Genomic DNA, 54,288 nt, shown 5'->3' on the forward strand with positions numbered 1-54,288 from the left:
TAACGGCTCTGGTAATTCTATCTATGGCGCGCCGGCTCGTTTTCTTTCGCAACGAAATAATACCTAGATTTCGTAATAGATGTCTGACTCGGAAGCTGGCCCCGGTATGTTTGGACTTTGCGGCCATGGTTGCTGCTTTGCTTAGTTTGCTGCGGCCTAGTATAGCCGCTACTGATGAGGGGGAGGACCCTAGTTGTAGCAAACGGCTCAAGTTAGACGAGGAGGAACCCGACCCTCAAGAGCCAGAGGAAACCCCGCCTGCTCTCGTCGAAGAGATAGCTATCGCGCATGTCGCAATCGAGTTCCGAGAAGAGCTTGGAACCGTCGAAACTGTACTCGAGGATTTAAACCGTCCCGAGGGGCCCCGACCTGAAGCCCTACAAGGTTTGAATTTAAACCTTGGCCACTTGGAAGAAGTGACGCTTCGCCGCGTGGAGTATTTGGCGGCCACGTCAGGAGAGGAAGGGAGGGAACAAGTGGTGGCCGATTCGATTTCGGTCCGGAATCGCTTGAGAGAGTTCATTGAGGGACCTTTACCCCCTAGCCCGGTAGAAATGCGCCAAACCTTGGACCCGCTTGTCCACACTCTCCGTCAAGTCCGGGACTCATATGAGGAACTCATGGGGATAGAGTATTCTGACTCGGAAACGGAGGGCCCTTCGGGAGGCGGGGAGGATCCCGGATCGGGTCCGACGGAAGCAGGGGGCCCTTCCTCTGAAGCTAGCCCGCAGCCTAAGGAAGCGGGCCGGGCTGCTGGCCCCTCTTCTTCCTTTGGAGAAGCGGGACCTTTTCCTGAGGAATCCCTGTCGCCTTCTGCTTTCGGGGACGACGAGGCCTGGCGGGGGATGATCGAGCTCATCGCTGTAGAATTGATCAAATGTTTGGGATGAAGCGTTTCGTATCTAAAACAATTATGGAAGAACCGAGAATTTGCGTTTTTCGGATATTGATTCGCTTCTTCTTAACACGGTTCACGTCCCACCTGTTCTCGGAAGAGCCCATTCCTTCATTAGCTAAACTTCTTACTTTTCCGCCTCATTCAGACTTGTTTTCCATTCGTACATGATTGACGGAGGCCCTGAGCACATATGTTACTACGTTTCCAACATTATGTCCTCATTTCGTTCTCTCCTTTATTACTTATCAAATTTGGCGCTATTTGATCCTTAGTTGCTATGAAAGATGAAGAAAAGAATATGAGAAATTGTTTTACTCAAGTGGTTTCTGCTTTCTTTTGTTCCTCTTCGTCACCTTTGGTTGGGTAGTCTTCAATGTTCGGCACTTTCGTTACTGTCCGAGTATCACATCCACTAATTCGCTCATAATTAAGCCACAACCTAAGGTTCCTGACTACATAATGTTAACCGTTCGTATTTTGCTTATTTCGTTGATATGTTTTTAGGTCTCAGTAATGGTTATCTGTTTGCTGGAATCAAAAGCTATTTATTTGAAAACCCGTTTTAACAATCGTCGTATTTCGAGGGTTCATTCGCTTCTCACAGCAGCTCTGTTCACCCCCCCAGATATCTGGTTTTAAGTCGTTACCCGTTCACCTTTTCATTTTCTAATAGAGTTGGCCATCTCCGTAGCCTCGATTATACCAGTTCATGAGAAGGCGGCCCCCCCCGGGCCGCCCCCCTCCCATTGAGAAATAATAGGTTTGGAAAGGACTCAATGTGAACATTTAAGCTTGAGAAATGAGGAATTTCACCAAATCCCGGGCTGGGTGATAGAGGTTCAATGCTTCAACACCCCGAGAAGCATGCTTGGTTTAAAACCAAGCTTTATAGCTTTTTTTCCAGTGCGGTGGGTACCGGCGCATCCCTCAGAATTTGTATATAGCTGTTATATACCTCATCGGGGGGAACGCAAGGATAGCTTGCGGATGGCCAATATTGCTTTTTGGAGCTGGTTCCTATCTCGCTAGCGGGGAGTGGCGCATCCCTCATCAGGAGCTATAATTGGTATATGGCTTTTATATACCTCGATATGCTTCACGTCGCCGGTTTCGTCAACAAGCTGGCGACACAGACTCAGAGGCCGCCGGGCCCTCCGCTCCAGAAGCGGACGCACTCGCTGATGAGTGAAAGAAAAGCCCGCACGCAGTCCGCTAGGCCCTCAACCGCGTGGATATGGGTAGCCAAATGCTATGCTTGTGATACAGAGCTCAACACAGCACTCACCCCTTGACATAACCAAACGACTACTACATAGTCAAATCGGTTTCCATCGGACCCGGAACGGGGGGGAGTAGGGCATACGAAGACGAGACGAGCCTAGCCATCTGTACAAAAAGATCTCAGGATACGAAGTGTGGATCTCATATTCCGAATTCAAAAAGGGACTCATTTCAAGTGCTATATCCAAAACGTACGAAATTTCGGAAATATGGGGAAGGTGAGTGGAAAGGTCGCAAAAAAGGGTTGAGTTATATGTCAAGGTTTAGTCATATGTCATTGAAGGAAGTTATATGGGTGTCTAATAAGAATATATGAGATCAGAACCTATGAAAGCTTGCGGCTAAATATGAATTAAAACGAATGCTCCATAAAGCCATTTGTTAAGATATAATTCCTTCTGGTCGGGTGCGAAACAAAACTCTAAACAAGTCGTCTAAGTTGCCAAGAAATAGTTCATTTACATGAGTAAGAAACTGACGTATTTCCACCGGTCGCTTTCGTTTCGTATATTAGTTATCTTGTATGTCTCGTATAGTTTCCCGCGAATTAGCATCAAAAGGTTCTTCGATAGGCATAAACAAGTCGTGTTGGTAGCTGGTCAGCTTTGCAAGTCCCGAGAGGTCTTCCTCAATCATGTTTTACTATTTTGCTCTTTATACTGCGGGGGTTGGTTCACACTTTATAGCATCGCAGAAGAGGCTTTAGATCCTTTCGGGTGGCCCTTGCGGGTCACCCCCCCTTCTTGGTTGGCTGGTTCCGGCTCTTCCCTTACCTAACAGAAATGTTCAATATTACTCGAAAACAAATAGGCTAGACTGGAGTAGGTTTTTGCCTCGGGGGAGGGGCTTAATGAACCCCCCCCCGATTCTCCTCCAAGAATCAGATTCCTGAAATGAATCACTTTCATTCAGCCGGGATCGGAATCTCTCAGCCTAGCCGAGATCAGCCAGGCTGCCTATCTATGCGGTGACGAACCAGTCACCGATACAATGCGAGACCCAATCTTACGGCTAAGATACTTGTTAGAGAGGCACTAATAAGGGCCAGAATCATCTGCCCACCCGGGATTGATGGAAGGGAGAATGGTTTTCTGGCCGGTGAAAGGCTTTACGCTTCCTCCGCCAGGTTCCCGGGGTCCGAAGGACCACTCGACCGAAGCATGAGGGCCAACAATGATGGTCTCTTTGTGGCCCGGGAACCATAAACCGCATCTCATCCTTTCACACATGCATGCCAGCGGCGCATATTCACTGCATTTATTTTCTATTTATCAGTGCATCTTTCTCTCTCGAGGCATACATATAGATAGGTATTCAATGCCTGGCATTTTCAACCGCTAAAAGCCACAAGTCGAGGCACTTCTCTATAGTTCTCTCTTCCTCGAGTAATAAGCCACGGCCCAAAAGGCACAGCCGAAGGGTACAGACCCGTAGCCTACCTCTACCAAGGTGGGGCCCAGACCCACCAACACGAAAGGTAATTTCACAGCGATTTGTGCCTATGCCAGACAATAAATTCAACAAGTGAACGAGTGCCGATAGCTGAAGATGCAGCTTTCTCTATAGAACCAGCCCAAGCCACACTTATAAGAGGTTATGCCAGGCACTGCTAGCCAACCATCATTCACGAAGTGAACCTGTGCTGCTAGCTTTGAATGGCCGCCTTACCTGCCCAAGCTACACTTGTAGAGGGTTATGCCTGGGAAGGGAATGCTAGCACACCAAGTTGATTCGATCCAGGAGTTCACCGAACCGAGTTAACTACATTAGGAGTTCACGATGTGAACCGCAGCTATGAACGAAGTTCACCAGGAACCAGAGGAGTGAACACCTTTAGCCCAAAGGAGGCAATCCCACTATGACAGGAAACAAAACGGGAACTTTTGCACCTATGACAGTCACAGCAGGGGTGGTGGAAGACCGACGGAATCCGAGGCCGGCCGGGGATACCCATTCGCTGCTCTTGACCTTCAGCCCCGAGGAACTTCATCGGGCTCGGACAGCCAGCTGGCCCCCGTTCGCAGTGGCCGGGGCTTCCCGATGGAGTGGATTGGAGTGCGGGCAGAGTGGTGGGCCGTTTTTGGCAAAACAAAGAATTCTCAAACTTGGTCAAAAGAGCCTTCCCACTCCCCGAATCCGGATTCCATCCGGAATACATCCGAAATAAGCAAAAGCCTTTGCCGGGAATAAATCCGGATAAGCCTCCCCACTCCCTTTTCCCCCTTTGCCGGGCCAGGGAATCACGAAAAGCCTTCCCACTCTCTTTTCCTCCTTTGCCGGGCCAGGGAATGAATCAGGAATAACGAAAAGCCGGAATGGAAAAACAATCTTCCACCGAAATATGTTATGCTAGAAAAATGCGACACGGAACCACACCACTCGTGATGGAAGACATGCCGAGGAAAGCGGACGAGTGGGAGCCGACTTCATGATTCGAGGCAAACCCGATTGGAGGTTTGATTGCGTATGCCGGCTGATTGAACAACTGGGGTTCTCAGCTGGGAGCAAAAGCCCGGCGAGTGGCTTCAGTCATTCGACCTCCCCTTGCTCCCTACGTGGAGGTCCCTCCACTAGGCGACCGGGTACAGGACCAAGTGCTCTGGCCTTGTCGTGGCGGTTCCTGCTTTTCAGGGGAGGGCTTGTGTCCCCTCCTCCAACTAACAGAGCACAAAAACTGAACTTAAGCTTCGGATTCCCGGGAACCCCCAAAAACTCGATCTTTCTGCGATGTTCCCCGCGGAAACCCAATTGATGGTTGAAATCCCGTCCCTAGCAAGGGGAAGAAATGATACTTTATTTCATGAGAAGCAACTATCTCTTCCGTGCGAGTATCCCTTTTCCATTAGCAAGGGCATAGGGAGGGGGGGGTTCATTAAGCCCCCACCTCGAAGTGCTGCAGGCGTGCGGCTAGCATTATTGGTGATTGCATCATTGCTCATTGACCAGATATCCATTCCAGATAATCATCCTTGGAAACAGCTTCCACGGCAATAGGCGTAAACGCATAATTAGTTCCACGGATCTCACTGCGCTAACCGTAGTAAACTCCCTCTCGTTATATAAAAATGGAAATCTAATTTGAACAACCAGGTACAGCATCACGTTTAACACCTGGGGAAGGTACAGCCCGACTGTAAGGTACATCAGCCAGAGTTATAATCGTACATGAATGAGTCTTAGCTGGTACAACCACTCAATTGTCCACTTCTAATAAACATAATTAACCCAATTCCGAATCATCCTCTGGAATCGTATAACTGTCAGAAGTTAATGACTATTCATCGGAACTGTTATAGTCTGAATACTCATAAGGTTGGGTCGACGGCCAGCCCCTTTCTAGGTCCATTCGCCTCCCTCCGAACTGTACTTGCAAGTTTCCCCGCAAACAGCTCTCCGCGCCTATTAACACTTGAGGAGTATACTACTATTTCGTTAGGTCTTTCTCAAGTCTTTCAAGGATAGACCGTCACACTCCGGTGGATCGAACGGTGACATTCCCGGCAAGCTAGGAATCTGTTTCCCGTTCAATTAAGCCGACCGACCGACAAGGTAACCCCCCAAACGAAAAGGCTGATATGTCTTACCTGGAATAATACAACCATTTCCACTTATGGTCAATTCTCTGTGACCCCTGAGTTTCCACCGGAATTTCGCAACGTTCCTTACTGCGAGCAGTTGAGACCCTGGTGGAATATAAGCGCTGGTCCCCTTCGGTAAAGTGCTCGTGCTTGCTGTTACCTACCGTAGGACCTCCGTCCCCGGGGAAGGCAGAGCAGGAACAGTCAACCTTCGGCATCGTTCTTCCTCCGGTAGTTTCGTAACTACTGTGGTTGTTGCCAACGTGTCGGGGATCCCCCATTCCAGAGATGACGGGGTCAGGCCTGTTGGGTCCGAAGTTGTATGCCACTAGCTGTGGTGTCGATGGATTCACTACTTCAGCGCTGTCATTGGACATCGCAAGCTGAGCATCCATTTCCTGCGTATTGCCTATACTGGAAGCAGGGATGTATACCTCCAACGACTTCGGGAATGGAACCATAGGCTTCTCATTAGCTGGGGGAGCCTTTTCAATGCATGGGTAACACCTCAACCTCCCGTTTCTGGCATGCTCTAGTCCCTTGAGTCTCTCGACGTCAGACGAGAATTTCCCTTGATTCTCGTCTCTCATCCGGTAAGCCAGATGCTTTGTGGACTGTAGAAGCAGTCCGGTGCATTTCGTTGCACTTCCATCACCTTCGTCAAGGGGCGCACTCCGATACCGTTGATGTCCAATAGCTTTGATAGTAATGGCTGGATCTACTGCCCCGTCCATTGAATGTGATGAAGCAAAAAGTGGTATAGCAATAAACATCGGAATGAGACTAGGAAAAATGGTCCGAATAATCTCTATAGTAGTTCCATGAACCACTCTTTCAGGAATGGGATTTCTTCAGTAATGGAAATGCCATGAGGTGCGAACCAACATCCGTGGTACAAAGATCAGAATAATGATTAAGAAGACCGGAATGTCATGATGTGAGTCAATTATTCCTTGCATCATAGGTATGGCTGCGTCCTAAGATCCTAATTACCGAGGTTCCGCAGCATCACGAGGAGCAATTGGAACAAATAGCTACCAAAAAAGGGTTCTCGAAAGAAAGAAATTAGCACTTGAAGGTGAAATGGGTTCCTTTATAATTAATTTCAAACCATCCGCTAAAGGTTGTAACAACCCAAATAATCCCACTACATTAGGACCCCTCCGACGTTGCATGGAAGCCATGACTTTACGTTCGGCTAACACTAGAAAGGCTACTCCTAGTAGAAGTGGTGCGATGATTGCCAAGATTTGAGCTCCAAGATTCCATACATAAGAAAGATTACATACATAAAAAAGAAACACATTTGGCTCGAAATAATCCCATATTCGCACGTCCAACCCCAGGTTTACCTTTTCGGTGATCTCGGTTACGGTGAGTTCCCACTTGATCCCAACTCGTGTCAATAGGGGCAGGATAGGCTGAAGGCCTCGGCGTGAATTTGGAAGCGGGGTTTGCCACAGGGGGGCGAGAGCCCAGTCTATAGCTTCCATCAACTCATCGAACGGCGGTCCGAATTGCACCAAAGGCCTCGCTACCGATTGCATATCCGGCAGGGTGGCGTCACGGATAACAAAAAGGGTTTCCGAGAGCTCACTGAGATCGCCTGGCCCCGGGCGGCCGGGGAAGTTTCTTAGCGTGCCCATGTGTTCGGCGAAGTCGTCCTGTAGAATCCTCAATTTTCCCTTGATACTCGTCGCCATTTGCTCTGTAATCATTCTTCCGTTTCCAGGCATGTCTTGTGGTGTTGGTTATTAAAGCTGGGGATATTCATGGCAGTTTAAGGCTATCCCGGAATCGAACCCGTGGAATGGTGCCGAGGGAAAGTCGATGGTGTGCCAACATGATTCAACCGTTCAACTTGCCGGGGAGTGCGAGCCAACGCTCCCCCAACAGATACGATAGTGCGAGCCCAACTTCTTGGTGGGTGCGGCGAGCCTTTGCCGCATCCACTAGAATACGCAATTCCGAAATTCCTTCCCGGAATCGATGCCTTTCCGCGGTGGGTACGCCAAAGAAAGCAAGATTGAATTTCCATTCCTTGGACAATTCTCAGTGGATTTGCACTCCATGGTCCAATTGCGGATTCTATATACGAAATTTCCATTCTCAGTGGATTTGCACGTGGCTCCCTAAAGGAAAGTGCCCACTTCTGCCCGGCCAAAGTAATCTGCCGTCCTTCCTTCCCTCCCTTCCGAATTGGCTAATATCCTGTAGGGTAGCAGACATTAGGTGAGGTGTAGCGCCGGTTCGCTCTCCCTAACGGGATAAGATCATGCGATTCGGAAGACTTCACATGCCCTTGGAGACCTTCACATGCCTAGCCCCAGCCCGAACTTGCCCTGACCTGTATGCCGGAAACCCCTAGGCTCTACTACCAATGCGGTTCCCATGTAGCAGGTGTTGGATACATAGGGGTACTGGATATCTTGGTGGGCTGCCGGAAATCGATCTGTGCGACGGAACGCACGTCGTTCTGGAAGTGGAATGGCTTAGTCCTCTAGCTAATCACGATCACGACGTGCCTGAATATCCTTCTCTGCTTTTGCCAGTAAGAATTTCTCATACCAGCCGACTTCAAGGACCGGCCCTGTGCCACCAGGCTTGCCTAACGAAAGAGGGCTAGCGTAGCTCCGGATTCCCAGTTCCCACTTGCCTGCTTGCGGGAAAGTGCCGGTCATCCATCTACAAAATTTCGTATTATTAAACAACTCGGATCAATCCTTGCTGAACTGCCTTCACCGCCCTTGCCTTAGGGCCCGGGATCCCATTAGCGCGCTTGCACGCTCGCTTCGCTCGCTAACTAATTGATCACCAACCGGAACCGAAAATGCGAAATTTTACGAATACTTACTATAGGCCGAGCAACAACAATGCATTATGGTGCTCCTCTTTCGCCACCCTAGCCGGGTTAGTGGTGGTTCCTTCAGGTGATGAGCCTCTTCACTTCAGTGGCCTTGGCTCGGCAAAGCTCAGTTGCGTGGGAGAGGAGTGATAGGAGGAAGTGAGACCTTTGCTTGGGCCTGAGAAGGCTGGGCTGGGGTAGAATAAAGCTCCCTCTGAAGGTACATCCCTGGCTCGGGTAATCCGTTCCGCAAGGGAAGATACCTCTCCTTCCGTTGGTAAGGATTTCTCAGGCCAGGGAGCCTTGGTTTGGGCTTTCCCGTCCCGTCCCTACCAGAACTAGGGCTTTCTCTACCGCTTTCCCCTACCAATATCAATATTTTTCCCTAGGGCCCGGCGTCGAGAAGTGGCCCCCCTGACGGGATAGATTGATTGGGAAATCGATCGGCTGAAAGCCTAACGTTCGCGGTTCGAATCCGCATCTCGTCCTATTGGGCCGCCCTGGCTGGTATTTCCACCCTGCCAAAGTTAGTTTTGCCTTTCCTGCTGCAAGAAGCATTCCATTCCCAATAGATTTTGATATTGGTTGGCCCCGCCTGGCCATAACATTTCTTCGTGAAATCCCGGGGAGCAGGGCGGAGCCGGCCACCAAGAAGCTTGGGTAAGCGAGTTCCCGCGAAAACGCTAGCCAGAGAAGAAGGGAATGGCAGCCACGTGTTAGGGAGGGGAATGGATGCGGCTTGCCATTTTCCCAATTTCCCTGTAAGCCAATAACGCCTCCTTCGCAATTTTCCTTCGTTAGAGCGATTTTCCTTGTTGCAATTTGGCTTCGAGCTTTTTAAAGGGAGTGGGGGATTTATGTTGCCCCCATCTCAAGGTTTCAGTTTCGCCTATTTGTTTGTTCCTCGCTTGCTCTCGCTCTCTTCCATCTCTGTCCTCTCTCATCTGGGCTTCCCGGGGGAACACACGCGGAGGTGCCCTAGCGCTTTGGCTCCCCCAACGCCCTATTGAACTTGTTGCCTCTAGCTTTCCTGCCTCGTTTCATCCGTTACCCCTTGCTTTGGATGGTGGTTGTGGCTTCCCTAAGAACCATCTCTGCCCTGTGGCCATTTCGCGCCTTCCCGGGTCGAATCCTTGCACCTCCCATCTGTGCTAGGGGTGCTCCCTTCTCATCCTCTGAACTTTTCAAGGGCTTTCTCCCCGGAAAATTGGGTTTAGGGCTAGCAGTTCCGCGTGGCTGGTTTTTTGCTGTTTCTACAAGAACCGGGAGCTCATTTCCTAGGAACTGTGTTTCCGTCGGAGAAAGCGTTTCCTGAATGGGCGTTTGCGGAACCCCCTTGGGGGCGGGGTCCCCGCCCCAACCCCCCAAGTCCCTCCTTCGGAACTGGGGGGCCCCCTAGGCCATTCTATGAACCATGAGCCACTGAGATCACAACCGGCGAGCATTGCATTAATGATTACAATTCAATCTATCCCCTATTTCTTATTGGATTTGTCCGCCTCAACAGAAATCGCGTCTGCATCGTTCGGAGAGAATTATATAATAGGAGGCCCGAATTGATGAAGAAAAATTCGATGAACCCGCCCATCTTTCGTTCCGCTTCCCTGGCAACATGTTTTTTCGAGGGTCCAATAAAGAAAACAACAGGATTTGCAAAACCTTTCGCATTGGAAATTTCGTATAAAGAAAACAAACCCATGCGAAATGACAACAACAAAGGTTGGTGCCGTACTTGGTGCGTGTGGACTGCTTCCCTTGGTGTTGACAGCTCAGGCTCGAGGGAGTAAGTAATGTTGTTCCTGCTTGGCTCAAGGTACGCCTAAGTGCTTGTGCTTGGTACGAAGTCTCTTCGAGAATCCAGTCTTTCTTTTTACCGGAACCAGTATCTCTACCCGCGGAAAGAGAAGGAAGCGGAAGGGAAAGGTCGAGTGCCAGAAATTCAACGTGAAAGAGTTTCGTATATAGATGCTTCAGTTCCACGGAGTCATCCAAATAGTCCCTTTCGTCTAGAGGTTAGGACATCGTCTTTTCATGTCGAAGACACGGGTTCGATTCCCGTAGGGGATAACTGAAATGGAGAGGGAAGGGCAGCGGGCAAAAGCGAAGGAGCCTGCATCCTTGAGCCCCAGCCAAAGAGCTTTATCCCCTTAGGGGAGGTTCGGTGAGGCTGAAGCTAACACGAACCGATTAAAAAGAAACTTGAGAGTGCTTCTGTGGAAGAATAATAATAATAATAATTCAAGTTCGCGCTTTCCGCTTCGATCCTAACGAATTCAATCGATTCGGAAATTCGAGATCAATCGCGCGGGATAGAGTAATCGGCTAACTCGTTAGGCTCATGACCTAAACATGCAGGTTCGAACCCTGCTCCCGCACCCCCTGGTATCGTGGCCCTGATTCAAAATCCAAACATTCCCATCATGTATTGTTTTGGAAAACTACGAGGAGCGGCTCCCATGGCCTTAGCGGGAGCCGCAGTTGGTATTGGAAACGCATCTAGTCCTCCGACAACGAAACGCTTTGAAATGAAATCTTCTGTTAATAATTGTGACGGGAAACGCATTTATGATAAGCTTAAAGTCAACGGGCCCTTCCTACATTCCCAAGAGTATAAATGCCGTCATAACGGCGTGTATATCTTATGGCCCGCCACGTGTAAAAAGTCTAGTCGCACCAACCTGAACCCCCAGAGCCCCCACAATCTTTCCCCCCTTAGCGGCGTAACGCATCTAGCAATGCTCAAGCATAGAGAGCTAACCGGCCAAAAGCCTAGCTTTCCTTTATTAGGGAAATGGTGAACGAGCAGGCCCCTGTGATTGAACGGTTTGGAAATGTCCCGGACGCTCGTTACATTCTGCGTAATGATTGGAATAACTTTAATGAAGTGGCTGTACGGGGGGTGCCCTTAGGAGGGAGAGGCGTTCTCCCAGGCGGTAACCGCCCTGAAAGTGGGAGAAGATTGGGCAGATCTCCTACTCAACGCAGTAGTTCGGTCTTCTCAGTCTTCGACGGACAGGCCCGAAATAATTAGTTGGGCGAAGCAAATATTCAGGCAAAGAATTGCCTTTAAAGCCCAAGTGCTGTGTCCCGCGCTCGCGGATCTGATTGCAGTCGGATGCCTGGGCGAAGCCCTCAACAATACGCCACCGCGGGGGGGACACCCTGCCAGCGTTCGCGCAAAACGTAATTGCGGAAACAAAAGGCATAACCCCCTCCTTCATTACTTCTTACCACTCAGGGCAGATAGCCGAGTATGTGAGCCGGCTGGCATACTCCCACGGAAGATTACTTTCGTTGCTTGGCACAGACGCGGGGGTACTATACTCAATCCGTCCCGCAACGGCAGATGCCGTTGCCGCGACTTTCGCGATGCTCACCCAAGATGAGGCTCAAGAGAGGGCGGATCTCGAGGGGCTGAGGGCTTTTGCAGCTAGGCGTAGGAGCGCCATGCAGCCGGCCGATTCGGGCACAGGGGGGGAGGGTGCTTCTTCGGTTAGCGAACAGCCCTACGCGGTTTTACGTCTTCTCCTCGGAGTTGCCGCAGCTGTTCTCCGGCACCATGACTCCCTTCTTCCTATTGGGATTGCCCTGGGAATTATCTTTATTTTACTTAGACTGTGGCGGCGCGTTGGGGCCTTCCCAAGGCTCAAGAATGTTTGTTTCCATCTGAAAAATGCATTGAGAAATAATAGGTTCGGAAAGGACTCAATGTGATCATTTAAGCTTGAGAAATGAGGAATTTCACCAAATCCCGGGCCGGGTGATAGAGGTTCAATGCTTCAACACCCCGAGAAGCATGCTTGGTTTAAAACCAAGCGCCCCACCCCTTGAAAAATCTTGATTTTGAGAAGGCAACGTATTAGCATTCGGAGTACTATCCTGCGGCATATCATCATCTTCCAAGTATTCACTCCCCTCAGTGCCCACAATGTATTGAATCAGCCCAGGATTTTCAGGAAACTCTATCTCGTCTGGGGGAATATCTGGGCTATTCGTTGGGCTCCTAAACATCCATCTCATGCTTATTAGGTAAGCTATATGGCTTAACAAAACATTAAACCTCATATCAATCCCATCAATCCTCTCATGAATATGCGAAAGGTCCTGTGCTATACCTCTAACTCCTGCTAAAGCATTTCTAGTCATCTCACCAACAATCGCAACATCGGAGAGAATCTCCGCATTAGTTAAATTTCTTTCGAGTGATCTTTGAACGTATATACGAACTGTCATAACTACTCAATCACGTGTTTCAGGTTTGGGTATAGCAGGACTTGAACCTGCATCACGACAAGCCTGTCGAGTTACCACCCTTGCTCGATCCTGCATTTGAAGCTATTACATATATATATTCTATAAACCTTCAAGAAAATCTTTTCATATGTCTACTTCTCCGTAGTAGTACTAATAAACGTCGATCAAGGGGTTGCGGGAAGGGAAGAAAGCTTGTCAGATTCGGCCGGTTAGATGCCACGAATAACTGGATCGCGAATAACGGAATAACTGGATTAACCACTAACACACGGCAAGCAAGATTCAAGGGCCAAGGAACCACGCCTCTACGACCCGCTTCCACGAGATTATTTCTCTCCCTCCACCCGCATAAACTGATCCAACTAAACGTTTAGGATCTCCAACGGATGAGTAAAGGATGGCTGACTGAGGGATGACGGCTGGAGCCAAGAGGAAGGGCATTTCATTTGCTGCTGCTGGAAGGTGTTGGGCGGGCACCTACGCGATTGCAACCCAATATCTCCGCAAATGAGCCCACGTATCACACCTTCATAAAATTAGAAGGTCGAGACGGGATTGTGAGAGAGAAGTTCATCGCACGGGACGATGGTTTCTACAAATACCAGACGGAAACCAGTCCATTAGCCAGAACCTTCGAGGTTGGGGATAAAGAAACCTGCACGCAGGCAGGATTTTGGACGAGAGAATCCACCCGGCGCTAGGGCGAATCTCAACCGCCGGAGGAATAAGAGATGTAATTAATTACATATGGATAAATACCAGTGAGTGAGTGGGGAAGATGTAATTGCGTATATGAATACTGAAGCAGCTTTTCAGGGTTTTGGAAAGGCCGAACTCAGGAAGGAGACGCTTCGCCTTCAACAAATCTATTGGCTCTATTACTTGAAAGAGCTGGCAGTGGGCTTATAGTTTAATTGGTTGAAACGTACCGCTCATAACGGTAATATTGTAGGTTCGAGCCCTACTAAGCCTATTTACTTGCTATATCCAACCCGCCAGTCCTTCGCTTCGCTGCGCTCAGCAAAGGTTTAACCTTTGAGCTCGTTCTTCGAGCCTTGCTTTTTTTCCCCGGTTACCGCCGCATGGAGTATAGCCAAGTGGTAAGGCATCGGTTTTTGATACCGACATGCAAAGGTTCGAATCCTTTTACTCCAGGATTCCAAAGCAATCAAAGCCGATCTCAGCACAGCAGGTAAAAGCCAATCCATAGAGCTAATCGAGGGAGATGCATTTCATTACTTTTCCAAGACCTTCAAACAAAGGTGACAGCTTATCCGAGACTTGGTGACACGATTCAATATTTAGTATAAGACTCGGTGACAGCTACCTGAGGCTTGGTGACAGTTTATCCAAATCTTGGTGACAGTTCGGAGGAAACTTGGTGACACTGTTACGAAGGTTAGTGAGTCAGTAATTCACCATCGTTTATGACTTGGCTGGCCGGAGTGAACTAAAGGCCGCCGAAAGCCTCGTGGCTTTGCTTTGCCGCCTTCCCTGAAGTCTGAAGTACTCTGCCCCAACCAACCCATCCTTTTTGTTTGGAAAATCCGTAAGTCGAACTAAGTCAATTTGCGGGTCATGAAATGACCCATTCCAAGGGTTCTTGGGAAGCTGCTTTCGATAAGCCAACCCGGATGAAATTGACCCGAAGGAAGACCTTTTACCATCCTATTTCTAGAAGACCGATCTCTATTTCTCAATCATTTCCTCTTTATAAAGCGTTTTCTAACAAAGTTCCGAGCTTCGTTCCTATGATTGCTAATTGGCCTGGGAAGTTTCTTCCATTGGCTCACAGGTTTACTCTCGCTTCACTGCCTGCTACTGGCTGGACTGCAACGTTTATCGCTACAGCTCGCCACAGGCTAAGGATGGAGGCAAAGCCCACTAACGAATCCTTGATCGCTGTAGCTGCTTGACAAAGACACGAATTTCAAGAAACGGAGGCTCCCGCTGAACAACGGCCAGGCTCCAGCCCGAGGCGGCTATCGCTGCATGACGGAACAGGCTCCCGCCCCGAGGCTCTCGCTTAGGCACACTCGCCTTTTCTTTGGCTTGCCGAACTCTCGCCCTGATGATCGCTCGGCGTCCTCGCTTGCCGATCGCTCGGCGTCCTCGCTTGCCTTTTACACCATTTCCCACATCGCCAGGGATCGCTCGCAAAGCTCGCTTGCTAAGGGTGATTGTCCCTAGAGACTGGCTATTCATTGGACTGCTTACTATCGATAGACACCGGACAGCTGGCTATCGACTGGGACTTGCTATTGATTGACGGCTGCTTACTATCGATTGACACTGGCTACTGGGAAGTGGGATTTCCGAAGGCGGCCCTTAGCACTTTCCAAAGCCGTTCCTCCCCGTGTACATATAGTTGTCCAATCCTGGAATCAGCTGTCCAACCGTTTAAAAGATTGATTCGTGAATTCCGTTCAGTTAGTGATTCCCCGCCTGGGCTGAATAATCAATAAAGGAAGCTGGAAATTTCAGTGAATAGAATGCCTGGGGAATGCCAACAACTATGAGGGGGGAGCAAAGCGATGAAGGTATTTTCTAGCCATTAAATGACTTGAGGAAGGGGGCCCCGGCGAGCTTCATGCTTCACTATCATAATTCAACAAATATTTCGGATTATGCAACGAAGAAAATCAAATATTAGGAATTCAGATTCACGATGCCTCCCCCATATTTATTGATCGTAAGCCAAACCACCTTAACACGTAGACTCTACCTAGCCAATGTCTGCTAACAAACCCCCTGATCTGTAGCCTTTACCCGGGAATCCTTATAATACGAGTGAACCATCAAAGGCATGCGAACCAGCCGGATAACGGAAGTAAGTTCTTTGCTTTAGCTCATCAGAGATTAGCCCGGGTTTTGCCCTTTCATAACCGGTCGCTTCGCTTGTCATATATGCGTATCTCTGTACTGGATCAATAAGCGGAAGCATCTTTCGCCCCAGTGCTATGGCTCTGTGGCCCTGCTCCTATCTACTCGTTTATTTGTTCCAGCTCCTGTGATCGTTCATTCGCATTCCCAGTCGCTTTCATTTCATCAGCTCCTACTCGTGGATAAACGGATCCCGGGTGAGGGTGAGACTGTTTTCTCATCCGATGTTTCTGTACACGTGACGACTGATGGCAGACCCTCTATCTCGTTGAGTTTTTGCTAACGTAACGAAGCATTCGAGGTACCTTTCACCACTCTGCAGCGGGGAAGACCCCAACCCTTTTTCCCTTACCGGCGCATCCCTTTCCTTTCTGAAGTCCTTCCCTTCAAGCGTTTCATTTTATCGTTCGAAGAAATCAATGATTTAGACCACGAATGATAGATCTATCGTGGTACCGTTTGAGAAAATCGATTTTAGATCAGTAGAATGGCCAGAAATGGCAGCAAGTACTGTTCAATTGAAACACATTTTGAAAATACTTTTTCAATCCGTCCTACATCAGGAGAAATCGGTCTCACAGCAGGAGGATTCAAAGAAAAAAGAAGCGCCAAATCCCTCCAATATAGCGGTACTACCTCCTCAAGATCCCCCTCAAGATGCCTGGTATATAAAATGCATGTTGTGGGCTGGTGTGGCCATAGTTACAGGTGTGGTACTGTACATCGTGCATTTCTGTACCCACGAAAGCACCCGCTGGCAGGGTGCCGAAGGGGGCTGTGCGCCTTGCACCCTGGCGGAAAGGCCGTATTCATTGGGCTGTGCCCTGATCCGCTCTGTCTCTGTCTCCCACCCATACCCGTTTTGCTTTGAGAAGGTCTCCCCGGCTAAAGGAGAACCCGGGAGCATCCCGGAGTCAGATCATTGTCTTGCTCGTGCTATTTGGTGAAGCGGGCCAATCCTTATGCCAAACGTTTAGATCGAGTATGCATTACGGTGAAAGCCCGGGGCTTAGCCTTTAGGTGAAAGCTCTCTCTTTGGGACTCATCCTTAGGTGCAAGCTCCGAAGCCCATCCGTTCCCCGCAGAAGTGGCCTTCAGCCGGAGTCAAGGAAAAAGGACCCAGAACCCACAAGAATGCGGGAAGGATCTTCCTAAGGGAAGAAGGATGGGAGACACCTGAAGAGCCAGAGAGCGGATCGCGGGAGGCAAAAGCTGCGAAGGAAAGCCCGAGCCCGCATCTTGCTAGTTTCCGGGCGGGCATTCGAGCGGTTGATTTTCTTTTCTTCCGAAATTCTTGATTCTTCCCGAATCTTCCTGACTGTAATTCAGTGGGTCCCAGATCGTACGTATACCGACTCGTTTGAGACAATTATAAGCCCTAGCAGGCAATTCTAGTTGATCAATGAATGTATGTTTAAGCACAAATTCCCGCGTCGATTCATCCATATCGTCCGGAGGAGAAGAAAAGTCCGTCGAATTGGAAGAATCCTCGCCACCTTCAGTGGAAGAAGTATTCTTTTCCCCCATATGTGGAAAAGGAATGAATAAATTTATCGGATTTCTAGAAGCTTCGCAAGGTGCCTCATTCGGAGTCAAACCACCATTGGTCCGTATCTCAATGAATGGTATTTCTTGTATCTCTCTACCATTCCCAAATAGGTGAACGCTATGATTTACATTTCAAACAGACATAGATGCGGCGGAAATTCCCCATTTTCACACAGCTTCGGATCCTCTACACAATACCCACGACCCCTCCCGATCTTCGACTCGACATTCACGGACATTGATTAGGTAGTGGTAGCTATATGTTGCGACTCATCAATCGCTTTAACAGACGGTGGTAATGATGTGTCACCAGCTGTCACCCTCTTAGGACCATCAATCGATGGAAATGCTTTTTAAACATCATTAGAATCACTTCGAGGTACAATTTCTCTCAAATTAACTGAAATGTCGTGTATTGTTTCTTAAATGCCCGTTATTGTGGAATATTCATGTTTCACGCCTTCGGATTTCGCATGTGTTATACTCGTTCCCTCCACCTCTCCAGGTAAAGCCCTACACATAGCGATTCCCACAGTATTAACCTGGCCTCTCTTGGGGGAAGGTATAACAAGACAACCATAATGAAGACGCTTACTTTCCATTCTGGATTCGATGCATTTCCATTAAATCGCCTGAGTAGAGATTGGTATTTCATCTTGAATCGTAATCGGATCCCTCTTTCTTCAATGTACTTGATAGTTGGAAGCTAGACACGCCTCTTCTTGGGGGGTCTACATCCATTATGCGGCATCGGGGTCACATCACGCACGAAACTGAGAATTATACCACTTCTACGAATAGCCCTCGAAGCCGTATCTCTTCCCGGTCCGGGTCCGCTTATCATTACTTCCGCCTGCCTCATACCCTGATCAATCGAAGTACGAATGGCACCTTCCGCCGCAGTCTGGGCAGCAAATCAAATGGTGTACCTTTCCTCGCACCCCTGAATCCGCATACACCAGCGGAACGCCGCGAAACGACTTGTCCTCAAACATCCGTAGCGGTAACAATGGTATTATTAAAACTTGCTTGAATGTGTGTAACTCCTTTCGGTATTCTACGTTTTCCCTTCCGTGAACGAATCCTTTTCATGGTTCTTGACAGAATTTACTAATTATCTGTAACAAACGAACTATGACTCATACTCCCTCCCCCTCCTAAGGGGCTATCTAAATTCTACATAATCCTTTCAATCTGACCTGGGATAGAATCATGGATTTGGGGAGAAACCTTCATACCTATACACTCAACAAGAAACGAAACTGACGTGAGAATGGAGCGGAGCAATCAACTGGTTCATTCCATACTCCCGTAGAGGGGAAATCATGAAGAAACTCGAAGAGATGCTTCCTCCCTGATACAGTAGGTTTGATTGAATCCTACTTCACACCTATTCTCACTATTGGGCTATTTCATCTTGATGATTTTATTGCCGGGCTTGATGGGATACGGGACCGGGAGGGCTATTTCATGTTGCTTGCAGGAAGCAAGCAGAAGTGGTGATTCTTCTTGGTTGGAGAAGGCCTTTGTCTGAGCAGGTTTCTCTTTAAGCCGGACCGCCAACGTCAAGGCGAGATCACATTGGTCCGGTCCCCGTTGGCCCAGGGGAAGCGTGAGGTACTTCCACCCAGATAGCATGGGGAGGTCGAATGACTGCCGCCACGTCAATCCGCCGCTAGAACTCTAGCTTTGCTACTAACTGAAAACCCCCACCTTTTTTTGAAGTTGTCAGCCGGGCCGGTCATATTCATGGTCATACTCATGGTCATATTCATGGTCATATTCATGGTCATATCCATTTGTCCATTACCCTGTTTTTCGACATTTTAGGAAATTTTGTATCATTCTACGATAATCAAATTTCCAACAGGGGTCCGGGCTGTCGAACCACGTCTCCCGGAAATTCTCAGTACATATGGCGGAAAACGCTTTTCACATATCGAGGTCGGAATGGGATCGGGTGTTTCACGTCTTACTAGAGTGCCCGGACTGTGGTAGAAAATCTTTCAATTCCGTAGTTTCGATCATTATTATACGATAACTTTTGAGCATTTCGGGAAGCGGGTAGGAGGACGCGCTATTCGTTTGCATCCATTGGTTTGTGGTGGGTTTGATGCAGATTTTGACGGAGATCAGATGGCCGTCCATGTACCTTCATCTTTAGAAGCTCAGACTGAAGCTCGTTTTGTTTTCGCATGCAAATCTATGGAAGGAATCGCACTCCGTTGGACGATACATCCTTCGGCACTACTCCAATCAACACTGGCAGCTCGCCTCGCGAATAGTCGAGATTCAGCCAGCTAAACCTTTGCTTCGCCTGGGTTCGGTTTTGGAGCAAGCCTTGAAGATTGCTTGATTTCAAGTCCATGGCTGGTATTAGGGTGGTTGGTTGGCCCACCTTTGAGACAAGACGTGACATGTCCTTTCCCCCAACGGTCACGCACTAATGCCGGGAGTAAATCACATTACGCCCCATGTTTATCTTGTTCGTGAAGGGCTCTCTTGCCGGCATGTTTGGCGGGAATGTGGTCTAAAGTTTAGTTTTTTTTCTTCGCCGAAAAGCTCTCGATACACTGGTGCGTGCATATGGCCGGAAAACCTTTGGTTCAAGATGAATTCGGCCAGGGTGAGAACCGGCGTGTTGGCATTAACGATCATGCTCTCATCTTTCGAATCAGTCGTTACGGGGTCAATGAGCTAGCTCATAGCTACGAGAGAGGTTCCCGCCGGAACGAGGTTCTGGGGTACGAAATAAAGCGACGAGGATCAACGAGTGGGAACGAGAGCATTTTGGTGGTGGTCCTCTGGACCCCTTCGGAAGTTCCAAAGGATACTCTTAGGTGGGGTTCCTGCCGGGCCTTTTGGTGGTGGTCCTCCGGACTGTTTAAGTGTTGGTCCCGGGGGGTACTTGGGTCTCCCATCCAACGCATTTTTGCTTGCGCTAGCGGTTCCTACCGAACCTGACCTGCTTTCATCTTGGAACTCGACCTGCTTCATTCATCGCCGAGGGCTGGGGCACTCGACCGCAAAGGGGGAGAAGCTTTCACGACTTCCCACGGTATGGCCATTACTCTTAAAAACAGCTTGCTGGTTTCACCGTTATGAGCCAGTTATTGAAAAAGCGTTCGCACGCTTATGGGGCAAAAGGCCGAAGGAGGACTCCTTTTCCTGCCTGCCTGTAGGTTTTTGTGGTCCTCCGGACTCCACAAAGTCGTAGCTCTTTGATTTACCCCTAGCCACAAGTCATCCCCGTATTTTGCCACATACGTGGGTTCGGTCCTCCAAGGCCTCTGTGGAGAGCTCAATTCAACCTGCTCATGGCTAGATCAATCGGTTTCGGGTCAAATAGAAACAACGCCGAAGATTCAACCTCGTTGCGCCTACACCTAATGGCTTAAGCCGCTGTTTCCATTTACTCGCTGACCCATTATGCAAAAGGTACGCCGTTAGAGTGTGCCGAGCGAGAGCCGACAACGCAAAGCTTCGCTCAAGGGTTCTATCGAACATTAGTGGCTTCGCCTCCGAAAGCTATAGCGCTTTCTCAGCCTCGCGTATGCGTTCTATCGAACATTAGTGGCTTCGCCTCCGAAAGCTATAGCGCTTTCGGAGCCTCGTTCCTTCGACTGATGGTTCGCATCGGATTTCAGGTTTTCTATTGCACTCCCGGCATATGGCGGGGTCTTTTCACCTTTCCCTCACGGTACTTGTAGTACGCTATCGGTCATTGAGGAATACTTAGGCCGCGAGGGTGGTCCCCCTTAATCACGTAAAAGCGATCATGATTCAAACACGGTATCCGCGTTTTGCAACGGTAATCAAACCTGCCAGGAAAGATCTACGGGGCTATCACCTTCTTTGGCCAGATCTTCCAACCTTTTCAGAATTCCTTGAGGGGGGGTTTCCACCCCCCCCCCTTGCAAGTTCCCCCCCGCACGGGGCCGGGGAAAGCGGGGGTCCCCCTCTCGGGGCCCTTTCCCCTTTTTTTGCCTAATCCGCTTCCGCTCGCCGCTACTAACGGAGTCTCAGTTGATTTCCTTTCCTTTAGCTACAATGATGTTTCGGTTCGCTAAGTTTTTCAAGTCCGAGGCGGAGCCGCAGCACACGGCATGCCCGGCAAGCTTGGATACGGTTTCCCGATTGGAGATCCATGGATCACAGACGGTATCTCCCCATGGCCTTTCGCCTTTGAAAGCGTCCTTCCTTCTCAATGCCCAGGCATCCATCCAATGCATTCTTTTCGATACAGTAGGAATTGAACCTACCGAACACCGTACAAAATCTTAGGCAATGAGTGTCCGGTTTGTGATCGCGCAACACTCAACCTGTGACTGCGTCTCCATTGGTGAACTGAAAACGCCTCAAGCCTTGGGGACTCAACCAGTGAACCTCAGAATTCATTCTTGCCCAGGCCAAGACATTCCAATGACCTTTCGGTCGTCGAAGCGCAACTGCAAACTCCCGATCAATTTTCATGGATGATTGGTGACATTGAAGAAAAAAGCCGAGGTTCCATCCACTACCAGATGAATGAGAATTCTGCGTGGGCACTCGGGTGTTTCACCTCATTTGATTTTCGATCCCTTGACACCAAAAATACCGCCGCGTTCGGATGGAAACGCGTGGTAGCGTTTTCGCCACGGAGGTAGGAAACGCCTTAGTTGAGAGAGATGAAGAACGGTAGGCGTTTTTCCCGAGGCGGACAAAGAAGTCTGAGAAAGCGCTGGGAACCCCTTTCATTAAAGTGCCATTCTCTTGTAGAAATTTCGTTGTGCCGGCACTTACCTCGCCTAGGGGCCTCTTCAGTCCCCGGGCAAACGGGTTCTCAGAGGGGATCTGGCAGAAATGGATAATTTCATATATGATGGGTGGGCTGGTGGTAAAGTCTTTAACTGGATTGACTGTTCCAGGTTCCGTAGCTTCACCTCTTCCCAAAAAGAAATTGAAATCTGCTAAGAGGAAAAACCTGAATGGAATGGAATGGAATGGAATGGAATGGAATGGAATGGAATGGAATGGAATGGAATGGAATGGAATGGAAGTACCAAACTTATACTCCGAAACGATATGAGCTAGGAGTTCGAGATTCCTCTTGAAAACAGAATCCCAGCGGTTCCCCCGGCGTGGGGGGAGTGTGTAATCCTAGCGGAGCTAAGATCACAGCGCGTGATGTTGCGTGGAAGCTTGTTGCCCACTACCCCATGCCCGGGATTCCGATCCCGGCCCCCCGTCGGTTTTTTCGAATCTCTGGCCACAACCAAGAAATAGGACATCAAGGCAATCCACCAATCAATCCCCTTGCCCGGCTTCGGTCTACAGCTCGGCCTGGCTGAACGTCTTGGTTGGCGTTGATTGGTCTTCTGTTTTGGGCTTCGACCGAAGGTTCTCATCCTCCTTCGAACTCTATTTCGCTATGAGGATAGCAGCGCAAAGTAGTCGGGATTCAAGCGTTGGGATGATGTGTTTTTGGCGAATAACGGGATTCGAACCCGTGTTTTCAAATTCACAATCTGACACTCTGACCCATTGAGTTATACTCGCCCTTGGGGCTCCCCGCAAGCAAGCCCCAAGGGCCCGCCCAACAAACCAATTCAGACACGCCCATACTCGCTATCGGATTCGAACCGATAACCCTTGAAATGGAACAGATTCGAAGTCTGTCGTGTTTACCAATTTCACCAAGCAAGTATGCTCACTATCGGACTCGAACCGATAACCCTTGAAATGGAACAGATTTTGAGTCTGTCGTGTTTACCATTTTCACCAAGTGAGCAAACGGGGGAAGCAAAGCTCCGGGGGCGGAGATCAGAATCTCTTGCTGCTCCGCCCGACCCACCCGGGCCCCCGTCCGCCACTTTCTTCTCTAGACACCCCGGCTCCGCTAGACGGAGCTTGCTCTGGCTTGGCCGGACCTGCGGTTCTTTACCGAGGGCGGGAGGGATTGAGGCGACCATGCCGACCTGGAGCAGCAGCCCCCTGTAGCTGGCTTGAGGTCGCCCACGCTTTCTCGTGTTTATCAACCCTTTCGTTTTGCCTCCTCTTTACCGATTCATACCAGTCCATCTACGATCCGAGTAACCTTTTTGCCGAGTGTGCTTGGCGCAAAGCCCTTTTTCCTGAACGAGATATAAAAACTCGGATTCTTATTATTATTATTGGATTACTACTATTCTACTATTACTGTCATTCCCAATTGATATTATCATCAGATTCCCATTATCCTTATCACTATCGGATTATTAGAATTATTGCCCTATTCCTGGCAAGGCGGAGAACCCGGGAAGAAACCCAATCCTTTGGTCCCTACCTTTGGCCTTCATCCTTTACTAGTATTGGAGCGAAAAGTATTGACCCATACTTTAGGTAGGTCACGGAGTGAGACCTCGATTTGTTGAGAGGGCCACTTCTCCCGGGGAACCGGAGGGAGGAGGAGTTCTGTTTCGTTGAAACGATGCCCTACAGGCACTAACCTGAAGGGCTGGCAAGTGCCCCGGAGGTGCACCAAGTACCTACCCCGGAGACCTACGGAGAGGTAAGTAGCCCGATTGCCAAACCGACCTACGGGTAGCCCCGGGGGGCTGTCAAGGTAACCCGCCCGAAGGGAAGGGCAACAAGTAACCCAAGGGGAGTGTGGGGGTAGCCCCGCCTCGCAGGCGGGGTGGTAAGGTAGCCCGGTGGCCCCGGGATGAAGCGCTATCCCGGGCCGGCTCCCAGGACCCCCGCTCGCCCCTATGCTATGGGGGGCCTCTCTGTGCCGGGGAGTCCCCTTGTGGTTGGCTTTGCAGGTCGGCCTGCCGGCTCCCCTCTCGGGGTATTGAAAATTACTCGACCGAAGGGAAGAGGCCCGGAGTAGGCGGGTCCAGCTGGTTTTGGAAGCCGGTTGGCTAGAAGCATATTCCTGGGCTTCGACTCGATTTCTATCGATTCCCTTCGATTTCCGTCTTGGTGATGTTCCCCATAGAAGCATGTTTGATAAGCGCTTGTTTCGATTCCCGTGATTCGGGGCGATCAGCAGAGGCCGGGTCTTTCTCTTGTTATGGAGTCGGAGCATTGTGGGATAGAATTTCTATATGGAAGGCCTTCAGTGATCAGTTTAGTTCGACCTCGCGTTGGCATCGACCACTGCTCATCAATTGCATCGACACTACGAACCACGAATTGCATCATCAAGTAATAGTTGTGGTAGTTAGCCTAAACTTCTCAAACTCACTCCTTGGCCTAATAGGCTGAATTGATGGGAAGGCCTAACTGTTCAAATTATTGGTGATTCAGGAAGTCCTTGTTTGTGCTGTTTGTGGATGAGGTCCATATTGATCGTTTAAGTGCAGGTTTTCCGTTTTAGTCGGATACCTCCATGTTAGTGAGCCATGGTTTTGCTAGAGCGAATAGGCGTCTACGGCTATAACCGTCATCCAGCCTTTCCTAACGTCATCTGAGCAAGGGAAATCTTGATTTCCCAATTTACCGGGGGGTGGTTTAGAGATTAAGATCCTAGCCATGAGGATAGAATAGCTGAGGGCTACGAGGTGGATCGTTAGATGAACCGATAGGGAACATCTAGGAGGGTGTGGATCTGACGATCGAGAGAGTGGGACAGAAGCCGGGTAGGATATAAGCTATCTTTTTCACCCTGTTAGCCAGGGGTTAGCAGTATTTAATGGAAAATTGGGTAAAAAGAAAGAAAGTTCCTAGCTGTTCGACCCCATAGGTTGGAAGCTGTATGCTTCCGGCTCGAAGCTAGAAAAGGAGGATCATGGAAAAGCTGTATGTCGGAAGTTGGATCCTGGCTGAGCTGTTCAGAAAGACCGATTCGTAGGGAATGTGCTGATCGAAGGCTTTATCCAGAGATCGAATGGTAGGCATAGAGCATTTCGTCGCCCGAGAGGCAACTACGTGGTCGAGATATACATTGCTGCTGGGATTGAATTCCAGAAGGTTCCTTGGAGAAGCCGAAGCCTTGCTCTCGGGGGTATCCTTTCTGGCCGGTGCACATCGCTCGCTCGCAGCGCAGGCCAAGGATCTTTGCTTCTAGCCAACCTTGGGCCAAGGATCGGATCTTCCCGTTGCGTGGCTGCCCCGATCGCATAGCTTGCTTTCGACAACAAATAGGAATTCCCGTCGTAATGAGTAGGCTGGTTTATGAAATCCGAGATCCGAGGCACACTCCGCCCTAGAGCTATACACGCGCACAGGCCAACACTTTTTTCTATTCTATTCTATTCTATTCTATTCTATTCTATTCTATTCTATTCTATTCTAAAGGTCATTCAAACCAGAACAGAAACCAAATGCGGGCAATTTACAACGCAAGAAAGACAACTCGACTTTGGGGCACTCCGACAACCACCGGCACCATCGGGGAATCGAACGAAGAGAGTTCGTCCGCTAGGTGTGGTCGAACTGAGGCATGAGGGATATCAAGTAGTTACAACATTAGAGACCAGACATTCGCGTTCGCGGGATGACAGCGATCAAACTTCCTCGCTTCACTCAGTAATAGGAATCATAGGATCCTCCTCCGCAATTTCTTTCACTTGGTCAATCAAATAAGGGCTGGCCGGGGCTGGCTGGTTAGATATTGGATGTTCGAGCTTCCCTCCCCGCTCCCCTCTCATTCTTCGGTTGCTTCGCTTCTCTTTCCTAATTTGCTTCGGCATTGGGAGAGGCAGGATTCGAACCTACGTAGAAAACCTTCAACAGATTTGCAGTCTGTCGCTTTTAACCACTCGGCCACTCTCCCAGTAAGCTTCGACCTTCTGAGCCGAGATCGCGAGACATTGATAAATCGGTCAATCCACACGTCCTAACCCGTTCCAATGGACTAATCAAACAAGTAGAAGTTCGAGGAATCAAACAAGTAGAGGCATTCCCCAACGGTATATGATCCAATGTGCACTTTCTGCATCCTACAGGACTCGAACCTGTGACCTTCAACTTAGAAGGTTGTTGCTCTATCCAACTGAGCTGAGAATGCTGTACATTACTAACCACTTCGCGAAGAAAGAATGGGAAAGATGGGTACCTTTTAATTAATTAACTTTTTAGTCTCCATTCCTTATATACTACAACCGGACCGCCGCGAACACTGATAAACGCGCGTTCTGAACAAGCAGCCACTGGGGGTGACATAGACATATGTATACTTCCATATCTGTATGTCAGTTATTTCGGCCGTCGGCTGGGCGGCATTGAAGAGATCGGGAGTCAAGTCTGAATAGCGGTAACGAATTTTCGTTACCAATCTCGCAGTAAAAAAGCAAACGAAGATTATCGTATAATAATCCATGAATATTCGAAAAAGCGTAGCCATTCATATTACACCTTTTACTTAATAACCACCTGCGAATTGATGACCTCCTTGTGGGGTTGGTAGCGATCGAACAATCAAAGGCTAAGTACCAGCTGTATTTGCACTTTCTCTGTTCGGTGCTTTTGTCGTTAGCACTCTTTTGTTCATTAATCAAGCGTGTTCGTTCCGTCCGGGCATCCTAGTAAGACGCGGAACACCCGATCCCATTCCGACCCCGATATGTGAAAGGCGTTTTCTGCCATATGTACTGAGAATTATCGGGAGACGTGGTTGACAGCCCGGACCCTCATGCACACTCGTGCTGTTTGTCACTAAACATTCGAAAAAACGAATCACAAACACCCTTTAATTTAATTCCCGAGAGGGGAATGAATTTATGCCGACAATGATGAGGGAGGGTTTTGATGGGGCCCGACCCTTTTTCCCATGAAAAAAAGCGAGATAGATTAAAATTGGTAAATCGATCGGCTGAAAGCCGAACGTTTGCGGTTCGAACCCGTCTTGCCTGCCTCGGTTTTGCACCTTCCGTACAATTGAATGGTCATTTGGTGGCGCTAGCCATTCTCCAATTTTGGGCTTAATGCTGGTATGTGGCATTTATTGACCGATTATTCGTTAGAGATGGGCCTTTTTGAAACTTTTTTTAAGCACCAGAAGCCTGCTGCGAGCACAACCAAGATTCGCAGCGGAATTTTTATGTGTGTTCCTGCTAGTGAGAGAATTTTCAGCTGCGGCGAAGTGTCCGCTAGCAGCATGGTGGGCGGACCGGGGCCGTTTGGCTTTTGCCAGCAGTGAAAGCATGAATCGCCTACATTAGTAGCGGGGTCGTCGGGGTAGCGTATGATCTACGCTATCCCCTTCGGCCCCCCCGGGGCTCGTCGTAAGTTATTGCTTAGATGGCAAAATCCCCCAAAACCCTTGATCCTGGCTCAGAATGAACGCTAGCGATATGCTTAACACATGCAAGTCGAACGTTGTTTTCGTCCTTACGGGGCCACCAACCGCAAAGCCGGTTCCCCCCCTTGGTGGTTGGCTTTGCCTTCTTCTTAGGCAAAAAAAAGTGGTTTGGATTCGGTGAAGCGAAGCGTTTTCTGCTTGGTGGGGCCCCCCCTGAATAAGATAATCTCCCAATCAGATAATCGATTTGGAAAGGGTCCGATTGGGGAGGGGGTACAGGGCTCCCCAAGTACCCCTCACTGTGGGTGGATCGAACGAAAGGATTTGCAGATAACGGTGCTAGGGCTACAACTGGTCCATAGATTGTTAAAGCTTCCGTGAAGGCTAAACTTGACAATGAAGTGCCTCGAATTTTACCCTCTGCCTCTGGTTGTCTCGCAATACCTTCTACTGCTTGACCCGCGGCAGTGCCTTGACCAACACCGGGACCAATAGAAGCGAGGCCTACAGCTAATCCGGCAGCAATAACAGAAGCAGCAGGAATCAAGGGGTTCGTATTAATCTCCTCTTTTTTATTTAATTCAACCAATTCCGACTTAGCAAAAATCAATGCCTACTGGAATAATTCTGTGAAAATTCACTCAGAGCCGCTGATGGGTTGAAATGTTCCTTCCGATTCACTTGTTTCTATTCGAAGCATTGAAATAGCAATACCGGTGGGCGAGAAATAAAGCCATTCCCCCGACGAGAATCCACCAATCTCACTCGTTACCCGTAATGCAGCAATTGGATGAAAATATAGTACTTCATGATGAGGAATTCCAGCCACGGCCCGGATGAGATTCAACTCCTTGTTGTAACACGATAGGAGATACTAGTAAGTATCGGTATCATTGGTTCCCGAGGTGACAAAGATTCCCACGAATTGTGGAACATCTTGTGATTCGTCCCCCCCTGCAGACTGGAGGGAATGCTCGAGTCGAATGGTGGGAATCACTATTGTCATTTCCATCCCCATCCCTTTGAATGGAAATGGGAGTAGTAGGATTTCCCCCCCCCCTCTAATAGGAGGGGGGTATCATATTATTATACCACAGAAACAGTTTTTGCTACTCCAAGAGGTGGCCCGAGTACCTGTCGAATACCACGATCCTAATCCGATGATTCGTCGGAATCGAAACTCGGTTAATGATGACCCTCCATGGATTCCCCTATATAAGCTGCAGCTGGAGTCGCAAGAATCAAAGCTTGAATGGCACTTGTGAATGATCCTGGAAGCATCATAGGTACGGGAACAATTAGGGGTACTAGAGAGACGAGGACAGCTACTACCAACTCATCAGCTAATATATTTCCGAAGAGTCGGAAACTCGGTGGTGAAGGTTTAGTGAAATCTTCTGGAATATTAATAGGTAGCAGTACTGGAGTGGGTTGGATGTATTTACCGAAGTAACTAAGACCTCTCTTGTTTAGACCCGCGTGGAAATATGCCACTGATGTAGGCAAAGCTAATGCAACAGTTGTATTGATATCATTCGTAGGTGCAGCCAACTCTCCATGAGGTGATTGGATAACTCGCCGAGGAAACAGAGCACCTGACCGGTTAGAAACAGAAATGGATGGAAACATAGTTCCAATGAATGCAACCCAGGGACGATACCCTTCTTCCCCCATCTGAGTTCTAGTCGGATCCCTAATAGATTCAAGAATATATTCAATGAAATTTTGACTGCCAGTCGGGATGGTTTGCAAATCCCGAGTAGCTGCGGTAGATAAACCCAATGATATAGCAATTACTACCCGGGAAGTTACAAGAACTTGTGCATGAACTTGGAAATTTCCTACTTGCCAATAGAGATGTTGACCCACTTCCACGCCCGATACTTGATATAGATTATCAATCCCATGAATGGACAATTGTTCGGAATTCGTATTACCTCCTTATCAGGAATCAACGTGGGGAAGAATGATTTGCACAGAACAATCAAGTGGATTCCTAATCACTACATAATCCCAGGGTTGTCCCCATAATAGAATCACAGCATATTGCTGTCTCTGGGGTAAGTCTCTGTTTCATTCTACCACGAATAGTTGGGATAGTTACTGATTTCACTATCTATTAAGTTCAATATCTTTGAGTTCGAACGACCCTCAGAAATAGCCAGTGTTGATTTATCCAGTACCCGTCGAATGGAGGACCGCGCATCATCATTACTTGGAATCGGAATATCTGTGAGATCTGGATCGCAATCTGTATCGACGACACAGATTGTAGGAATACCTGAAGTGATACGTTCTCTAATAGCAGTGGATTATTCGTGTTGATCAGTAATTATCGCAATATCGGGTAAATTTGACATATATTGAATTCCACCTAGATACTTCTTCAATCGAAGTAATTGTTTTTTCGGAATCGATGCCTCTTTTTTCGGGAGTCGATCGAACCCCCCCGTATCTTCTTCATTCTGCAAATATTGAAATCTCTGGAGACGTGTTTCTGTAGTGGACCAATTCGTTAACATGCCACCGAGCCACTTTTCATTCACGTAGTGACATCGAGATTTCGTCGCAGCCGATGCAATTAGATCAGCTACTTGGTATTTTGTACCTACTATTGAGAATTCTTTTCCCTCCGTCGCTGCATTGGATACCGAATCACAGGCTTCGGATAGGAGACGAGCAGTCTGAGTTAGATCGGGAATGTGAACACCTTTCCGTTCCGTAAATATATAAGGTGACATCTTGGGATTCCACTTTTGGGTTTGATGACCGAAATGGACCCCCGCCTCCATCATCCCTTCTGGATCGATATTCCAATTTTTCTGTTGCATTTTACCCCCCCCCAAAAAAAAAACTACGAAAAGCCGCAGATTGATTTGATTTTTATGGAAGTTACGTAATTATTACGATTCACTGGTCGGGATTATTGAGTGAGACATACCCGAGATGCTACGTCGCAAAATGATTCTGAATCTCATTCACCAATATTGACTCCGGGGAGGGGTTGTCTCAATCCTTCGTGAATCATTAATCTATGGTGGGAACTCGGCTCCCTCCCGTAATAAGTATGAGGGGGAATATCCCTTGCCTCTCGACTGAAAATGTTAAAATCACTAATAGCTAAATAAAATTCCGTATTTCTCTCTACATCTAGTTGACGAATAACCTCCTGACTGCCGGTCCCAATGGGAACGAGATCACCAAGGATGACATTTTCTTTCAGTCCCTTCAACCAATCGATTCGACCCCGAATAGCGGCTCTAGCCAGTACCCGAGTAGTTTCTTGAAAACTCGCCTCTGATATAAAACTAGTAGTGTTAAGAGATGCTTTTGTCATTCCCAATACAACAGGTTCGTAGAAATTCGATTCTTTTAAGACGCGATTCATTCGTTACGCTTATGATGATTCAATAAGCTCTCCGGGTAAGAAAACATTAGTTATTCCATCTTCCAACGTTACTACTTTCGATGTCAGTTGTCAAATGATGATTTCTATATGCCTATCGGATATTTACACCCCCTGGGATCCATGAACCTTTTGAATTTGATCAATCGGAACCAGTTGACAATCTTCCATACCTATTCCGGCACTCGTGAAATGACTCCAAGGATTACCAACTAATCTTGTAATAGTTCTCCTCCATCTATCAGAAATATCTTCGATTCTTGCTAAGGTAAAAGCGGTGGAACGAGATTCCAACAACTGCTCAACCTTTGGAAAACCCTGAATAATATCCCCAGACCTCGATCTATCGTGTAGTAATGTTATTAATGTATCCCCCTTCCCAATGATATCTCCGTAATTCTTATGAATAGTCGCCCCCTCAGTTGCTAGGAGAGGCTTGGCTGTTCTGATTGGTGAGTATTCTCGGTGAATAGCTATGATTTGGCCGGATTGGAGGCAGATATCACCCCCGTAAATGCATGCGTTTTCACTGACCAGAAGTCCGAGATTAATAGGCAGAATTCTTGCTCCGGGGAAATATGATGGGGGGAAGATCAATCTGGGGAAGGATCCTCCCACCAATAAATCTGGGGAGTATTCAAATATCGATTCATTTTCATCTATTGAATACCAATACCTACGTCCCGATGCATCTGTTGACTCATCGACAAAGGGATCCTCGGCAAAAGAGACTTTGTTGCTTGATACGGAGTAGGAAAACAACAAAGAGTAGGGGCTATTTTGTGAATCACCTAAAAGGCCCAACTTTTTGTTTCCCCTTCCACCAGTAGTAGGATAAAATTCTCCAAAATCTGTCAATACTCCTTTTGGTCCTGCGGTACCTCTCCAAATAGATCCAGCATCAGAATCCGAGTGGGGATCTTTTGAATCTATGTTGTTACGAAAGACAGTCATACCCCCCGATCCAGAATTATCGGAATATGCACCCCCCCTTCCATATACCCCTCCGTCTGGGTCGGGGGGCAGGGGGTTACGAAAAAGATTGGATGGTGATAGGATTAAGAAGGATGCACCTTGTTCGGGTACTACATGAATAGTACCTCGATATCCGACAAATTTTTTCTTTTTATTTTCATCGCGTGAATTCAAATTGATGGGGGATAGCTTCCCACCGAGCGCCAGTTGTGGAGGAGCTTCCCCAGCTCTTGTCTCAGGGGACAAAAACGGATTGGAAAGTCCCATTGGGTTAACCTGGAGGAAGGTGTATACGTGAACCGTAATGTTGAGCCCAAAGCCTTAATCAAGGCGAGATGGCACTGCTTCAAATAAAGACAGCAGGACACAGGGGATTCACGATACATCTTCACAATTTTCCGAGCAATAACAAACGCCGTAATACCTAATTCCTTTGTATGCCGACCAAGGACGGTTGCCAAAGGGAAATTCAACCATGAGGACAACCGCCGTGGATTTTCCAAAATCCACCGCCAGGAGACGCGCCTAAGACGCTCAACTAGACTAAATATACAAGCATATTTCATGTTCATTTAGAAATAGTTTTGTAAGAGAATCTTGGGTTAATCTCCACTCGCCTAATCTCTCCACTCCCCGTGGGTGAGAGGGAGAGGGGTGGGCGCCTTGAGTAGGTATCAGGGAACCGGTAACCTCCGGGCCTGATTGTCGTTATCTAGAGAATACTACCCCGGGGCAGCGGTGCGACGTTGGGCGAAAACACTAGTGCATATGAGCTCAGGTGCCTCTAACTGGGGGGCTCATCCCCCAGCAAGCTTCCCACCTCTCACGAGGGGGGAAGCCCCCGGGAAGTTTATTAGAAATTGGCTTGTATGGGATTGAAGGGCAGGATGCTGTCACTGACAAATATAACGCAAATTCTAGTTCAGGAAGTATAAAATTCCCGGTAGCGAATTTGATTGCTAGGCGGATTCGATTGTGCAGGTAGCGGATTCAATTGTACCCAGATGCGAAGCGGCTGGGGATTGTGTAGGTAGAGAGTGGCGTTTTTCTCCCACAAAAAGCGCTTCTCCGGAGATAAAGCGCTGAGTTGCTAGGGTTCCCGTTAGGGAACCAACAAGTACCCCCGGCGGAAATGTTTGAAAAACGCCAAATCTGCAAAAAAAAGAAAATCTTTCATGCTGTAACTGAAACAAACCGAACGAATGGGGGTAATCTATGCATGGTCATTCCGGGTCCGCGCGTGTTGGAGGTAGTGGTTATAGAATTAATAGAACCTGAAATAAGGGAAACACCTGATGAATGAGGACTAGAAATGGCTGAATCAACAGCTCCTCCAGAATGACTGGTTATACCACTTAGAGAGGGATGGCATATATGTTAAATAACCTCAGCAGCGTTGTGCTTGCTTAACGTTATACGCCATGTATCTCTGTATGGATCGGACTGTACCTTTATCTATCATCTTGTCATGAAGCCTTTCCTTTGGAGAATCCTTCGGGTCTGCTCAAGCTTTTCCCGATTATTCCTATAGTAGATGGCCCTCGACCGGAGCTTCAGCTCCAGTGATTTCATACCTTTGAATCGGCGAAGAGCCAACTTATGCCAAGCACTGCCCTACTGTGGACAGTCCTTAATCGATAGAGGCGCGGCCTTTCAATGAGCTGAGTAGGAATATGTAGCCTCCGTCCTATAGCCTCTAATAAAGGCCCATCCAATTCTTTTTGAGTCAAGCCAACCGCGATAGAGATCCGTTGTTGTTTTCCGTCCCTCTCATATAAGATCTCTCTGCCTCTATAAAGCCAGTAGGCCAATCGAAGTCAACAGCCATACTTGTTGTCCAAACAGGATTGACATAAGTCTCTGGAAGAGTAGCACTCCTCGAATTCCCACGGATGTAGTACTTGTGCTCCGTTGGGAGCTTTGGATCCTCCAATATCTGATGGGCTTGACGAACTCTTTCGTAGTAGAAATGCTTACTGGTTAGGCATGGGTATTGATCAAATATAGGGAAAATTTTCTCTGCTAGCATCTTTCGATCCGATACACTCCCATGGTCTTATGCGCATTAACGGACCGAGTTAGGCAGGTAGTATGGGCCCTCTGACTTCTTTCCAGGGCTTTCCTCCCTCCTCACACCTCCCTTACCGCCCTTCCCTTTCTGTATCGGCCTGCGGCGCACCCAGATTTTGATAAAAAGAGAGATAATTCCCAGAGCAATCCCAATAGGAAGAAGGGAGTCATGGTGCCGGAGAACAGCTGTGGCAACTCCGAGGAGAAGAGGTAACCTCGCTACGAGTTGTTCGCTAACCGAAGAGGCACCCTCGCCGCGGGTCCCGGAGGACTCAGCCGGTTGCGCGGAAGGCGCCGCGTCCTCGGAGGTTGCGCTAGCCTGGTGGGGCTCTTGCTGCCCGGCGAGCACCTCCAACACGTATGGTGCCCCGGCGCTCCTACAACTAGCTGCAAAATCCCTCAGTCCCTTGAGATCCGCCTTCTCTTGGGCCTCCTCTTGGGCGATTACCGCGAGAGCCGTGTCAATGGCGGTTTCGGTAACGAGTGGATATGAGAAATGTGCCCCTGACGGAAGTAATGATAATAACCGTCCGTGCGAGTACGCCAAATTGGCCAAATACTCGGCTATTCTTCCCGCGTGGTAACAACTAACGGAGGTTGGGGTGGTTACTTTTGTCCCCTCAATTCTATTTTGCACGAACGCTTCCAGGGTTGCTCCCCGCAAGCGTAGCGGTCGCGCATTGTTGACGTGCTCGTCGAGACACGCGAGTCCAATTAGATGAGTGACCGCAGGGTACAGCACATGGCGGTAAAAGTCCATTCTTTGTGCCCGAATTTGGTTCACCCAATGAATTATTTCGGAATGCCCTGCCGAATTCACAGTTATTGCGCCGAGGAGAAGATTCGCCCAATTTTCTCCTTTCTTAAGGGCATTTATTACTTCGCAGAACGCCTCTCCCCCCGGCAGAGCCCCTTCTGCACACTGCTTAACCACTTCATTGAAGTTATTCCAATCATTCCAGAGATTGTAACGAGCGTCCGGGACATTTCCAAACCGTTCAATCACAGGGGCCTGCTCGTTCACCATTTCCCTAATAAAGGAAAGCTAGGCTTTTGGCCGGTTAGCTCTCTATGCTTGAGCATTGCTAGATGCGTTACGCCGCTAAGGGGGGAAAGATTGCGGGGGCTCCAGGGTGAATCCAATTGAGAAGAATTCATTAGTGTGGGCTTTGAGAACGAGCGCTGAAATAAAGGACTTTGTAACCCCAGTAGACCAACATAAAAGGTTATCCCTATTCTTTCTCTTCTTGCGAAGAAGCGGCTACCGCACGCTCCAGAGATACGGCCGGTAAGGGAACGAACCCGGCCAGCATATAAACCTAGATTTATTGTACGAATGGAGGCTGAAGTGCGAGTACGGCCTGAATGATCAGACAGCACTATCGATATCGACGAAGCCAAATAGTGAGAACAATTCCGTATAGTAATACAGGGAATACAAAGGGTTTGTGCCGTGTTTCTGAGGTTTTTCATAGTTCAAAGTGAACGGGTTTCTTTTCCTGGCGGAAGGGTAAGCCTTTGGTGGACCCTCTCACGAGGATCCTGTCCGGAACGGAGATTACGGCAGTTAATCCCCTTAACCTTGCCACGGGCCCCGGGAGTAGTCCTAGGACTATCATCAAGGAGAAAAGGGATTCGAACCCGTGTTTTCAAATTCACAATCTGACACTCTGACCCATTAAGTTATACTCGCCCCTATCTACGAATCGGAAGACACTATTAATGGATACTCGCTATCGGATTCGAGCCGATAATCCGTTCGTTGTTCGGAACAGATTTTAAGTCTGCCGTGTTTACCATTTTCACCAAGCGAGCTTGTTTTTGCGGAGTGCGGAGCAAAGATAAGATCTTTATGCTTCCTTGCCACTATCCACGAAAAAAATTCCCTAGAAACCTCGGTCGGCTCCGCTATACGAAGCTTACTCCAGGTTGGCCTGACTCGCGACCTAGCCCGAGGTTTCGGGCAAGCGGGCAGGATTGAGGCGACCATGCCGACGCTCCGCGCCCTCCGCTAGCTCAATGGTGGGGCGTTGTTCCCGAATTCTGCTGTTGTTCCCAACGAGGAAAGGGCAAAAAGAAGGGAAAAAAGAAAGGGAAAGACGGGGAACAAAATTCACGACAAAGTTCTAGAGTCACCCTAATATTCCTCTTACTTCCCCCAAACTTGTCTCCGTTGCCAAAACGGAATCCAGGACACTGGGAAGTGCCTGAACTTTTATACCTAACATTTTATGACGAATATCCCTCAAGGCTATCTTTCGTAGTGACCTTCTTACCAGAACACCGCACTGCCATGACACCACAGCAATTCCAGCTGCTTTCACCCATTATGTTTACAAAACAACGTCCAGCGACAGATGTAGTGCTGCTTTCTACACCCCAGAAAAGTCCAAAATAACCATTTTTAGCTCCTTCTCCACCTAAAAAAGAAAATCTTTGTAATTTTATTCTGCAGTTGTTTTCCCACATGAGTCCTACCTATGACTATGGAGAAGCCTATGGTTAATCCAATAAAGATTAGTGAAATGCGTACCTTCACATCCAAGGGATGAATTAGGCAGAGACCCCTCACGATCTGGCCGGAAACGAGTGCAAAAATCGAAGCAAGTAGGGAATTTCTTTCCTTATCGTTCTTTCCTTTCGGCGCCTCGCTTTCATCTCCCTTTCTCTGGTGGCTTTCATTGTAATGCCCATCGTTATGATGGATATTAGCTTGTGTGCCGAGGTGTCGTCTGCGGCGTCCTATAGAGTTTTCACTTCCAGCCGGTCAAACCCGTTGCTCCGGGCGGCTATCGATAGCACGAATCGTAAAACGAATTTGACGATTCCTTCCGTCTTTGTTACCATTTATACGATTCCACTTCATCTATCAATTGAACCTTTAGCCCTTTTGACCTACCAACAAGTCGAGCAGGTGGCGTGGCGTAGCGTGGTTGAGTTGATCTCTCTGGCTATACTGGCGAACCGGATTGTCATTGGCAGAAATGCCAGCTAAGCGTCGATCGAACTGGAGCGAGCTAAGTGCCAACCAACGGAGCTCTGTCGGTCGAGAGGTGCGAATACCACAAGGATCTGCCTAATAGCTCTAGTCGCTCAACTTTTTTTTGGAGAAGGCGTTTTCGACAAATCAATGAAAACGCCCCGCGTTTTACCCCTCCGGAAAAGGGGAAGCGCAGGAAGGCCCCGCCGGGATAAAGCGCCACTCAGCGCTTTCCCTAAACGCAGTGAGGTACCCCCGGCGAATTCTAATGAGGTGGGGTGGGGTACGGGACCTTTCGGCTTCCTCTGTCCCATGGATAGAATTTTGACTGTGAAGCAGCCGAAGGCAAGGGCGAGCAAAGTGAAGCGATGCGAGCGCACGGCAAGTATGACTTTTCTTTCTACATGATGCCCGATTTATCAAAAGACCGATTTTGATCAGTGGAAAGACAGGGATGATTGATTTGGGAGTGCTAAAATCTCGATTCCGAAACAAAACTGTGTTAGCGTTATTGATAGCTTTATAGCCTAATAAGCTCTCATTATTATACGATAACTTGCATACTAAGCGCCGGGACAGCGTACATGTTAGCGAACTAATAAGCTAACTACTAGGCTAGCGAACCAATAAGCGTTAGGCGAATCTACTGGGCGGGGTAAAAGGCTACCGGCAAGCCGAAAAGGTTGACTTAATGGCCTTTCAGTAGTGCCAGTCCAATACGGCCGGAGGCCCTGGAAATTGCCAACTCCCCCGTAGCGTAGGATAAAGTGTTCCGCCTGGATCTCTAACCACTAGTGTTGTGGTAACGATCCTATGAGATGGGACTCTGCGAAGCGCAGCCGTGGGCATGGTCCCGGCACCGGGGGTAGGAGGGGTTGACTTTGACCGCTTCGACCCTGGAGGTTCAGCAATGGGCTGTCCTAGAGCAGAGTAACTAGCACTCACGCACGCATGTAGCATGGGTAAGCGCAGTACGCGGTTTTGCTATGTGCGGGTAAATAGGTGTCTGGTAAAACAGGGAGACAAATCGTCCCTGCCGGTGGGCGGGGATGGTGATACGAGACAAAGAGTCTCGCACGAAAGGAGACTGCGCAGCTGCCCTTAGGCTGCGTGGGACTGGCGTTTAACGCGAATTGGACGTGTTTAGACGTCGGGGTTCAAGGAATGAAGTAAATTCTACCCGGTTCGTCAGGGAGGAGAGAGAGTCTTCATTTTCTTTCTCGGTAGCGTAGCAAGTCCCGGCAGTAGGCGGTCCACGACAACCGAGCGAAGCGAGGCAGGCAAGCTACGCAAATCAAATCGGGGGAAGAATGATTTGATTTGCGTAGCGATAGGACAGTTCCGCCAAAAGCATAGAGTATCATCTGTTCCCCCAGCCGGAGCGTTTCCCGTCCCTGCAAGGATGAAGTAGCGGGATTGCAAGGTTTCACAAGCTACGCAAATCAGAATTACCGGGGGGATCTGATTTGCGTAGCGATAGGACAGTTCCAGTGCCGAGTCCAAGTACTTTTCCGGATAAAAACTGATTCTTGTTGGAGTCGATAGCCGATTATGCCTTCTACATTGGCCGGCGAATCAATTTGACAGAATAATGTGTAAAAGGATATATTACATTCGGTGCCCCTTTCGCTTACTCGTGTGATCCACCCGGATCCCACTCGACGCACCGGGGCCTTCGACGCTTCCGAAAACCGGTCTTACGAGGCCTCTACCTTGGGCTTCATCAGTCGTTCACTCGACATCATTCCCGGAAGCAGTCGCGCATTCATTCTGTGCCCGCTTCTTTACCTGTTTGTTCCATCCCTGGATTGACGATAGGCTCTGCGCGTGCTATAACTATTCCTAAAAGCAAGCGATGCACTTTGCATTGATTCCCTTTCGTAATGATTCCGAGATGCTTTACTACGATGGTTGCATCAATCCTTTCCCCGCTGTAAACATTTCTAGCTCGGAAGGTCTGCAAAACCGGAGAAGCCCTCCCATGCCAATCGAGTTGGTCGGCTCGTTCCCGGGGAAAAATGGCTACACAGGGCCGTACCGGCGAACCATGGCCTTTTGCCAAAGCCAAGGCGAACGCGCGAAACCCGTGCCGAAAGGCGATAATCTTCGTTTGCTTCTTTACGTAAGCATGGATCGATAATCTTCGTTTGCTTTTTTACTGCTTTCCTACCGAACTGCAGGACGGGAACGAACTGTAGGACGGAAGGAAGGACGGGGCGGATAGGACTTACCCCATCCTATCGAACTGTCCTATCGAAAGGTTTTTCGGAGAGCACGGTACAATGAGAGTTGTAGGCCGTGTTCGGAGGGGAGTCATTGTCTATCGCCGGCCTCCGTGGTAGAATCATTCAGGTAGGCCTGAGAGACGGTAGCTTACCCTGTGGCGGATGCCAGCGGTTCGAGTCCGCTTAAGTATGGAAGAATCTTGATCCCCTCAACTAGCAGAAATGTGGAACCGCCAAAGGGAAGGGAGAAACTCCCCGCCTTCGGGCTTTATTGTTTTGTGCTTTTTTTATTGGCACACGGACGCTGAGGTACCCCTTCGGGTTCTGCTGAGGTACCCCTTCGGGTTCTGCTGAAACTACACGGCTGGAGGTTGAGCGGGAAATATTGATGTTACCTCCGGTGCATTGAGCGTTGAGTAAGCGAAACGCTCAATGCACCTCCTAGGATACTTTCCGCAGATTGAAGAATTTTTACGGGCTTTATTCAATTTGATTCCGGATTCCAAAGTAAAAATCAACTGAATTAAACCAGCATATTCCTGGAAATTCCAGTGGAACCGGGGCTTCCCTTCGGGATCTACCCGTCTTTGGGTTACAGTAGAACCCGGGGAAAAAGGGAAGCAGGGTACTTATCCAGGGCAAAAGTGAAGACAAGGTTCTTGTTGGTCGGATGGTTTCCCATCCTTAAGCGAAGTCGCCGCGTCACGGCCAGAACCCTCGACTCCGTACCCTGTAGCCTTGGATGGCTGCCGGTCCCCGCAGCCATCCACGAGAGCCAGGGAGGCCAGGCATTCTGCTGCCACGAATCCTACCGCTTCACTGGCGTGAAAGCTTTGGCTCTTCGGATCGATCGCCCCATCGTCCAGGCGAAAATCAATGCAATGCATTGATTATTATTATACGATAATATTTTCATCATTGATGCTGATTCTGAAATCCGGGAAAGCCCTTCCCTTCCCTTCCCTTCCCGTGAAGTGAAGTGCTAGTCCTTAAGCATTCACTCAAGTGGGAAGCTAAAGGTGCCTAGTTCAACAGAACAGAACAGACGGGTCGAAACAAAAACTACCGGAACTGCAAGTGCCTTCTTGGTGGCTCTCTAGCCTTTCCACTCTTCATTCTTTTCGGTTCCTCCGGTCGGGCAAGCTTGTTGTCTCTTCGAACAGGTAGCTTCGGGAGCCGTAGACCTTGAATTGTGAGAGATGGCGGAAATGTGGGTCTTCCCGGCTGTAGCCTGCTGCTCGACTCACCAAATAATTCAGCTTCCATCTTCTCTCTCCATTCACTTCGGTCCTGGGCCTCCTTCTTCCGCCTTTCCATTTTGTATCGCTCAACACTATCCTTCATCATCTGGACTTTGGCTCTATTCCTGATAGCTTCGATTTTCCACGCATCAGAATCAGCAGATGAAGCGGGTTCAACGGTTCCCGGAGCCGACAACGCAGTATCTTCTGGAAGGTCCCCCCCGATCTCTTCAACACTTGCTGAGCCTGCACTTGTTGGTTTGCTTTCCCGAGAACATCGTTGAGCACTCTCTGCCGGTTCTTGTGAAGCCAATCAGAATCATCCGAATCAGGTGTGGAAGGAGCTTGCCCATCGTCCTTCGTTTGAAGCCCATCGTCCGAATCATTTGAAGGTGCGCTGGGGAACCGAGCCGGAAGCGTTTTATCCGGTTCCCAGTTCACGTTATAACCTCGAAGCCAATCGTCCGAATCATCCGTCCCATTGTCCTTCATGTGCACCGAGGCTGGTTCCCTTCCCGGGGCATTTGATCCGGTTCATGCCGGTTCATGATGGTTCTGGCCGATCCAGCTCTTTTCTGTTCGCGTCATAGTACGAGCCGCTGGTTCCCGCGAGCGTTTGATCTGTAGACCTCTCGTTATCGGGTTCCCTTTTCTCCTTCTTCCTCTTCGAAGACGGGTTCCCAGGCGTAGGCTGGGGGTTCGCCACTGGTTTGGATGGTGCTTCGCTTGAATGCGTCTGAGCAGTAGACCGGAGCTTCACTTCACTGTCGACTATCTTCTTGGGCACCGTATCCACCCACAACCCATTCCCGTCGAATATGGCATCCCGCTTCCTTAAACTGCCATAAATATCGAGAACAGACCTCGTGTTAGCAAAGCCAACACGAGTACCTTGCTAAAGCATTTTTGCCCTCGAAATTCGAAGCATTTCTCATCTATGTTTTATATAGGGCCTAGGAACACTTTCTGTCTTTTATTCATTTCCATTGCCGCTGGACCCTTTTTTCCTCTTTCCTGGCATTTCCGTCATGCGTGGCCTTCAGCCACAGAACCCTGCTGCTTCTATTTCTGCTACAGGGGTTGCCTAGGGGCCTCCGCGGGCAAACCTAGAGGCCCCCTCGAAAACCACCCAAACCCCCTACTTGCGGAAACGGAACAGATATCCACGTGGCAGCGGCAGAGGTCGGAAACCCGGGAACGGCCAAGATCTATGTCCGGAATGTAGAATTTATCCCGTGGTCAAAGGGAAGAGTGGAGATTACCTTTGTGGGGATTGTATCCCGTTCAAATTCACAGAATTTGGTCAGGCTGCCCACCTTTCCGTGCATGATTCTGAAGCCTTTTCCGCTTCTCCAGAATTTCTTCGTGACATCGACTACCTCCACGCGACGTTTCCTGTGGAAGCGGAGGAGTTGGTTTCTGCAGCAGGGGAGTTGGTTGAGGCCATACCTGATTGGAATAAAGAGCCCCCCATCGAATAGTCAACTTTCTCTAGTGGACTGCGCTGCCTTTCTTTCTAGGAATTTCTTGCTTGAAAGTTGGTCGTAAAAGAGTTTGCTTCTACACGAAAAACCTCGAGAACAACGAAATCAAGTCAAGTCTACGGAAGCCTAATCCGTTTGTTCTTCGGAAACAATTGGATACAAAGTCAGTACTAACCCACAAGGCTCTATTTTGGATTCAAAATCAGGGTTCAGCCATGAGATTTGACTTTGAGTTACGCCTCCGGTTTGTGTTTTTCGCTCGAAGCATAATATCACTTGTCGTACCGGAATGGATCCCTGAAAAGTTATTTAATTTGCTGTTAGCGTCAGAAGTTGTAAACCCCCTGAAGTTTATAAAGGAAGAGGTACAAAATATTGAAACGAAATTCTACGTAGAAAGCAGGGAAAGAAAAAGCAAATCATGTCATATATTCCAGGAACCAGATTAGTTTCCAATAAATAAGTCAGACTTGCCTCAACCCGAATCTTTGGAATTGGACCTAAAAAAGCCATTTGGGTTTGTGATTAGTCGGGTCTCGGTGATAACATTAAGGTTAATAATTCGACTTGGTATTAGATTGACCGGATTAGCACAATAGTACGTTGAAAGAAATTCCTAGTTGATTCGGAATTGAAGAGAGAAATTTAGCGGTATATCAAATGATTAATCAGTATTAGCCGTTATCGCGGATTCCGCCATAAAGCAGGATTGCCATTACGCGGTTAACGAACTCACACTAATGCTAAAACTTGTCGCAAATTGGGAAAAGTTTCAATCGGGAATAATAATTCGCAACGACGCTTTTTCATTCGCAAGAATGAGAGAAAGCGAGGCGCCGGAAGAGAAACGAAACCGAAGAGATAAGGATGAAGAATACAATTATGCAAAAGCAGCCTTCTAAGCACTAGCAACAGTAACCGCGCCGCCAACGAAAATGGGAGAAACACCACTAAAAGCCAAGGAAGCACCACGGTATTGCCCATACTTAACCAACTTTTAGTAATACCTCCACTACCGTAACGAATTGTAAGGGAGATGAAAAAACAGGGTCCTCCTCAGGTTGTTTAAAAGGGTTTAAGGGTTCTCGTCGCTCGAACAAGTATGCGGCTCAAGCAACTGCAGAACATGTCGCGTAAGCTGCCACTTAACCCGAAATTAAGTCGGTTGAAGTGAGAATAAAAGGAATTGGTCTTGTAAGAAAGGGATTTCCGCCGAAAGGTTCAAAAGAGGGAGGTCCTATTACTACCAAAACTCGCGATGTAACCCCAATGCCACATAATGGATGCCGACCCCCCAAAAGACGTCGTGTTTGAATACCATCGTGGAGTTATTCATTTTCAATTACTAGACAACACGTAGCGAAATTCCAGAATCTTGATTGTCTTCACTCATCAACGTCGGAAAGTTTGGATTGGTCCTACAGCCCAGCAGGTCATGGAGGGCTTAGCTCGAACGAAGCGGAGGAATAAACATCGCCGAATGGAGCAGCATCCAATTCCTCATCCATACAACAGATACCCATCCTTGCCAATCGAATTGAATAACAGAGTCCCATGAGGCGGGGCGAGAAGTAGTTGCACTGCGGGGACGATGGGCTCACTCTGTAATTTGATCCTATAATTCAGAGCTACGTGGATGCTTTTCCTCCGCGTAGCCCCTCACCTTTCCGTTGTATATATATATTTCTATCTATTTCTGTATATACATCGATCACTACAGATATACATTCGGCTTCAGCGCTTTATTCACCCAGTTCATTCCGTAAAAACTTTTCAGTACGAACCAACACTGGGGGAAGGTCCGACCCCTTCCCCCCCATGCAACCTTGTAGAGAATAAAACTTCCCTTCATAGTAAGGGGCACGAATTAGTGGCCACTTCAGGCTCTGACTTTACATGCTTAATATGTGGTTTCTCACTTCCATCCAAAACCGCAAGCTCGAAAAACAATAGCAGACTTGTGACATCTTCTCTGCCTGCTAATGTACCAGATAAAGGCCCTAATGTACCAGATAAAGGTCCTAATGAAGATATGCAAGGATCTGGATCGTCAGAACCGGAGAGAAGGCCAGATGTGCAAAGATCTAAGGCTAACGAACCAGAGAGAAGGCCAGATGTGCAAAGATCTAAGGCTAACGAGAATTTACCAGAGAGAAGGCCAGAAGGGGAGAGAAGGCAAGAAGAGGAGAGAGGGCCTAACGTACCACCCTCAAACACTTTATCAAAATCAAAAGGAGTTTCCATTAACTTTGAGAGAAGGCCTTTTCCTTGTTTGAAAGGTAAGTAGATCTCCGGTGAAGGTGCAAATTAAAAACGATAAAAGAGTAAGGAGACCATGCTTGGTTGGATTAGTGTTGACTGATGTTTCTGCCAAGAAGAGCGAAATTCATCACCGACTGAGAAGCGAAAACAACTGACTATGTTGTCTTGCAAACGTAGGCGGGAATGCTCTTGAAAAGCGTTCAGCGCTTTTAACTGTAGCTTTATCTGTTGGCATAACACAGCCTGCACTGTTTGTTCGCACAGGGGTGCACAGCGCTCCAACATGTCATCGTATTAAAAGCTACCTCCTCCCGGGGCCTAAACCTAAAGGCTCAGGAGGCAGAAGCCTACATTACCCCCTTATCCAGGGGTTGTTTTGCAGATAACGGGACTCGAACCCGAACTGCTTGGAAGGCAGATGCCAATATTCGCCTAAGATGGATGGCCGGAAACCCCCGGTCGACCAACCAACTTCTATCAGAAAAATGTCGAATGAGCTGCCGTGTGGAAACGCTTGGCTTTGATTTCGAATGAAAAAGTAACTTCTTTGTGAGCCTCCCAAGCATGAGCATCAGCCTCCTATCTGCAGACAGCAAGATGCTCGAGAAGCTCCAAATGCACCCCCGGGGAACCCCAACAGCTGCTGCATCGGATTGAGGAGCTCGATCAGAAGAAGCTGCTGAATCATATCCTGCACATTACTCTTCCTCCTGGCACTAACTCTACACCTGTCTGGAGTCCGAGCCATGCTCAGATTCTGATTGATACTTCTGCCAGAGCGTTTCCGTGCAGTTCGTTCTAAACGCGAATTCCAAATAAAGGGTGTCGAGGTCAGCGTTGAGTGGGATTTTAGAAAAGTGGATCACACTCATAAGCGAAGGGTTTATAAAAAGGCTACCACCTAACGTTTACCTAGTAGTAGTACAAGCTAACATTCTAACATTTCCCTAGTCGCAGTACAAGCTAACATTTCCCTAGTCGCAGTACATGCTAACATTTCCCTAGTAGCAGTACGTACGCTGGGCCTTTTGAGCGAAGTCAGAGGCAAGCTACTCTGGGCCGCAAGCCTAAAGGTAAGTGCCAGTAGCAATGCCAGCAGTGCCAGCTATAGGTAAGGCGGCCGGAAGGAGGCCTCGGAATGCTTTTTCTCGGTGGTTGCCGGGACGTTACCTTCGGTCCCTTTCGCTTATGAGTGCGATCCTTGCCTTGGGGATCTCACTCAACGCTATTATATTTGACCTTCGGTCTGCCATTGATACCATACTGCAACACTGCATATTGGTATTCGCATTGATACCATGCCGCAACTGGGGGTATTGCTACTCGCACTGGGAAGCCAGCCGGGGTGAGGGAAGGGAAGGAATAGGAATACTACTCTCAACTTCCAGGGGAATACACTCCACGTAATAAATACACGGTCAAGGAAGGCCGGTAGTATTCCCGGGACGGTAGTATTTTGCTGGGAGTATAGGGAGTATGTATTCCTTCCAGCCGTATTCCCGCCAGCGTTCCGGGTAGTATTCCCGGAACGGTAGTGTTTCCCAGGCGGAGTATTCCTTCCGTTCCGGACTTCATTGTATTGTCGGGAGAAAGCGAGAGGGAGAGTACCCGGGTTCCCTCCCTTCCTTGCATTCACCTTCCCAACAGGGCTACTGGACACCGCTTCGTGCTTCTCGCTCGCTCGAAGCACTTCGCTCACTTTAGCCAACAAATAATTGCAGGGTTTCATTTCCGGGAAGGCCGAAGGCTCCCCCACAGCCGGGGCGAAGCCGGGAAAACGCTTCGCGTTCTCGCCCTTAACTCCCACGCATATGGAAAAGAGGGAGAGAAGGAAAAAACCGAACAAGCTTTTGGAGTCGGTGAATGGAAATTCCCTTATAAAGAAATATGAAGGGCGAGATAAGTATTTTCTAGAGGACCTCGGTTTTATCCAGGAAATCTTCCACAAATGCCCCAACCTGGCGGAAGCGGATCATGATAAGCATGAGCTGCTTCTCGAGACATTACTTTATTTGCAACAAGGGACTCTCTATGATTTAGGAACACTAGCTGAAATTGAGAGGGAGCAGAAGAGTAAGGCATATGCCTGTTACTATAACATTTTGGAAGATGTTCGATTTAAGGCATGGGGACACATAGAGAGTGTTACGGGGAACACCACTTCTTCCCCAGGGAAGAAGACAGTAACACCTTTTATATTATACTAAAGCGCATTATTGACTCTCTAAACGAGGTCCGCGAGCCGCTGTGAATGAGGCTATACATCCGAGGGGGGAGGAACGTAGCCAACTCTTTGCAATAATCTCATCTTTGGACCGGAAACGAGCTGGAGGTGGTATACCACGGAGAGAGAGAGTACCTGAAGGAGAAGTGATTCCAGTAATTGGCATATATTTCCGCCCGTGGGAGACATATTTTGACTTCTATTGGGGGAATATCCGACAACCCTTTCCATCGAATGAATCACCGAACCGGATCCGGGAAATAGCAAAGCTTTGGGATGAGCATGTGTAATGAGGTGAAACGACGAGGGTTGATAAGCACCAATACCTAGGGCCAGCATCATGTATCCCAACTGAGACACAGTAGAATAAGCTAGACCTTTATTGAGATCCTTCTGGGCAAGAGCTATCGTCGCTCCCAGTAGAGCCGTTATTCCGCCTATCCAGGAGATAACATTCATGCTTAGAGGTAAGGTTTCAGAGAATTCAAGCATTCGAGCTACGGAAGAAGTTCCTTTTCCCAAAAGTACCCTTCGGGTTTCCTTGGGGTGGTATTTCACCCTTTAGATGATTTCGCCGATTCCTGGATCGGCGGTGAACTCGGCAATGAGGAACTCCTTTCCTTAAATTCTCCTTCGTAGTAGAGACATTCAGTGCAGTATGTCACTGGTTTATCTAATTCCAATAGGGAACTCCCTCTTTCGCCAGCTGAGGTGTAACCTATGGCATAGGGTACGTGCATTTCGTTTATTAGAATTGTCTCCATATCTGACACTAAAAATTTCGTTGTTCTCTTATCGGGCTTGCTAGTAGTTATATAATTCCTCGCCAGAACCCGCTAGCTTCTGAAGACACTTCCTTTTTCTAGAGAAAGCTAGGACCGGCGTAGCATTTGCGGTGGCTTACGGCAAAAGCCAAGCACTTCCGGGAGGAATCACCCCCAGCCTTTGTTCGTCCAAGCCAATCTGTCCATATTATTCCGGGATAGATGGGAGGAGATCTACGCAACCCGTGCCGGCACCTCCCGGCCTAAAAAAGCATCCTTCGCGTTCTCACCGAGATGGCAGACCTCATGGTCCGTCCTGGGCGCCCACTTTCTCCGCTTCGCGAAGTGTTCCTGCGGGCGGTTCTTCTCCTTACGTTGCAACTACGACCACTGAACAGACTTGGTTGACACACGTGGTCTATGCGCTGCTAATGTCGCAGCTTCTCAAGCATTTGACAAACCCACACCATCCATTTCGAATGGGATTTATCCCGTCACCACACGAGCCATCCAACCTGTAGGATTTCCTTTTCCCTTTCCCGTTCTCACTTCCGTAGGTTTACGGGTAATAGGAATATCCGCGAAAATTCTTACCCATATTCAACCATTTCTCTAGAAATGTCTGCTTGTAGCACGACGCGCTGCTTCAATGGTTTGATATAAAACACGACCCGCTGAACAACTTTTGGTGCCATATCTTCCGAAACTAAGTCATGTACCGTCCGTTCTGCAACCTTTACATCTGCCCTTTCGATATTTCCGAAACTTTGTACGTTTTGGATATAGCATCCGAATTGAGTCCCCTTTTTTTCTTCGAAATATGTTTGGAATATGGAATCCACACTTTGACACCCGGGATTCCATAACGAGTGGATGTTTCTGCTCTCGCATAATCAATGTAATCAGAAAATACATGTAAGGATGTTGAACCATATTTCACATATTCAGTTTAAGCTATTTCTGCACCATTCGATCAACCCGGACGACAAATACAGATTCCTTTCACGTATTCGCAATTTTCAATCTGTTAGAATATGGATGTACGAATTTGTACAAATGATTTTCTTCTTCCCAGTCCCCAAGGTATTTCCTAAGCTATTGAAGAAGCACTTTAATGGGAAAAATCAGCTCTTACTGGCTTAATCGGGATATTAGTGCTTGTTTCACTAGACGAAAAAGATTGCATTTCAGGCCACCAAGGTTTAATCTTTCTCCGGCAACAATGACTGCGTACTTTCCTGGTTCCCCTAAATCAGGCATTCGCTATGTACAAGCGTCAGCAGGCATCTCCTCTTGAGGGGGAGTAACCACTGCACAGATCCTTCTTTTTGGGTTTTGTACATTCGCATTAGGCATCCTTGTTATAGTAGTACCGACAGCACAGATTTCTAGCTTTCTCACGTAAGGCATTCCCTATATACAGACACAGTTTCTTTTCCGTGAATCTACCCCGGGCATTCCTCATTCTATCAGAACGTCAGGCGACATCCCTACCATAGGAAAAGGAAAACAGGGGGGAAGAGAGAAACAAAAGATTGTCATCAGTTATGTTAACCGTAGTAGGGTCAGAATGAATTTGGTTCTTCATATGAGGGAAGTACTACACGACCAGAGGCGTAATAGGTGCGGTTGTCAAAGGGCGGCGGGAGTTTTCGGAGGCCTTCTCGCTGTTTTTTCCTAGTAATCTCCTCTCTCCCTTCATTTTTTGTATCGCCCCGCGGCCTGTGAGATAGAGTCAAGAGTCCACCTGCGCCTAGTGAGGGGAGGGCGGGCGGAGCCCCGCTCTATTGGCTTGACGAGGGCGAAGCACAAGAAAGGCCTTCGGCGGCGCGGCGGATTTTGTGCAAACGGCCCGTATTTCCTGTGTTCCATCCCCCTCCTGTAACTGGTGCAGGCTACACAAGTGCTCTCCGAACCGGGCTGGATAGTCACCCATCACACGGCTCTCTAACTTGACGAATGAAAGGCCGGGTTCCCGGAAATTGCCCTCCCCCCCGCCCCCCCAGGGCCAGCCCCTCTCTGTAGGGGGGAGGCCAGGGGGCCCTGTGGGACGATTTCTTCCAAGCCCCCCCTTGGCACAAGAGTTTGGACCCGAGAAGGGGTTACGGGCGGAGCGGGTTAGTAGGTCCCAGAGGGGGGCTTGACTCCCCCCACCACTCACTCGGCGAAGGAGGGAGTGGACAATTTCTCCTGGTCCCGGGGCTGGAGGCCCCGGCCGGGGAATTGCCCGATAGGGCTCAGCGGGGCGGGGGAAGCGCTTCAGCGCTCCTTCGGAGCGCGCTTTCCCGCCGGGCTTTCCCGCTCGCTGTAGGCGGGGCGCATAGCGCTTCTCCTTACAGGGAAAACGCTAGTTTTCAACGGCGCTGGCGGGGAAGCGCTATGCTTGGCGGGGCCCTCTCCCTTCGATCTCGCCCCCCTCCCGGGGGGCTTTGCCACCCCAGTACTTTGAAGGCTATCGCCCCATTCCGGCTGAAGCGCTCCCCCGGAGCGCGTTTCGCGCTTACCTCGCAATTTATCCCGTCCCGGGAAAGCATAAGCTGAGTTACAATTTCTCCCCGCCGGCCGCCCCCGGCTCTCGGGGCGTGACAAGTGCATAGGCTCCTTCCCTTCTACTTGGCATTCGCCAAGTGCTTTCCTATTGCTAGGTCCTTGGGGGTAAGCAAGTGGTACGGGCCCTCTGACTTCTTCCCAGGGCTTTCCCCCTATAGGATCTCACCGTTGTTTCCTACATGGCTTGTCCAATTGTTGATCGAACGCCCCGTGTTAGGATGTCATTTAGTGTTTTGTCCCCAGTAATATGGGTAATCTGCTCCATCCTTTCCTTTCCCTTTTGTGCAATGATACGGTCGAGGGAAGGCCATTTAGCCTGATTAATCAGAACCCTCAGTAGGCATAGAGCAAGGCAGCGTGCGTTCGCGCTCCCCATTCGCAGAGCTTAAGTGCTAATGGTTAGCTGCCGCCGGGTAGCCAGCCCTGAAAGGAACTTCGATTCGCCAAGCTTCGCCCTCGTCTTAATACCGGAAGCAGGCTTGCTCTATGCTGTTGGGTTATCCCCTGAGGCCTGTAGACTTTTTGGTTTGAAATACGGGCCTTCGGCCCTTGTTCGTTTCGCCAACAACAAAGTTCTTCGGACTTTAACCTTCTTGCTGCACATGCTTCGGTCCCCGCGTTCGTTACCGAGCAAGAGTAAGTGCAACGCCTTTGTACAGTACATAATTGAGCTTGTACAATGTTTTTATGCAGGAACTAGACCGGTCGCCCTCTTGATTAGCGTCATCAACAGTGTCATCAACCAGGAAGTGGTGGTGGGCGTCATTAAACCGGAAAAGAGAATACATGAATGAGTGTCCTTTTGGGGAAATGATGAATAATACACCTACCGAGACGAAGGTCAACTTTGTGATTTCTTTCTCTAGTTCTATTCCTTTTTCCTCTAGTTCTCTCCCTCTCCCCCCTAGTTCTATTCCTTCTCCCTCCGGACAAAATCCCGGAAAAAATTGAACAGAAAAGATATCTAAAATCTACATCCCGATGCAACGATTTTCCGTAATAATAGATAGGGTCAAGAGTTACTCTGTCTGGCTGTGGTAAAAGCCGTGTGAAAGGCGGGCTTCCATTCACCAGCGCAGACTCAATCAAGTGCTCTCCGAACCGTGCGAGGTGGTTGCCCATCACACGGCTCTCCGACCCAAGTTGCCTATATCGCGGTGGATTCCGGGTGAAGGGGACAAAATAGAAGCGCTTGATCCTCCGCAAGCCCCCCACGCTGTGCACTTGCTTCTCTCCGCCGACCAAGCAGCGATGCTGCTCGATCCTGACGGTTTCGACATTCTACCGGAGAGAAAGGAATGCCTTTCCTTCTCCCCTCCACTTTCCTCGCATAACGGGAGGTTCTGGCCCGGCCCGTTCTCATTTCCTCCAATTGCCCTTTGTGTTACCCTTCCCGCTTATCGGTCGGACTTCCCGTCGTGTGCCTCCCGATTACAGCTTTGTAAAAAGTTCCCTTGATTCTGCGAATTAAGCCTGCGGTCCTAATTCTGCGGATCAAGTGCTTCGCAAAGCGAACGGAAGAAAGGAAAGGACAGTTACGCAGCTATCATTAATTGTTCCACGTATGTGCAGTCCGCTTAACAAGAGAAAGCAAGCCCACGAACGCGGAACGAGGCCTCTAGAGAAAAAGTCCCCGCTTGTTCTCTTCCCCGAGCGCCTTGCCCTTGTCCCCGTCTTCAGGCACCTTTGAGGAGGAAGGTTGCTTCTTATCCTGCCAGTGTTTCGGCCTCGGAGAAGAGAATACGTATTTTTGTTCCCCTCTTTCTTGTTGTTTTTCTATCTTGTTTCGCAAGCCCTCTTCCCCTATTGTTGCCCCCTAGCCCGAGTCATCAAAGCCTTCTCCAGATTGAACCGGAGTTTAGATATAGAGCTCTAGGACCAAGCGTAGCCAAGAAAACCGCCAAACGCTTTCCCGTAAGTCGAGCGGCGATGCTGCTTGCTCCACGGCGCGGGTGGGCCGAGGGGAAAGCCGTGGCTTTCGCTTTTAGGCATAGCGATTCAAGGCCGCAGGCGGTTTCACTGTGCTGTGCGTCCCGTCATCCGGGAAACAGAAAGAGTTTTGAGGCCGGCCCGGCCCTCCGGTAGGGCAGGGTTGTCCAAAGCTGAGCGCAGCTCTGAAAAGGGGGCACTCAACGCTGCCTCACGAGGTTGCCTCGGCAACTCGACCGTATGGTTGAGGTTCCTAAGGAACGAGAGTATTTGTGTGGTGGTCCAAAGGACGGGAAGTGCCGTAGGCACTTACCCCGTCCCCCTGAAGAGGAGACTTTGGGGGTGGAGGGAAAATGCGATAGCATTTTTGTACTCGGTTAGCTCCCGTCAACCGGGAAGAAAAATGCGCATAGCTTTTCCGCACGCGGCTCAGAATGGGCCAACCAAGGCGCGGTTCCGATAGGAACCCAGGAAATGACAAGGTAAGCGCGGCAAGCGCTCCTTTACCTCATTCCGGGATAACCTTCGGAGCGCGCAAAAGAAAAGCGCCTCCTCGCCTCCGGCCCTTCCCCCGTCTCCCCCCCGGGGAGCCAGCTCCCCCCTCGCGGGGGGAGCCTTAGAGGGGACGGGGCGATTTCGCGTGGTAAGGGTCCCCGGAAGGCGAGGGTTGTCATTCTTTCCTTTCGAAAACGCGAAGCTTTTTCTCCAAAATGCCCACGGCGCCAAAAAATCACTCTGTGCGCTCTCCCAATCAAACGTGGGTCGAAGGCTCGGAAAGAAGAAAACGCGGAGCGTTTTCAGTCAAAGCCTTCGGCCTTGGCTCACTGAATCTCGTAGAGTTTGAAGTGATTCCATCCAGGTGCCTGCTAGTGACCGCGACAGCTTCAACTGGGCGGCTTGGGCTATCCACAGATCGAAGTCTTTCACGAGGTTTTCCCTTGTTTCAATGATGACTTAATCTCTGACCGAAGGGCACAGGGTCGATCGGCATATGTCGAAGCGGTTCGTAGCTGTTCAGTCTCATCCGAGAGTTGACCCGATATCTCTGTACTGCTTGAGTGTGCAACGTCCCTATTGGGTGGGTACGTCGATCTAGGCTCCTTCCCTTCTACTGCATAGCTGCGCCTTCCTACCGCGAGGTCCGCGATAGGTAGGCAGGTACTACGAGCCTTCTGCCCCACGCGTCCGCCCGCGGGTTAGATGCGTGGTTCACCGGTTCCACCGAATACTCTCATTTGTTGAAGCACAGTGCGCTTTAGGCCTAAGCCGCAGGGCTTCCTTCCTGAAGGGCTCAGGCCCCCCTTGTCCAGATACATGCGCTAGCGATCAGCGCATGTACAGAGAAGGCGTGGTGTTGCCTTCCCTCCTGAAAAGCTAGGCTTGGTATCCTTCCCGCACCTCGCGTTCATGATATCTACATTCAACTGTGCTTTGGAGACACGGTCGAAGCCCAAGGATTGGTTAGGCTCAGTGTGCTCCTTTCATGACATGCTCTGGTCTCCCCCCCTTCGTTCCCCGGGGTGCTTTTTGTCGCTGTGGTCTTCCAGCGTTAGAATAAGTTGTGTCCGTCTCGTTGCGGACATCTGCAATGTCCCGACCGACATGCGGCAGGCAATTCATTCGGTGACTCCGCGGTCGCCCTCACTAAACCGACTTGAATCTGAATGGTAGTTCGGATTAAGTCTGACTGGAATCGGATTTACTTTTTGTGCCGTATTATATTACCGTACCTTTTCCCTTCGTTTGATCTTGGTTGTTCTCGAGGTTTTTCATGTAGAAGCAGACTCTCCAAATTTATGACCAACCTTTTCTTTCGTAATCTTTAAACGGATAGAGGATTATCCGTTATGAATCTATGCATAGCAACCATCAGATTTAGGCGAAGTAGAAAATCTACGTGACCAGATTCTCCACTTGATCCTTATCCTTTTCGTCCTTCTTGACGAGCAAGCATCAACGGAAGGGCCTTTCCATACAGATCATGCCGTGAACTAATTTCTGCGTTTTCTCACTACTGTTTTAAATCCACTTTTGGTGGGCTTTCCCCAAGGTGACACCGAAGGTCTACCTCCTTTCGTGCATCCTTCGCCTCCTCCATAAGAATAATCAACCAAATTCATAGCAACACCTCAAACAATGGGGCGTCTGCCTAACCACCGGCTTTGCCCTGCTTTGTCAGGCTTACGTGTACCATGGTTGGGATTAGACACTGTACCGATAGTGGCTCAGCATCAGGAATCTATAGGTTTGTGAACACCTAGAAGTGACCGCACAATACGTTATGTATTCTCTTTCTCAATTGTTTTAGCTTTGATTCCTGCAGCTCAAGTCGACCCTGCGCCTTGACCTGGCTTCCATTCGGTATTATGTACCCATGCGCCCCTAGCTATATGGGCTGATGGTATGCAATTTCCTACCGTTTAAAAATACGAATCAGGTACGTATTTCTTATCACTATAAGGGTCAGCGTGGTCTCCCCCAGGGCGTAGCCAAGAACCACTCTGACGGCTCCCCCATGGGAGCTTCTCTTCCAACCACTTTCGGCCCTCATTCGCTGTGTTGAACGAGGTTGAAGGTTTAGACCAATCATAATTCATCACCATCCTGCCTGCTTCTAATTAATAACTAGCTAATGTATGAGTGTTAGCCTAAGCCGCACCATTACTGCTGGGGCTTGGCTTCCGAAC

At 48.9% G+C, this 54,288-nt stretch overlaps 1 protein-coding gene and 3 non-coding genes across 4 annotated transcripts; all 4 read right to left on the bottom strand.

The window, feature by feature from the left end:
* Positions 1-5,064: 5,064 nt before the first annotated feature.
* LOC147879364 (uncharacterized) lies at positions 5,065-8,199 on the bottom strand. Its single transcript, XM_087372215.1, has one exon. The coding sequence runs from the start codon at positions 6,528-6,530 to the stop codon at positions 5,760-5,762; it is 771 nt and encodes a 256-aa protein (XP_087228341.1). The 5' UTR covers positions 6,531-8,199; the 3' UTR covers positions 5,065-5,759.
* A 14,553-nt stretch (positions 8,200-22,752) lies between these two features.
* On the bottom strand, positions 22,753-22,825 carry TRNAH-GUG (transfer RNA histidin (anticodon GUG)). The gene has a single exon. It is a non-coding gene; the product is annotated as a tRNA-His (tRNA).
* Positions 22,826-22,973: 148 nt separating this feature from the next.
* TRNAL-CAA (transfer RNA leucine (anticodon CAA)) lies at positions 22,974-23,057 on the bottom strand. Its single transcript has one exon. It is a non-coding gene; the product is annotated as a tRNA-Leu (tRNA).
* Positions 23,058-25,941: 2,884 nt separating this feature from the next.
* Positions 25,942-26,024, bottom strand: TRNAC-GCA (transfer RNA cysteine (anticodon GCA)). The gene has a single exon. It is a non-coding gene; the product is annotated as a tRNA-Cys (tRNA).
* Positions 26,025-54,288: the final 28,264 nt, after the last annotated feature.

Source organism: Dipteris shenzhenensis, unplaced genomic scaffold (genome assembly GCF_047967505.1).
Source record: "Dipteris shenzhenensis isolate YYH24624 ecotype China unplaced genomic scaffold, Dip_SZ_1.0 scaf0033, whole genome shotgun sequence".
NCBI classification, from domain to species: Eukaryota; Viridiplantae; Streptophyta; class Polypodiopsida; order Gleicheniales; family Dipteridaceae; genus Dipteris; species Dipteris shenzhenensis.

Coding starts and splice junctions, on each gene's coding strand:
- LOC147879364 (XM_087372215.1), bottom strand. CDS start 6,530: ATGTTTATTGCTATACCACTTTTTGCTTCATCACATTCAATGGACGGG.